Source organism: Ochlerotatus camptorhynchus, unplaced genomic scaffold, assembly GCF_037179485.1.
Source record: "Ochlerotatus camptorhynchus isolate MF236.1 unplaced genomic scaffold, CSIRO-AGI_Acam_v1.1 ptg000213l, whole genome shotgun sequence".
Lineage (NCBI taxonomy): Eukaryota > Metazoa > Arthropoda > Insecta > Diptera > Culicidae > Ochlerotatus > Ochlerotatus camptorhynchus.
Genome location: NW_027040703.1, coordinates 2273731 through 2345819, shown reverse-complemented (window position 1 = coordinate 2345819; position 72089 = coordinate 2273731). Strand labels below are relative to the sequence as shown.

Below are 72089 nucleotides of genomic sequence, written 5' to 3'. Positions count from 1 at the left end.
GGGAATGACAATAACAGGATCAGAATGCGTTTAGTATGCATTTTTGGGGTGCAACCGAAGTGCAATATATGCGATTTTTGGCGACATTTGTATCGTCAAAATGGCACCCTAAACGTGTTCAGAAGTACTTGTAACCATTCTAGCATGCTGCATTGTCTTGTCTCGTGGGTGTAGGGAATGAAAATAACAGGATCAGAATGCGTTTAGTATGCATTTTTGGGGTGCAACCGAAGTGCAATATATGCGATTTTTGGCGACATTTGTATCGTCAAAATGGCACCCTAAACGTGTTCAGAAGTACTTGTAACCATTCTAGCATGCTGCATTGTCTTGTCTTGTGGGTGTAGGGAATGACAATAACAGGATCAGAATGCGTTTAGTATGCATTTTTGGGGTGCAACCGAAGTGCAATATATGCGATTTTTGGCGACATTTGTATCGTCAAATTGGCACCCTAAACGTGTTCAGAAGTACTTGTAACCATTCTAGCATGCTGCATTGTCTTGTCTCGTGGGTGTAGGGAATGACAATAACAGGATCAAAATGCGTTTAGTATGCATTTTTGGGGTGCAACCGAAGTGCAATATATGCGATTTTTGGCGACATTTGTATCGTCAAAATGGCACCCTAAACGTTTTCAGAAGTACTTGTAACCATTCTAGCATGCTGCATTGTCTTGTCTTGTGGGTGTAGGGAATGACAATAACAGGATCAGAATGCGTTTAGTATGCATTTTTGGGGTGCAACCGAAGTGCAATATATGCGATTTTTGGCGACATTTGTATCGTCAAAATGGCACCCTAAACGTTTTCAGAAGTACTTGTAACCATTCTAGCATGCTGCATTGTCTTGTCTTGTGGGTGTAGGGAATGAAAATAACAGGATCAGAATGCGTTTAGTATGCATTTTTGGGGTGCAACCGAAGTGCAATATATGCGATTTTTGGCGACATTTGTATCGTCAAAATGGCACCCTAAACGTGTTCAGAAGTACTTGTAACCATTCTAGCATGCTGCATTGTCTTGTCTTGTGGGTGTAGGGAATGACAATAACAGGATCAGAATGCGTTTAGTATGCATTTTTGGGGTGCAACCGAAGTGCAATATATGCGATTTTTGGCGACATTTGTATCGTCAAAATGGCACCCTAAACGTGTTCAGAAGTACTTGTAACCATTCTAGCATGCTGCATTGTCTTGTCTCGTGGGTGTAGGGAATGAAAATAACAGGATCAGAATGCGTTTAGTATGCATTTTTGGGGTGCAACCGAAGTGCAATATATGCGATTTTTGGCGACATTTGTATCGTCAAAATGGCACCCTAAACGTGTTCAGAAGTACTTGTAACAATTCTAGCATGCTGCATTGTCTTGTCTCGTGGGTGTAGGGAATGACAATAACAGAATCAGAATGCGTTTAGTATGCATTTTGGGGTGCAACCGAAGTGCAATATATGCGATTTTTGGCGACATTTGTATCGTCAAAATGGCACCCTAAACGTGTTCAGAAGTACTTGTAACCATTCTAGCATGCTGCATTGTCTTGTCTTGTGGGTGTAGGGAATGACAATAACAGGATCAGAATGCGTTTAGTATGCATTTTTGGGGTGCAACCGAAGTGCAATATATGCGATTTTTGGCGACATTTGTATCGTCAAAATGGCACCCTAAACGTGTTCAGAAGTACTTGTAACCATTCTAGCATGCTGCATTGTCTTGTCTCGTGGGTGTAGGGAATGAAAATAACAGGATCAGAATGCGTTTAGTATGCATTTTTGGGGTGCAACCGAAGTGCAATATATGCGATTTTTGGCGACATTTGTATCGTCAAAATGGCACCCTAAACGTGTTCAGAAGTACTTGTAACAATTCTAGCATGCTGCATTGTCTTGTCTCGTGGGTGTAGGGAATGACAATAACAGAATCAGAATGCGTTTAGTATGCATTTTGGGGTGCAACCGAAGTGCAATATATGCGATTTTTGGAGACATTTGTATCGTCAAAATGGCACCCTAAACGTGTTCAGAAGTACTTGTAACCATTCTAGCATGCTGCATTGTCTTGTCTCGTGGGTGTAGGGAATGAAAATAACAGGATCAGAATGCGTATAGTATGCATTTTTGGGGTGCAACCGAAGTGCAATATATGCGATTTTTGGCGACATTTGTATCGTCAAATTGGCACCCTAAACGTGTTCAGAAGTACTTGTAACCATTCTAGCATGCTGCATTGTCTTGTCTTGTGGGTGTAGGGAATGACAATAACAGGATCAGAATGCGTTTAGTATGCATTTTTGGGGTGCAACCGAAGTGCAATATATGCGATTTTTGGAGACATTTGTATCGTCAAAATGGCACCCTAAACGTGTTCAGAAGTACTTGTAACCATTCTAGCATGCTGCATTGTCTTGTCTCGTGGGTGTAGGGAATGACAATAACAGGATCAGAATGCGTTTAGTATGCATTTTTGGGGTGCAACCGAAGTGCAATATATGCGATTTTTGGCGACATTTGTATCGTCAAAATGGCACCCTAAACGTGTTCAGAAGTACTTGTAACCATTCTAGCATGCTGCATTGTCTTGTCTCGTGGGTGTAGGGAATGAAAATAACAGGATCAGAATGCGTTTAGTATGCATTTTTGGGGTGCAACCGAAGTGCAATATATGCGATTTTTGGCGACATTTGTATCGTCAAATTGGCACCCTAAACGTGTTCAGAAGTACTTGTAACCATTCTAGCATGCTGCATTGTCTTGTCTCGTGGATGTAGGGAATGACAATAACAGGATCAGAATGCGTTTAGTATGCATTTTTGGGGTGCAACCGAAGTGCAATATATGCGATTTTTGGCGACATTTGTATCGTCAAAATGGCACCCTAAACGTGTTCAGAAGTACTTGTAACCATTCTAGCATGCTGCATTGTCTTGTCTCGTGGGTGTAGGGAATGAAAATAACAGGATCAGAATGCGTTTAGTATGCATTTTTGGGGTGCAACCGAAGTGCAATATATGCGATTTTTGGCGACATTTGTATCGTCAAATTGGCACCCTAAACGTGTTCAGAAGTACTTGTAACCATTCTAGCATGCTGCATTGTCTTGTCTCGTGGGTGTAGGGAATGACAATAACAGGATCAGAATGCGTTTAGTATGCATTTTTGGGGTGCAACCGAAGTGCAATATATGCGATTTTTGGCGACATTTGTATCGTCAAATTGGCACCCTAAACGTGTTCAGAAGTACTTGTAACCATTCTAGCATGCTGCATTGTCTTGTCTCGTGGGTGTAGGGAATGACAATAACAGGATCAAAATGCGTTTAGTATGCATTTTTGGGGTGCAACCGAAGTGCAATATATGCGATTTTTGGCGACATTTGTATCGTCAAAATGGCACCCTAAACGTTTTCAGAAGTACTTGTAACCATTCTAGCATGCTGCATTGTCTTGTCTTGTGGGTGTAGGGAATGACAATAACAGGATCAGAATGCGTTTAGTATGCATTTTTGGGGTGCAACCGAAGTGCAATATATGCGATTTTTGGCGACATTTGTATCGTCAAAATGGCACCCTAAACGTTTTCAGAAGTACTTGTAACCATTCTAGCATGCTGCATTGTCTTGTCTCGTGGGTGTAGGGAATGACAATAACAGGATCAGAATGCGTATAGTATGCATTTTTGGGGTGCAACCGAAGTGCAATATATGCGATTTTTGGCGACATTTGTATCGTCAAATTGGCACCCTAAACGTGTTCAGAAGTACTTGTAACCATTCTAGCATGCTGCATTGTCTTGTCTCGTGGGTGTAGGGAATGAAAATAACAGGATCAGAATGCGTATAGTATGCATTTTTGGGGTGCAACCGAAGTGCAATATATGCGATTTTTGGCGACATTTGTATCGTCAAATTGGCACCCTAAACGTGTTCAGAAGTACTTGTAACCATTCTAGCATGCTGCATTGTCTTGTCTCGTGGGTGTAGGGAATGACAATAACAGGATCAGAATGCGTTTAGTATGCATTTTTGGGGTGCAACCGAAGTGCAATATATGCGATTTTTGGCGACATTTGTATCGTCAAAATGGCACCCTAAACGTGTTCAGAAGTACTTGTAACCATTCTAGCATGCTGCATTGTCTTGTCTCGTGGGTGTAGGGAATGAAAATAACAGGATCAGAATGCGTTTAGTATGCATTTTTGGGGTGCAACCGAAGTGCAATATATGCGATTTTTGGCGACATTTGTATCGTCAAATTGGCACCCTAAACGTGTTCAGAAGTACTTGTAACCATTCTAGCATGCTGCATTGTCTTGTCTCGTGGATGTAGGGAATGACAATAACAGGATCAGAATGCGTTTAGTATGCATTTTTGGGGTGCAACCGAAGTGCAATATATGCGATTTTTGGCGACATTTGTATCGTCAAAATGGCACCCTAAACGTGTTCAGAAGTACTTGTAACCATTCTAGCATGCTGCATTGTCTTGTCTCGTGGGTGTAGGGAATGAAAATAACAGGATCAGAATGCGTTTAGTATGCATTTTTGGGGTGCAACCGAAGTGCAATATATGCGATTTTTGGCGACATTTGTATCGTCAAATTGGCACCCTAAACGTGTTCAGAAGTACTTGTAACCATTCTAGCATGCTGCATTGTCTTGTCTCGTGGGTGTAGGGAATGACAATAACAGGATCAGAATGCGTTTAGTATGCATTTTTGGGGTGCAACCGAAGTGCAATATATGCGATTTTTGGCGACATTTGTATCGTCAAATTGGCACCCTAAACGTGTTCAGAAGTACTTGTAACCATTCTAGCATGCTGCATTGTCTTGTCTCGTGGGTGTAGGGAATGACAATAACAGGATCAAAATGCGTTTAGTATGCATTTTTGGGGTGCAACCGAAGTGCAATATATGCGATTTTTGGCGACATTTGTATCGTCAAAATGGCACCCTAAACGTTTTCAGAAGTACTTGTAACCATTCTAGCATGCTGCATTGTCTTGTCTTGTGGGTGTAGGGAATGAAAATAACAGGATCAGAATGCGTTTAGTATGCATTTTTGGGGTGCAACCGAAGTGCAATATATGCGATTTTTGGCGACATTTGTATCGTCAAAATGGCACCCTAAACGTGTTCAGAAGTACTTGTAACCATTCTAGCATGCTGCATTGTCTTGTCTTGTGGGTGTAGGGAATGACAATAACAGGATCAGAATGCGTTTAGTATGCATTTTTGGGGTGCAACCGAAGTGCAATATATGCGATTTTTGGCGACATTTGTATCGTCAAAATGGCACCCTAAACGTGTTCAGAAGTACTTGTAACCATTCTAGCATGCTGCATTGTCTTGTCTCGTGGGTGTAGGGAATGAAAATAACAGGATCAGAATGCGTTTAGTATGCATTTTTGGGGTGCAACCGAAGTGCAATATATGCGATTTTTGGCGACATTTGTATCGTCAAAATGGCACCCTAAACGTGTTCAGAAGTACTTGTAACAATTCTAGCATGCTGCATTGTCTTGTCTCGTGGGTGTAGGGAATGACAATAACAGAATCAGAATGCGTTTAGTATGCATTTTGGGGTGCAACCGAAGTGCAATATATGCGATTTTTGGCGACATTTGTATCGTCAAAATGGCACCCTAAACGTGTTCAGAAGTACTTGTAACCATTCTAGCATGCTGCATTGTCTTGTCTTGTGGGTGTAGGGAATGACAATAACAGGATCAGAATGCGTTTAGTATGCATTTTTGGGGTGCAACCGAAGTGCAATATATGCGATTTTTGGCGACATTTGTATCGTCAAAATGGCACCCTAAACGTGTTCAGAAGTACTTGTAACCATTCTAGCATGCTGCATTGTCTTGTCTCGTGGGTGTAGGGAATGAAAATAACAGGATCAGAATGCGTTTAGTATGCATTTTTGGGGTGCAACCGAAGTGCAATATATGCGATTTTTGGCGACATTTGTATCGTCAAAATGGCACCCTAAACGTGTTCAGAAGTACTTGTAACAATTCTAGCATGCTGCATTGTCTTGTCTCGTGGGTGTAGGGAATGACAATAACAGAATCAGAATGCGTTTAGTATGCATTTTGGGGTGCAACCGAAGTGCAATATATGCGATTTTTGGAGACATTTGTATCGTCAAAATGGCACCCTAAACGTGTTCAGAAGTACTTGTAACCATTCTAGCATGCTGCATTGTCTTGTCTCGTGGGTGTAGGGAATGAAAATAACAGGATCAGAATGCGTATAGTATGCATTTTTGGGGTGCAACCGAAGTGCAATATATGCGATTTTTGGCGACATTTGTATCGTCAAATTGGCACCCTAAACGTGTTCAGAAGTACTTGTAACCATTCTAGCATGCTGCATTGTCTTGTCTTGTGGGTGTAGGGAATGACAATAACAGGATCAGAATGCGTTTAGTATGCATTTTTGGGGTGCAACCGAAGTGCAATATATGCGATTTTTGGAGACATTTGTATCGTCAAAATGGCACCCTAAACGTGTTCAGAAGTACTTGTAACCATTCTAGCATGCTGCATTGTCTTGTCTCGTGGGTGTAGGGAATGACAATAACAGGATCAGAATGCGTTTAGTATGCATTTTTGGGGTGCAACCGAAGTGCAATATATGCGATTTTTGGCGACATTTGTATCGTCAAAATGGCACCCTAAACGTGTTCAGAAGTACTTGTAACCATTCTAGCATGCTGCATTGTCTTGTCTCGTGGGTGTAGGGAATGAAAATAACAGGATCAGAATGCGTTTAGTATGCATTTTTGGGGTGCAACCGAAGTGCAATATATGCGATTTTTGGCGACATTTGTATCGTCAAATTGGCACCCTAAACGTGTTCAGAAGTACTTGTAACCATTCTAGCATGCTGCATTGTCTTGTCTCGTGGGTGTAGGGAATGACAATAACAGGATCAGAATGCGTTTAGTATGCATTTTTGGGGTGCAACCGAAGTGCAATATATGCGATTTTTGGCGACATTTGTATCGTCAAATTGGCACCCTAAACGTGTTCAGAAGTACTTGTAACCATTCTAGCATGCTGCATTGTCTTGTCTCGTGGGTGTAGGGAATGACAATAACAGGATCAAAATGCGTTTAGTATGCATTTTTGGGGTGCAACCGAAGTGCAATATATGCGATTTTTGGCGACATTTGTATCGTCAAAATGGCACCCTAAACGTTTTCAGAAGTACTTGTAACCATTCTAGCATGCTGCATTGTCTTGTCTTGTGGGTGTAGGGAATGACAATAACAGGATCAGAATGCGTTTAGTATGCATTTTTGGGGTGCAACCGAAGTGCAATATATGCGATTTTTGGCGACATTTGTATCGTCAAAATGGCACCCTAAACGTTTTCAGAAGTACTTGTAACCATTCTAGCATGCTGCATTGTCTTGTCTCGTGGGTGTAGGGAATGACAATAACAGGATCAGAATGCGTATAGTATGCATTTTTGGGGTGCAACCGAAGTGCAATATATGCGATTTTTGGCGACATTTGTATCGTCAAATTGGCACCCTAAACGTGTTCAGAAGTACTTGTAACCATTCTAGCATGCTGCATTGTCTTGTCTCGTGGGTGTAGGGAATGAAAATAACAGGATCAGAATGCGTATAGTATGCATTTTTGGGGTGCAACCGAAGTGCAATATATGCGATTTTTGGCGACATTTGTATCGTCAAATTGGCACCCTAAACGTGTTCAGAAGTACTTGTAACCATTCTAGCATGCTGCATTGTCTTGTCTCGTGGGTGTAGGGAATGACAATAACAGGATCAGAATGCGTTTAGTATGCATTTTTGGGGTGCAACCGAAGTGCAATATATGCGATTTTTGGCGACATTTGTATCGTCAAAATGGCACCCTAAACGTGTTCAGAAGTACTTGTAACCATTCTAGCATGCTGCATTGTCTTGTCTCGTGGGTGTAGGGAATGAAAATAACAGGATCAGAATGCGTTTAGTATGCATTTTTGGGGTGCAACCGAAGTGCAATATATGCGATTTTTGGCGACATTTGTATCGTCAAATTGGCACCCTAAACGTGTTCAGAAGTACTTGTAACCATTCTAGCATGCTGCATTGTCTTGTCTCGTGGATGTAGGGAATGACAATAACAGGATCAGAATGCGTTTAGTATGCATTTTTGGGGTGCAACCGAAGTGCAATATATGCGATTTTTGGCGACATTTGTATCGTCAAAATGGCACCCTAAACGTGTTCAGAAGTACTTGTAACCATTCTAGCATGCTGCATTGTCTTGTCTCGTGGGTGTAGGGAATGAAAATAACAGGATCAGAATGCGTTTAGTATGCATTTTTGGGGTGCAACCGAAGTGCAATATATGCGATTTTTGGCGACATTTGTATCGTCAAATTGGCACCCTAAACGTGTTCAGAAGTACTTGTAACCATTCTAGCATGCTGCATTGTCTTGTCTCGTGGGTGTAGGGAATGACAATAACAGGATCAGAATGCGTTTAGTATGCATTTTTGGGGTGCAACCGAAGTGCAATATATGCGATTTTTGGCGACATTTGTATCGTCAAATTGGCACCCTAAACGTGTTCAGAAGTACTTGTAACCATTCTAGCATGCTGCATTGTCTTGTCTCGTGGGTGTAGGGAATGACAATAACAGGATCAAAATGCGTTTAGTATGCATTTTTGGGGTGCAACCGAAGTGCAATATATGCGATTTTTGGCGACATTTGTATCGTCAAAATGGCACCCTAAACGTTTTCAGAAGTACTTGTAACCATTCTAGCATGCTGCATTGTCTTGTCTTGTGGGTGTAGGGAATGACAATAACAGGATCAGAATGCGTTTAGTATGCATTTTTGGGGTGCAACCGAAGTGCAATATATGCGATTTTTGGCGACATTTGTATCGTCAAAATGGCACCCTAAACGTTTTCAGAAGTACTTGTAACCATTCTAGCATGCTGCATTGTCTTGTCTCGTGGGTGTAGGGAATGACAATAACAGGATCAGAATGCGTATAGTATGCATTTTTGGGGTGCAACCGAAGTGCAATATATGCGATTTTTGGCGACATTTGTATCGTCAAATTGGCACCCTAAACGTGTTCAGAAGTACTTGTAACCATTCTAGCATGCTGCATTGTCTTGTCTCGTGGGTGTAGGGAATGAAAATAACAGGATCAGAATGCGTATAGTATGCATTTTTGGGGTGCAACCGAAGTGCAATATATGCGATTTTTGGCGACATTTGTATCGTCAAATTGGCACCCTAAACGTGTTCAGAAGTACTTGTAACCATTCTAGCATGCTGCATTGTCTTGTCTTGTGGGTGTAGGGAATGACAATAACAGGATCAGAATGCGTTTAGTATGCATTTTTGGGGTGCAACCGAAGTGCAATATATGCGATTTTTGGAGACATTTGTATCGTCAAAATGGCACCCTAAACGTGTTCAGAAGTACTTGTAACCATTCTAGCATGCTGCATTGTCTTGTCTCGTGGGTGTAGGGAATGACAATAACAGGATCAGAATGCGTTTAGTATGCATTTTTGGGGTGCAACCGAAGTGCAATATATGCGATTTTTGGCGACATTTGTATCGTCAAAATGGCACCCTAAACGTTTTCAGAAGTACTTGTAACCATTCTAGCATGCTGCATTGTCTTGTCTTGTGGGTGTAGGGAATGACAATAACAGGATCAGAATGCGTTTAGTATGCATTTTTGGGGTGCAACCGAAGTGCAATATATGCGATTTTTGGCGACATTTGTATCGTCAAATTGGCACCCTAAACGTGTTCAGAAGTACTTGTAACCATTCTAGCATGCTGCATTGTCTTGTCTTGTGGGTGTAGGGAATGACAATAACAGGATCAGAATGCGTTTAGTATGCATTTTTGGGGTGCAACCGAAGTGCAATATATGCGATTTTTGGCGACATTTGTATCGTCAAAATGGCACCCTAAACGTGTTCAGAAGTACTTGTAACCATTCTAGCATGCTGCATTGTCTTGTCTCGTGGGTGTAGGGAATGAAAATAACAGGATCAGAATGCGTTTAGTATGCATTTTTGGGGTGCAACCGAAGTGCAATATATGCGATTTTTGGCGACATTTGTATCGTCAAAATGGCACCCTAAACGTGTTCAGAAGTACTTGTAACCATTCTAGCATGCTGCATTGTCTTGTCTTGTGGGTGTAGGGAATGACAATAACAGGATCAGAATGCGTTTAGTATGCATTTTTGGGGTGCAACCGAAGTGCAATATATGCGATTTTTGGCGACATTTGTATCGTCAAAATGGCACCCTAAACGTGTTCAGAAGTACTTGTAACCATTCTAGCATGCTGCATTGTCTTGTCTTGTGGGTGTAGGGAATGAAAATAACAGGATCAGAATGCGTTTAGTATGCATTTTTGGGGTGCAACCGAAGTGCAATATATGCGATTTTTGGCGACATTTGTATCGTCAAAATGGCACCCTAAACGTGTTCAGAAGTACTTGTAACCATTCTAGCATGCTGCATTGTCTTGTCTTGTGGGTGTAGGGAATGACAATAACAGGATCAGAATGCGTTTAGTATGCATTTTTGGGGTGCAACCGAAGTGCAATATATGCGATTTTTGGCGACATTTGTATCGTCAAAATGGCACCCTAAACGTGTTCAGAAGTACTTGTAACCATTCTAGCATGCTGCATTGTCTTGTCTCGTGGGTGTAGGGAATGAAAATAACAGGATCAGAATGCGTTTAGTATGCATTTTTGGGGTGCAACCGAAGTGCAATATATGCGATTTTTGGCGACATTTGTATCGTCAAAATGGCACCCTAAACGTGTTCAGAAGTACTTGTAACAATTCTAGCATGCTGCATTGTCTTGTCTCGTGGGTGTAGGGAATGACAATAACAGAATCAGAATGCGTTTAGTATGCATTTTGGGGTGCAACCGAAGTGCAATATATGCGATTTTTGGAGACATTTGTATCGTCAAAATGGCACCCTAAACGTGTTCAGAAGTACTTGTAACCATTCTAGCATGCTGCATTGTCTTGTCTCGTGGGTGTAGGGAATGAAAATAACAGGATCAGAATGCGTATAGTATGCATTTTTGGGGTGCAACCGAAGTGCAATATATGCGATTTTTGGCGACATTTGTATCGTCAAATTGGCACCCTAAACGTGTTCAGAAGTACTTGTAACCATTCTAGCATGCTGCATTGTCTTGTCTTGTGGGTGTAGGGAATGACAATAACAGGATCAGAATGCGTTTAGTATGCATTTTTGGGGTGCAACCGAAGTGCAATATATGCGATTTTTGGAGACATTTGTATCGTCAAAATGGCACCCTAAACGTGTTCAGAAGTACTTGTAACCATTCTAGCATGCTGCATTGTCTTGTCTCGTGGGTGTAGGGAATGACAATAACAGGATCAGAATGCGTTTAGTATGCATTTTTGGGGTGCAACCGAAGTGCAATATATGCGATTTTTGGCGACATTTGTATCGTCAAAATGGCACCCTAAACGTGTTCAGAAGTACTTGTAACCATTCTAGCATGCTGCATTGTCTTGTCTCGTGGGTGTAGGGAATGAAAATAACAGGATCAGAATGCGTTTAGTATGCATTTTTGGGGTGCAACCGAAGTGCAATATATGCGATTTTTGGCGACATTTGTATCGTCAAATTGGCACCCTAAACGTGTTCAGAAGTACTTGTAACCATTCTAGCATGCTGCATTGTCTTGTCTCGTGGATGTAGGGAATGACAATAACAGGATCAGAATGCGTTTAGTATGCATTTTTGGGGTGCAACCGAAGTGCAATATATGCGATTTTTGGCGACATTTGTATCGTCAAAATGGCACCCTAAACGTGTTCAGAAGTACTTGTAACCATTCTAGCATGCTGCATTGTCTTGTCTCGTGGGTGTAGGGAATGAAAATAACAGGATCAGAATGCGTTTAGTATGCATTTTTGGGGTGCAACCGAAGTGCAATATATGCGATTTTTGGCGACATTTGTATCGTCAAATTGGCACCCTAAACGTGTTCAGAAGTACTTGTAACCATTCTAGCATGCTGCATTGTCTTGTCTCGTGGGTGTAGGGAATGACAATAACAGGATCAGAATGCGTTTAGTATGCATTTTTGGGGTGCAACCGAAGTGCAATATATGCGATTTTTGGCGACATTTGTATCGTCAAAATGGCACCCTAAACGTTTTCAGAAGTACTTGTAACCATTCTAGCATGCTGCATTGTCTTGTCTTGTGGGTGTAGGGAATGACAATAACAGGATCAGAATGCGTTTAGTATGCATTTTTGGGGTGCAACCGAAGTGCAATATATGCGATTTTTGGCGACATTTGTATCGTCAAATTGGCACCCTAAACGTGTTCAGAAGTACTTGTAACCATTCTAGCATGCTGCATTGTCTTGTCTCGTGGGTGTAGGGAATGACAATAACAGGATCAAAATGCGTTTAGTATGCATTTTTGGGGTGCAACCGAAGTGCAATATATGCGATTTTTGGCGACATTTGTATCGTCAAAATGGCACCCTAAACGTTTTCAGAAGTACTTGTAACCATTCTAGCATGCTGCATTGTCTTGTCTTGTGGGTGTAGGGAATGACAATAACAGGATCAGAATGCGTTTAGTATGCATTTTTGGGGTGCAACCGAAGTGCAATATATGCGATTTTTGGCGACATTTGTATCGTCAAAATGGCACCCTAAACGTTTTCAGAAGTACTTGTAACCATTCTAGCATGCTGCATTGTCTTGTCTCGTGGGTGTAGGGAATGACAATAACAGGATCAGAATGCGTATAGTATGCATTTTTGGGGTGCAACCGAAGTGCAATATATGCGATTTTTGGCGACATTTGTATCGTCAAATTGGCACCCTAAACGTGTTCAGAAGTACTTGTAACCATTCTAGCATGCTGCATTGTCTTGTCTCGTGGGTGTAGGGAATGAAAATAACAGGATCAGAATGCGTATAGTATGCATTTTTGGGGTGCAACCGAAGTGCAATATATGCGATTTTTGGCGACATTTGTATCGTCAAATTGGCACCCTAAACGTGTTCAGAAGTACTTGTAACCATTCTAGCATGCTGCATTGTCTTGTCTTGTGGGTGTAGGGAATGACAATAACAGGATCAGAATGCGTTTAGTATGCATTTTTGGGGTGCAACCGAAGTGCAATATATGCGATTTTTGGAGACATTTGTATCGTCAAAATGGCACCCTAAACGTGTTCAGAAGTACTTGTAACCATTCTAGCATGCTGCATTGTCTTGTCTCGTGGGTGTAGGGAATGACAATAACAGGATCAGAATGCGTTTAGTATGCATTTTTGGGGTGCAACCGAAGTGCAATATATGCGATTTTTGGCGACATTTGTATCGTCAAAATGGCACCCTAAACGTGTTCAGAAGTACTTGTAACCATTCTAGCATGCTGCATTGTCTTGTCTCGTGGGTGTAGGGAATGACAATAACAGGATCAGAATGCGTTTAGTATGCATTTTTGGGGTGCAACCGAAGTGCAATATATGCGATTTTTGGCGACATTTGTATCGTCAAAATGGCACCCTAAACGTGTTCAGAAGTACTTGTAACCATTCTAGCATGCTGCATTGTCTTGTCTCGTGGGTGTAGGGAATGACAATAACAGGATCAGAATGCGTTTAGTATGCATTTTTGGGGTGCAACCGAAGTGCAATATATGCGATTTTTGGCGACATTTGTATCGTCAAATTGGCACCCTAAACGTGTTCAGAAGTACTTGTAACCATTCTAGCATGCTGCATTGTCTTGTCTCGTGGGTGTAGGGAATGACAATAACAGGATCAAAATGCGTTTAGTATGCATTTTTGGGGTGCAACCGAAGTGCAATATATGCGATTTTTGGCGACATTTGTATCGTCAAAATGGCACCCTAAACGTTTTCAGAAGTACTTGTAACCATTCTAGCATGCTGCATTGTCTTGTCTTGTGGGTGTAGGGAATGACAATAACAGGATCAGAATGCGTTTAGTATGCATTTTTGGGGTGCAACCGAAGTGCAATATATGCGATTTTTGGCGACATTTGTATCGTCAAAATGGCACCCTAAACGTGTTCAGAAGTACTTGTAACCATTCTAGCATGCTGCATTGTCTTGTCTCGTGGGTGTAGGGAATGAAAATAACAGGATCAGAATGCGTTTAGTATGCATTTTTGGGGTGCAACCGAAGTGCAATATATGCGATTTTTGGCGACATTTGTATCGTCAAAATGGCACCCTAAACGTGTTCAGAAGTACTTGTAACCATTCTAGCATGCTGCATTGTCTTGTCTCGTGGGTGTAGGGAATGACAATAACAGGATCAGAATGCGTTTAGTATGCATTTTTGGGGTGCAACCGAAGTGCAATATATGCGATTTTTGGCGACATTTGTATCGTCAAAATGGCACCCTAAACGTTTTCAGAAGTACTTGTAACCATTCTAGCATGCTGCATTGTCTTGTCTTGTGGGTGTAGGGAATGACAATAACAGGATCAGAATGCGTTTAGTATGCATTTTTGGGGTGCAACCGAAGTGCAATATATGCGATTTTTGGCGACATTTGTATCGTCAAATTGGCACCCTAAACGTGTTCAGAAGTACTTGTAACCATTCTAGCATGCTGCATTGTCTTGTCTTGTGGGTGTAGGGAATGACAATAACAGGATCAGAATGCGTTTAGTATGCATTTTTGGGGTGCAACCGAAGTGCAATATATGCGATTTTTGGCGACATTTGTATCGTCAAAATGGCACCCTAAACGTGTTCAGAAGTACTTGTAACCATTCTAGCATGCTGCATTGTCTTGTCTCGTGGGTGTAGGGAATGAAAATAACAGGATCAGAATGCGTTTAGTATGCATTTTTGGGGTGCAACCGAAGTGCAATATATGCGATTTTTGGCGACATTTGTATCGTCAAAATGGCACCCTAAACGTGTTCAGAAGTACTTGTAACCATTCTAGCATGCTGCATTGTCTTGTCTCGTGGGTGTAGGGAATGAAAATAACAGGATCAGAATGCGTTTAGTATGCATTTTTGGGGTGCAACCGAAGTGCAATATATGCGATTTTTGGCGACATTTGTATCGTCAAAATGGCACCCTAAACGTGTTCAGAAGTACTTGTAACCATTCTAGCATGCTGCATTGTCTTGTCTTGTGGGTGTAGGGAATGACAATAACAGGATCAGAATGCGTTTAGTATGCATTTTTGGGGTGCAACCGAAGTGCAATATATGCGATTTTTGGCGACATTTGTATCGTCAAAATGGCACCCTAAACGTGTTCAGAAGTACTTGTAACCATTCTAGCATGCTGCATTGTCTTGTCTCGTGGGTGTAGGGAATGAAAATAACAGGATCAGAATGCGTTTAGTATGCATTTTTGGGGTGCAACCGAAGTGCAATATATGCGATTTTTGGCGACATTTTTATCGTCAAAATGGCACCCTAAACGTGTTCAGAAGTACTTGTAACAATTCTAGCATGCTGCATTGTCTTGTCTCGTGGGTGTAGGGAATGACAATAACAGAATCAGAATGCGTTTAGTATGCATTTTGGGGTGCAACCGAAGTGCAATATATGCGATTTTTGGAGACATTTGTATCGTCAAAATGGCACCCTAAACGTGTTCAGAAGTACTTGTAACCATTCTAGCATGCTGCATTGTCTTGTCTCGTGGGTGTAGGGAATGAAAATAACAGGATCAGAATGCGTATAGTATGCATTTTTGGGGTGCAACCGAAGTGCAATATATGCGATTTTTGGCGACATTTGTATCGTCAAATTGGCACCCTAAACGTGTTCAGAAGTACTTGTAACCATTCTAGCATGCTGCATTGTCTTGTCTTGTGAGTGTAAGGAATGACAATAACAGGATCAGAATGCGTTTAGTATGCATTTTTGGGGTGCAACCGAAGTGCAATATATGCGATTTTTGGAGACATTTGTATCGTCAAAATGGCACCCTAAACGTGTTCAGAAGTACTTGTAACCATTCTAGCATGCTGCATTGTCTTGTCTCGTGGGTGTAGGGAATGACAATAACAGGATCAGAATGCGTTTAGTATGCATTTTTGGGGTGCAACCGAAGTGCAATATATGCGATTTTTGGCGACATTTGTATCGTCAAAATGGCACCCTAAACGTGTTCAGAAGTACTTGTAACCATTCTAGCATGCTGCATTGTCTTGTCTCGTGGGTGTAGGGAATGAAAATAACAGGATCAGAATGCGTTTAGTATGCATTTTTGGGGTGCAACCGAAGTGCAATATATGCGATTTTTGGCGACATTTGTATCGTCAAATTGGCACCCTAAACGTGTTCAGAAGTACTTGTAACCATTCTAGCATGCTGCATTGTCTTGTCTCGTGGATGTAGGGAATGACAATAACAGGATCAGAATGCGTTTAGTATGCATTTTTGGGGTGCAACCGAAGTGCAATATATGCGATTTTTGGCGACATTTGTATCGTCAAAATGGCACCCTAAACGTGTTCAGAAGTACTTGTAACCATTCTAGCATGCTGCATTGTCTTGTCTCGTGGGTGTAGGGAATGACAATAACAGGATCAGAATGCGTTTAGTATGCATTTTTGGGGTGCAACCGAAGTGCCATATATGCGATTTTTGGCGACATTTGTATCGTCAAAATGGCACCCTAAACGTGCTACACTATGTTTGTTTTGATTTGCTATGAAAGTTTGACTGATAAAAAGAGGGGTTCGTGGATTTTCCTATGTTTCGAGGGGTGCATCGATTAGCTTGGGACCGAAGAGAGTACCAGAGCTGAGCCAAAAAGTTGAGCACGTTATTTCGGGACCTTCTAGTCTTAGAGTTACCTCTATGCTACTAGTCTTAGAGTTACCTCTATGATTTCAGTGCAGTCAAGAGAAATTGCCGCAGCCGAGTAAATCTCATCCGGACCATTTCCCGACAGAATAGATCGAACAACCGCAGCATCCGTTTTCACGTGGCGAGTGCAATTATCGACAGTCGCCATCTATACGGGTTGGAGATGACCTGCATCGCAACGGATAAGCTTTTAGCTACGTTAGCACCAGTCTACAACACCTACGTCCGGATTGTCTCTGGCCTGCTACCATCGACGCAGGCATCCTGCCTTTCCGCTTCCGTATAAACCGCAGCTATCGCAACCAAAGCCGCTGTTTCAATCTCGAAGACATCCGGAAATCAAGGGATCTTCCTCCTCGACGGGGGGAACAGACTCCTCTGCACCCGGGACGGGACTTGACAATCGAGCTTCTCCCTCTTCTTAATGTTTTTTTTTAAAGAATGCCCTTCGGAAAGTTGTGCGTGGTGTTTGACGGAGTTGACCAATGATTTTTTTTTATCTAGTTCGTTTATTTGGAAGGCTCAATCGCGGTAGCTTTACGGAGCCGATAATTCATTGTTCACTGTGTGTAACAAAATTCACTTAATTCTATGTCTAGTAGGAGTTGGGCCGATTACTCGCGGCTTACTCGAGGTTAGAAGGGTACATTTTCGAAGGATAGGATCAGGGGAGGAGCTTGGGGAGTTGACCAATGATGCCAGGAATATAAATTATGTTTTCATCATTTTTGCTCAACACAATAAAAACAATCATAATCAAACAACAATATCCATCGCTTAAAACACGCAGTGCACTAAATTTTATAACTTTCCTTTCGCAAATATATATAATTAACAACGCATCATTTCGGCATCTGCCATCAGCCAGATTGATGCAATCCCTCTCCCTAATAAAAAATAACCATAAACGAACGATAACCCAAATCATTGAACTATTCCACAAATGGTTTGGATGATACCCAGAACACGTCGTTAAGCAAATTAACCATACAATTTTTATTAGGGCTGTCCTTTTTATTCCACGATTGCTACTGTCAAATCGACTAATCAGAAACTGGCTCGGATTTGACAGCAAATTGGCTCGAAATCGCTACCCGATTGTCAAGTCCTGTACCAGCTCTGCACGGCTGCCAACGAAGATCTCCCCCCAGTGGCCACTGGCATGGAGACAAATGCTGGCAAACACCATTACCGAAAATCGAAAGCCGGATTAAGGACAGGTTCAAAGCCGGAGACAATTTCGTGGCCATGAAAAGGACTGTAGATGAAATGTTAGGAGAAAAATACCCCACGCACACTCATCGATACACGGACGGATCTCGCTCTCGGACCGGGGTGGGTATCGGTCTAGCCGGAAACATCACCTCGATCACACCAGCTAGCTGCAGCTTACCGCCGCAATGTTCTGTCTTCTCTGCTGAAGCTGCTGCCATCTTCATCGCTGCTACAACGCTCTCCAACCGACCGATCCTGGTCCTCACGGATTCGCACTGCGTCATACAAGCCCTGAAATCCGATGCCCTGACTCATCCCTGGGTATAGGCGACGATGAAGTCCGCGCCACCAAACACGGTATTCTGCTGGGTTCCGGGGCACTGTGGAATACCAGGCAACTCTGAAGCTGGCTTTCTGGCTGGGACAGGACCATCTGCCCCTCGCTATACCAACGAAGTACCGTTACACGATGTCGAACGCTGGATCGTGAGCAAAGTACGGGAAGTTTGGGACGCAGAGTGGGCTAAAAACCGCTCCCTCTTCATCAGACGGATGAAAGGGACGACGAGGAAACGGACAGAACAGTTGAACCAGCGGGATCAGAAGATAGCGTCGCGTTTGAGGACCGGTCACACCAAGATCTCGCACAATTTCGGTGGAACGCCGTTCCACAGGACTTGCGTCGGTTGTAGACGTCCAGCCTCAATCGAGCACATTCTATGCGTATGCCCTCAGTATCAGAACCTGCGGGAATTCCACGGGCTTCCAAATAGCATACGCAAAGCTGTTGAATATTACATCGAAACTGCTGCAACCAGGTCAATCCATCGGTTGTGTAATATCACATTGTACAATGTACATCGATTTTGCGAATAAAATTACATCCATTGATGTAATATTGTATCTGCGTTTTGCTATTACATCATTATTTCATACATCAGCTTGAATTACGTTGATCGATATTACATTTTTTTTTTGCTGTGTAGATTAGCTTGGGACCGAAGATAGTACCAGAGCTGAGCCAAAAAGTTGAGCTCGTTTCTTCGGGACCTTCTGGTCTTAGACTTACCTCTATGGTTGCAGTGGCTTACTTATTGAGCAGAAAACTCGTGTGACTGTTTTTGCTTACTGAGCAGCCCGAAAAAAAAAAATTCAGTGAAATTTTCAGTAGAAACAATGTTCTTACATTAATATTTATTGTTGACAATAAAAATGATTGTTATAATGTTGTATCCTTCCGAAAACGGCAAAACTGCTACCTAGCTGTACAATGAATGTACATAATAAAATGTCATGAGTCTAATCTCAAGCCCATCCACATTCAAGATTCCTCAATCGTTTCATTTGTTATTATGACTACATGGCAATAACAGCAACTCGATGATTAAAAAGGTACTCGTTTGCCTAGCGGGTGGTGGGTTGACAACCTGGAAGAAGCGGAATACCTAGTCCTGGTCCTCACAAGTTCCTACTTCACGCCTCCCCGAGTCATATGATAACAAAAGACTACCAGCTGAAACATGGACACAGCTGGGTAGCGTAGCCTGGGCAATGTTGCCAGTCCGGCAATAGCAAAGTGAAGAGGTGCGACGCGAACACTGGCGTGGTAACCACATGGTACGGTGATAGAGGAAATGCTCCACCAAACCCGAGCGTCTGTTCACCATGGAGGTGCGGCTCAAAACGGCGTCTTTTCTCCATGTTAGGAGCGGCTGATCACCGTTCTAGCAAAGATGAATACTAAGATGAAACTGTCGGAAGAAAAACTTTCTATTTTAGTGTCCTCTTTCACGGTCCCTTTCATCCAATGAGAACCCCCCGTATTCAAGGTAATTTTGTGGTTTTGCTGCCCCCTCGGAAGAGATGAAATTTTGCGCTCATTTTTATCAAAACAATCACACCAAAATCAGAGATGTCCCATTTTTTAATTACTCGATTAACAACTAATCGATTATTTTTTGTTCGCTGTGCTGCCATTTTTTCACCAATGAGAGTGCAGCACATGTTTGAAACGATCGGTGATGATCCTGTGGAGATGTTAATGCTATATCGGCATGATCTAACCGATTACAAATAGTTTACTTTTCGATTCGTTAATCGATAAAACGATTATTCGAATGAAAATCGGCCATCACTAGATGAATGTGAAACGTCATTTCAAATATAAGGACCGTACATAAATAATGATACAATTTGAAAGGGACCGGGGCTAATCACAAATTACGTCCCCACGGTAACTGAAACAAATACGAGTGTTCACCGGTTGGTTCTAGTGCCAGCTGCTGTGCACGATGGTTCCCCGGCGAGACAGGGGGTTGGGGCAGGCCCAACAAGCCGCCCAAAAAAAAAAAACAAAGTTGTAAATACTGAAGAAAGAAATACGGATCGGAACAATCGGCAAAGATCTACGCGACGAAATAAGGACTACGAGTGAAAACTCGGAACTGCAAATCGCTTGGCTTCCCGGGCTGCGATAGGTTATTCTAAGAGAAGGCGACCTGCGGACCCTTCGCAGAATACGAGGCTGGCGAATTGTGGCCATGGATCGAGTAGAGTGGAGACGACTTCTTCGGACAGCAGAGGACAACATGGCCTTAGCCTGATTGGTAAGGTAAGGTAAGTCGTTTGCCTTACTGAGCAGAAGACCGTGGATCATACTTTTTATATGATCGGTAGGACATCAATTCAGCTTATCGTTTACCAAAACGAACCCTGCTACAAACCCAGCCCTCTTACCCCCAAAATCAGTGCAGAGGGCTCCTCGGCTTCCATCAAAGCTAGTGCCACGTCAACACATTCCTTTCTTGACTTGCGTTCAGGCGCGACCGGCGCTGGTATTGCCAAGTTTTAGATTACCAATTGGGTTGTTAACCTTCGACAAATATACCGATTTTTATACATCATCTGATAGAGCTTCGTTTTCTATGCACAACGATAGTTTTATCGATCCCGTAGATTAGAGATGAAGGATGAACTAGCCTAAGGCTAAAAATCTCTTTAATAAAGAATTTAAAAAAAAATAAATAAAAATAAAAAGATCCCGTAGACATTCATCTTGATTTTTAAATCAAGATTTAAATTTTTGATCGTTGACACTAAATTTATTCGTTGACAGCTCGCTCCCATACGAAGTTTCACCAAGGGGCTCTAAGATGGTGATGTTTGCTAATGTAATGGACCAAAATTGATGAAATTTTGGATTTCGGTTCCATTTTAATGCAGATAACGAATACGTATTTACCTCAATACCCCTAAACAACCCAATTGTTACACATTGAGGATGATTGCTAGTCCCAAGCAACGTCTATTGGTTCTCTGTGTAATTACAGCTGATCTGACAATAACAGAGTAGCAACCGTGGGCGCTCAATCATGCTCATGCTACGGTACCGCTCCAATCAAGCAAAGGCCCATAACCTCTTGGAAGGATAAATAAAGGCAACCGTAGGTGTTGAGTGACTAATGCAGGGCTGCAGGGTTGCTACAAGATTTTCTAAATTTGATCCGCGAAATCCGCGATTTCTCAAAAGAAATCCGCGACTTCAAATACTAATCCGCAACCAAAAAAAAAATGTTTTCATTACCTAAAAATACCATTTGTATACTACTGCATGGCATTTCAAGCTTATTGCTTATAGTATATTAGATTTTTGCCTGTTCTCAACTTAGTGTTCTTTGAGGAACTATCACATATTAATGTGGATCATGCATGAACTATTGTCATGTATACCAGATGTTTTAAGTTCTCCAAACCGTTCTGGAGTTCAGATGATTTATTCTTCTAGATCAACCATGACTGTGATAAAGTCTGTAGGATCGAAACATGTCCAAACAGATTCAAAGTGTCTATATGGATAATGTTTAATTATTTACACGTATACCAGATAATCTAGGTTCTCCAAATCGTCCTGGAGTTCAGATGATTTGTTTTACTAGATCAACAAAGACTAGGATAATATCTGTAGTATCGAAATATCGATTTTTTTTTCCTTTGGTTTGTTTTTTCCGTCGATCTTGTTTTCCGTGCTGAGCACCAATGCTACCGACGTGCCAGGAAGGCAGCTCTCCCACACCTGGACCCTACCTATCGACCCATCAACTAATGAACCGGGGACCAACGGCTTTACTTCCCATCCGAAGGAAGGCGTGATCAGAGATGTTATGCCTCAGAACATCCCGACGGCGCCGACTGGGATTGAACCCAGGCCTGCTGGGGTGAGAGGTAATCACGCTTACCAAATATCGATTTGGAAATCCAAGAACATTTGGCATACACGGAAATAGGTTGGCATGATCCACATAGATACTGCAAATTTGTTTGAGCATATCTCGATACTACAGATATTGAATTAGTCTTGGGTGATCTAGTAGAAAAATAATCTGATCTCCGGAATGATTTCAGAACCTATAAAATCTTGTAAACATAGCAATAGTGGCAATAGGTTAGGTACAATCCACATAGACACTTTGAATCTGTTTGGACATATTTCGATACTACAGACATTATTGCAGTCTTGGTTGATATAGTAGAACAAATCAACTAAACTCCAGGACGATTTGGAGAACCTAGAATATCCGGTATACATGGGAATTGCTCGCATATATACGATTCGTTTATGATTTGACGATGAAAAATGCTATGTTCATATTGGAAAAAAAGGAAAATGTCTCAAATTGGACACATCTCCTCAGGGAATTTCCGTGTCAATCCGGTGTGACTTATGGAATTTCTCGATTATTTGCAGGGTGTTTGGTTTGAGAGCCAAATGAACAACAACATTGATGACACCAAAATAATCCGGGACGGATTAGGTTACAATGAATTCCACAATTTTTGTGATAGCACATTAGTCCCTCACGATTTTCGCGACATCATTTAATGTTTCCGCGATTTTCGCGACTGAAAGTTCAAATCCGCGAAAATCGCGAAATTCGCAAAATCCGCGCCTGTTGCAACAGCCCTGCTAATGCAAACTGTGTTTATTAATATCAATTTATTATCTAGACTACTGGGATTAACTCTGCAGTCGAGTTGCTTCAGCTTTCTCCTTCACTTCTCCGCACCCCTGGGAAGACTCTGGTACTTTTTACAAATATTTCTGAACATCTAGCCAGTTCCCTGAAATTTAGCGAGGTCGTCAAAGCTTCCAGGTAATTCACTGAACATTTTTGAAGTAAGTTCTCTGATATACTGCTATGAAGTTCCTCGAATTTCTACGAAATTCGCTTAGTTTCTATAAAGTTCGTGAAATTTCAACAGAGTTCGACGAATTTCGATGAACTTCTACAATATTCTCTGCACTTCTTCGAAGTTCACTGAAGTTCTATGAAATTTGCTGAAATTCAACAAAATTTGCTGATGTTCCACAAAGCTAGCTAAACCTCTTCAAAATTTGCTGCACTTCTAGAAAGTTACATGAAATTCTACGCAGTCCCTGTACTTCTTTGAAGTTCCTTAAGTTCTATGAAGTTTCATAAAGATCTACGAAGTAACGTTCCATGAATATTTACGAAGGTGCCTGCACTTTTACGTAGTTCTCTAAAATCAAATATTGTTGTCTTGAATTCTATAAATTGCCCTTGACTTCTAAGAAGTTCCCTGAACGTCTGTAAAGACTTAGTTTTATTAATCTGAAATATACAACGCTCCCCCCCCCCCCCCTAGCTCGCTCACCAATTTGAAAAGAAGTGGTGAACACATATAAAGACATTTCGTCGATCTCGTTTAAGGTGGATATTCCTATACGGTTAATCTCGGTACTATGGTTCCTTCAATGCTTCTGCTATTAATATTCTCTCAGATAACAGAAGCCATTCCGCATGCCATTAAATAGATACAATTTATTCATCATAATCAAAGAGCTAATAATCTCCAAACAAGAATAAACAAGAAGTGTCCGCTAGATAGAAACCATCCCGCCCTTACGAGGACCACACATGCACATCTCTCCCCTCAGAAGAACACCCCCTTCATGTTCTGGTCCAATACGCGCTTCGTTTCTTCGCTCACGTCGATCAGCGTGGAACTTTTGTTCAGCACAATGAAAACGTGCCTCGAGTTGCAACTTCTCTTCACTATCCAGTAGTCGTCGTGTGTCTTCAGAATCGTTTCCTCCGTCACGTTCGTCGTCAAACCATCGCCATTCCGCCGCGAATCGTCCAACAGATCAACGATCAAATTCATCACATCATTCGGAATGCTTCCTCCGGGATTGTTTCGCTTTTGAACTCCCAGCTTGATCGTCCCTCGGTAGTGGAGGTTCAGTTCGTTGAAGTAGACAAACTTCGGACTAGTGGCGGAGTCATCCTTGCCAGAGGACCCATCCGGAGATGGTTGCTGTGCTAGGTGTTGCGTTATGTCCGAAGAGATACTAGTCAGCTGGGGATTGATCACGGCGTTCAGTTCGTGGTAAAGAGCCTGTTCGTTTTCGATGTCTTCCAAAAACAGGCAGAGAGTGATGTTCTGCACTTTTCGGCATACCATAAAATTGTAGGCCTTATCGTGGCCGTTTTCCTGTATGTACACCTTACGGGAATGTCCGTGGCCCGGGGTCAACTGGAACATTGGTCCGTTCAAGTACTCGTAGATCGTGTATAGATCATGCGGATTGACTCCACTCCAGATTATGTGATCATCGTAGAGGAAAATGCATTGCTTGATTGGGTCGAAGGTAGCTTCAATCATGTTGATAAAATTTTGAACTCTCAGGAACAATAGTTGGTTCAACGGGAGGTACTGCACACTTCCAAAGGCATCCAACACATCACAGTCTTTCAGCTTCAGGTGGAGAATGTACTTGAAGTAGAACTCTTCCAGCTTGCCAATCAAGTTGGCAACGGAGTCTAGGTCTTCGGCCGGTTTGAGATTGCTCTCAAAGGTTCCGTGGAATAGACGGAACATTCGGTAGGATTGCTTGAGCACCGCCTGGTAGACGGTGTCGTGAATGTCATCACCGTGATATTCGATGTAGTCACCGGTTTCGCGGGTTTTCCTCTCGAATGGAACATTCAGAACCAGTGTCATCCAGTAACCCGGTTCCGGCTGGTGATACAGCTGGCAGGTTTTCTGTGTGTGCATCGCCTGGACACTGTCGTCGTTGGTGAATGTGCTGCAAGAGAACGGTAATCCGTTTCAGGCTCGGTCATCAGTAGTTAATTGCACTTATACGCACCTGCTAAATTTGACGATGGCTTCGCAGAGACCAACATCCTTGACTTTGGAATCGATATCCGTTTCCTGCGGGTGGTAGAAGAGAATTTTCTTTTCCTCCTAGAAATCGACAAACGCACACAATTTAATTAAAGATGGTTTTGAGAGCGAACAGGAAGCACGCGTAATTTACCTCTCCTTCTTTCGGGCCAAAGTTGGAATTGAAGATGAAAAAACTTCGCAGCGACAGAACGGCTTTTATCTCTGGAATGGACATGTTTATTTCTAGTGAAATTTAATAATTTTACGCAAAATTTGTTTCTAATTTAGTTGAGGCGAGTGCGATTAGCAGATTTGTTTACATTTTCTACTAAAACTTTGACGGCTGCAAATTGTGTGTTTGTTTCAAACGAAAGGCCTTTCCTTGCAAGGGGCTCGTAAATGGTTAGCTTACAAATCATGGATTTATTAATTTTATTTTTGATTTAGGAAAATTATGGAAAATTTGAGAACTTTTCCCCCATCTATCAATTAAAGAGGCTAAATTTATAAAGAGACGACACGACAAAATTGAAACAATCGATTATCTGTCATAGGAATCATCATAGGAAAAGTTATTCCAATCGAGCAGAAGAGACCTATATTAGTTGTCGCCTCTTTACCATAGAGGTAACTCTAAGACCACTGGGTCCCGAAGAAAATCATTATTATTTTTGGCTCACTCAGTACCAGAACAACGGTCCCAAGCAGTCCCAAGCTATTTCACTCACCCCTGCATGTTCTGCATGAATCCACACACCCCTAATGTTATCTGTCAAACTTTCATAGCGAATCAAAACAAACATAGTGTAGTAATAGAATTTCAACTAGAATAGGGTACGTTAATCGTTTGCTTGGGACCAATAGGCTACTAAAGTGGTGAGCCAATTTAAAATCGTTAGTTTCGTATTGATTGTTGTCTTTACCCAATTGGGTTCTTTAAGGGTATTGAGGTAAATGCATATTCGTAATCTGCATTAAAAATGGAACCCTAACCCAAAATTTCATCAATTTTGGTACACTGGAACTATATTAAATCAGAACGATTACTTTTGCAAAAATCACCTTACTAGCGCCCCTCGGTGTCACTTTGTATGGGAGCGAGCTGTCATTTTGTCAGTTTAGTGTCAAACAGTGAAGTTATTATTTTGCTTTAAATCTTGGCTTAAAAATCGAGATGAAAGTGTGTGGGTTCTAAAAAAATATCGCTGTGCTCAGAAAACGAAGCTCTTTCAGATGATATATAAAACCGATATATTTTTAAAATTAAAGAACCCAATTGGGTTGTTTAACTTTGAAAAATATTCCGATTTTTATGCATCATCTGATAGAGCTTCGTTTTCTGAGCACAAATATATTTTTATAAATCCCGTAGACCTTCATCTCCATTTTTAAATCAAGATTTAAATTTTTGATCGTTGACACCAACAGGGCTATTTTGCGCGGCGTGTGAGGTGAAGTGATGGTGAAGTGACAATTGTCACCTCGGGTGAGGTGACTCTCCATTTGATTTGCACGGGGAGTCACCTCACCCGAGGTGACAATTGTCACTTCACAAGTGAGAGCGTGTCACCTCACCTCACACGCCGCGCAGAATAGGCCTGCAAGGTGACTACATACAGGTGTTCTAATGTGTCAAATTCATTATTCAGCCATGTTGGATTTTTGTATGGGACAGCGACCGAGTTTGTTTACAATTTGCTCTAAAACCGCACTTTCCCCCCCCCCCGCGACCTCCTCGCCTATATAGTGACAAAGCTGTATCACCATTTGTATACCCACCATGGTTGACACTAAATCTATTCGTTGACAGCTTGCTCCCATACAAAGTCCCACCAAGGGGCGCTAAGGTGGTTATTTTTGTTAATGTAATCGTACCTATTTAAAATAGTTTCAGTGTACCAAAATTGACGAAATTTTGGATTTCGGTTCCATTTTTAATGCAGATAACGAAAATGTATTTACCTCAATACCCCTAAACAACCCAATTCAGTATCGTTACAATCCATATGGTCCTTAAACACGACACGACTCAAGAAATAAATTACAAACAGTCGCCCATTGAAAATCGGAGCACCCCTTCAAAGCGATGATAAAAGCCTTTTTTATAGGATCGGCGGAGGATGCAGAACAGTGGCAGGTCAGCACTGTCAGCAGTCAGCAGCAGAGCAGCTTACGTTCGCACAAACTGTCATCAGACGTGGTCATTGCCGTACCGTTTTCTGCGAGTCGTGTTTTGCTGCTGGACTCGTTTCATCCCAAGCAGTTTCATCTTGTGCGGCGTCCTGCAGATCTGGCCGATTCCTTTCACTTTCCACTGTCGTCGAATCCGAACCTAAAACCCCTTTCGTCGTCATGGAAGGAACGAAAGGAAACTCTCTCCCCAGGGGAACAAGTTCACAGCCGAAAGATGATCTGGACCAGACGCCCATCTTCCTAGCGGTTCTCGTTGTCCTCATTACTCTCAGTAAGTATGCTCATCTAAGCTTTCGCCGAATCCATACTGTTTGTCCAAAGCAATTATTAAAACTTTCGCTATCTTTCCCTCGCATAATTCAAGTGCTCTTGTACGTTTGGAAGAAGAAGCGCACCGCACGATCTGACGTACTACTAATGGGCCTGTGCGATTCGGGTAAAACACTGCTGTTTTCACATCTGATTTTGGACGAGGAGAAAGAAACGTTTACTTCGATCAAGGAAAACGTAGGTTACCTGACGGCCGCCAGCGGAGAGCTTCGAGTGGTTGACGTTCCCGGCAACGAACGACTCCGCGGGAAGTTCTTTGATCAGTACAAAAATTTGGCCAAGGCGATTGTCTACGTCATCGACAGCGTTACGGTGCAAAAGGACGTTCGGGATGTTGCCGACTTTCTGTACACTATTCTGGCAGACAAGGCCACGACAAACCTTCCGGTGATCGTCCTATGTAACAAGCAGGACGAAACACTGGCCAAGGGCGATGGCGCAATCAAGAGTCTACTGGAGAAGGAAATGTAAGCACCTACCATCTGTTTCCCTATTGTGCCAATAAATATCTAACCAAACAATTTTGATTGCAGAAATTTGGTTCGTCAGACGCGAACGAGCGAGCTGCAATCGGTGGACCCGCAGAGTGCCGGCGCAGTTTTTCTTGGCAGATCTGATAAAGATTTCGAGTTCGGTCAGCTTTCGCAGAAGGTGAAACTGGTTGCCTGTTCTGCTAAGGAGTGCCAGCTCGAGGATTTGAATGCATTTTTGGATAGTTTGTAAGGCAGTGTACGTATTTTTGTTTCATGCTTATTAGCATTATTAATTACTTTTAGAATTGTGGTGGGAAAACCTGAGCACCGAGAGCAAGGTTTTCTTTTTTTTTCTGTTCATCTTATTTGTTCGGTCTCTTTCTCTTAATCTTCCATTATGAGTCCAATGTGCTCTGTTGTCGTGAATAAATATTTCGAAGAAATGAAATCTCGCGGTTTTGTGTTAATTAATCTAAATATGTCTCAATTAAAATGTGTTAATTTTATTCTTTATCACTACCGTCTATGCTTTAGCTTAGTAATAGTAGCGGGGTGTCCAAAGTATTCAAAACAACGTTTTTTTGTCAAGAGAATTAATTGAAAGTCCTGCAAAATGATGTTTTTATAGACATTCACCCATATTATTCTTGTTTTGCATATGGAAAAACGGTTGGAACGAAAACAAGAATATCGGTGATGGGGGGCGACCCCGGCGTAGTGGTTAACATCCATACCTCTCACGCCAAAGTCACGAGTTCAAATCTCACCCCCGGACAAGTCACGAATGACCCAAGAGTGTTAAAGTGACTATAATAAAAAAAAAAAAAAAAAAAAAAAAAAAAAAAAAAAAAAAAAAAAAAAAATATCGGTGATTATGTATGATGACATTCACCCTATAATAATAATAATAATAATAATAGCTTTGAATTCATAAAAAAATGTTTGCTTGCTTACACAGCACCCAGAATTGATGTTCACATTGCGCCTAAACGTAGACGGTAAATTTGTAAGTAGGACTCTCTACATCTAGGCGCAACGGAAATCTACTCCAAAAGAGTGGTTGGAGACATTTCCTAAAACGTTGATATCGTCTAAATTTTTTACCTAACAAATCCATAAAAAAAACTATGCTTTGTATACTATTGATTCGGTCCGAGCGCTTCTTTTGTTTTTGGGAATTATGGGTGCAAACCTTCATACCACGCGTTCTCATTGACTTCGTTCGGTATAATTGACTTGTTAACTCAGAAATCGTGGAATAATTTTGTGTTTTCTGCACGATAGGCCCAAAATGGGCGATTAGGCCGAACTAGTTCCCTACCCTATTAGATTTTAAACAATATCTCAACAATTTGTGACTCTTTATCAAATCCAACGTATGGAAAGGTAAATAAATTTAAGCGTCATCTTTGACAGAAAAATTCAATTTTTTTATTCAAAAAAGTGAGGTAAAGCGCGGGTTGTGCTTGGTAGGACGGAAATTAGATCAAAAGCCCTACATGAGTAGCAGTTTCAGGTGAAATGGGGCACCGATTTCCGAGATTTGTGCAATTGGGTTCTTTAATTTTGAAAAATGTATTGTTTTTTATACATCATCTGAAAGATCTTCGTTTTCTGAGAACAGCGATATATTTTTTTCAAACACCCACACTTTCATCTCGATTTTTAAATCAAGATTTAAAGCAAAATAATAGCTTCACTGTTTGACACTAAACTAACAATCTGACTGCTCGCTCCCATAGAAAGTGACACCGAGGGGCGCTAATAAGGTGAGTTTTGCAAATGTAATCGTACTTATTTGAAATAGTTCCAGTGTACCGAAATTGATGAAATTTTGCGTTTGGGTTCCATTTTTAATGCAGATTACGAATATGCATTTTCCTCAATACCCTTAAGGTTCAATTTACACATTTAACCTTACGGTGATTCCTTGTAGAGTCCACAAATGGCCGCCACGTAGGCTATACATGCACTTCCACTTCCAATTTTCAATTGGGTTCTTTAAGGGTATTGAGGTAAATGCATATTCGTAATCTGCATTAAAAATGGAACCCAAACCCAAAATTTCATCAATTTTGGTACACTGGAACTATTTCAAATAAATACGATTACATTTGCAAAAATCACCTTATTAGCGCCCCTCGGTGTCACTTTGTATGGGAGCGACAAAAACTTGTTTTTGTTCATTGGTGGAGCAATTTGCAACACTAACACATTGATCACGACTGCAGCCAAATTTTTGCATGGGTTGCAGTGACCTTGAAACAATATTAAAGAAAATTACAGTTTATTTTATTTGTTTATTTGTTATGGTTGCATCAACAGACTAGAAATAGTCCCAATGATGTGTTGTAAAAAAAAGTACAGATTATACAGACGACATACATATACTACAGTTACTACAGTTACAAACGAAAATAACTTGGAAAGCATTGTCAAGTTACTAAAAATTAAATTTTACACTTAGCTGTTGGGTATCAAGCGCCTTCGGTCAGCAAAAAAGGCAGAGAATCTTCGGCGAAGCATATTCCGTGTCAAGTGGAAATCGAACATCGATGCTACTCGGTTGAACACTAGCTGCAAGCCGTAAATAGCGCTCCCTATGCTATAATTAGTTCGAAGAAGTGGAAGTCTCAGCATAAGACTGTTGCGTAGTGATCGAGGTTGAACATTAATGTTCACTTGTTGCAGAATTGCTTCGCAGTCAATTCTTCCTTGCAGAGTATCGGCGACGATTAAGGCTCTGAAAACATCTCTTCGGATACGTAAGGGCTCGATATTGATCAATTGGCAGCGATTCTCGTAGCTTGGAAGACGAAGTGGGTATCTCCAAGGCAGCTTACGGAGCGCGAAGCGAAGAAAACGTCGTTGAACAGATTCAATTCGCTCGGCCCTATTATTGTAGTTCGGGCTCCAGACAGCAGAGCAGTATTCCAACGTAGATCGTACGAGAGAGCAATAGAGCGATTTCAAGCAGTAAATGTCCGTGAAGTTCTTAGTAATCTTGAAGACAAAGCCAAGCGTTCTGGATGCTTTGTCGACGACATACGATATATGGTGTGAGTATGTCAGCTTTGAGTCTAGAAAAACGCCTAAGTCTTTCACGCAGTGCACCCGTTCGATAGTCGTGCCTAGTAGTTTGTAGTTGAAAATAATCGGTTGTTTCTTGCGTGAGAAAGTAATAACTGTACACTTAGCTGGGTTGACCACCAGTCGGTTTAGACTACACCAGTCAGCACAGATGTCAATCTGATTTTGGAGAGAACGGCAGTCGCGTTTGCTTCCCTTTTTATGAACAGGAAACATATCCGCAGTCTTCCAGCAAGATGGAAAGATGCCGCTGGAAAGAGAGAGCTGGAATATGCGGCGCAGTGGATCTAAAAGACAAGTGATGTTCTTTTTAAGAATAAAGGGTGATACGGTCAAAATTTGGTCAAGGGAAAACGCGTGTAAATCGGTGAAATCGTTTATTTAAAAAATCAAATTAAATTTCTTTTTCAAGTTCAATTAGTATAAAATTCAGGAAAAATATTCAGTTAGGCTTCCGCTTTTCCAAATCCGAATTGCCGGGCCTTACGCTTGACCCCTGCCATCAGATTTTGTACAGCCACCTTGTCCACCTTCTTCGCCGCAGAAAGCCAGTTTGCCTTGAACTGCTGCTCGCCCTTAGCAGTTTTTTTTGGTCTTCTTTAGGTTCCGCTTGACAATAGCCCAGTATTTCTCAATTGGGCGGAGCTCTGGCGTGTTGGGAGGGTTCTTGTCCTTGGGAACCACCTGCACGTTGTTGGCGGTGTACCACTCCATGGCCTTTTTACCGTAATGGCAAGATGCCAAATCCGGCCAAAACAGTACGGAACAACCGTGTTTCTTCAGGAAAGGCAGCAGACGTTTATTCAAACACTCTTTCACGTAAATTTCTTGGTTGACAGTCCCGGAAGCTATGAAAATGCTGCTTTTCAAGCCACAGGTACAGATGGCTTGCCAAACCAGATATTTCTTTGCGAACTTTCACAGTTTCATGTGCTTGAAAACATCTGCTACCTTTCCCCTTCCTTTTGCCGTATAAAACTCCTGTCCCGGAAGCTGCTTGTAGTCGGCTTTGACGTAGGTTTCGTCGTCCATTACCACGCAGTCAAACTTCGTCAGCATCGTCGTGTACAGCCTCCGGGATCGCGCTTTGGCCGTCGTATTTTGTTTATCATCGCGATTTGGAGTCACTACCTTCTTGTAAGTCGATAGTCCGGCTCGTTTTTTGGCTTGATGCACGGTTGTAGACGATACACCCAGCTTATTTGCGGCATCTCGGAGAGAGAGGTTAGGGTTTCGCTTGAAACTACCGGCAACTCTCTTTGTCGTCTCAGCGGCTTCGGGTTTTCGATTTCCCCCCGATCCAGACTTCCTGGCTGTCGACAAACGTTCCCCAAACACTTTAATTACATTTGTAACGGTTGATTTGGCAACTTTTAGCGATTTTGCCCACTTTGCGTGCGAGTAGCTCGGATTTTCGCGATGCGCGAGCAAAATTTTGATACGCTGCTCTTCTTGCTTGGACGGCATTTTGACAACTGAAGAGTGAATTCCAAAATCAAAATAGGAGCAACATTCTACACACACACACCTTCAAAATGAGGGGTGTTCAGGTTTTTTAAATGCAAAATTGAAAGAAATACGTCAAGTTGATATTGACCAAATTTTGACCGTATCACCCTTTAATCGACGGAACACCATCGGGTCCAGCCTTAGTTGAAGTCTTAAGTTTAGATGCTGCTCTAGAAATCGTATCTGTAGTGGCTTCGACCATGCTGAGCGTTTGGTTGATCAAAGGATCATTACTGGCCGCGGAAGTAATGATATTAGTGGAGAGTTGCTCGGCTACAAACACACTAGCAAATTTGGCTGAGAACAGGTTGCAAATGTCTTGTTGATTTCCAGCAGTTTCACCATTAAAAATCATGGAAGAGGGTAAGCCGACTTCCCTGCGTTGCTCATTTACGAAGTTCCAGAAGGATTTCGGGTGTGATTTTAGCCGCCGTTGAATCCTCCTTTGATAGCGTTGAAAACAGAGACGACTTAACCGCTTATACTCGTGGTTGAGTCTGACATAGTAGCATTTCAGTGGCAGTGTGCGGAGTTTAGTAAATCTTCTGAGAGCAGCCTTCTTAGTTCTTTTCAACGAGCGAAGATCTTTCGTCATCCACGGGACGCGAGAGTCGATATTGATGATCTTTTTGGAAACGTGTCTGTCAATGACATATGCCAAGACGTGAGAAAAGGTTTGTGCAGCAATGTTGACGTCTACAGGATCTAGAATATGCTCCCAATCTAGATTAGACAGCACATGGACGATACTGCAATGGTCAGCTCTACGGAAGTCATATGACACAGCGTTTGGAGTGCTGGTGAAATCATGGACAATATTATTTTCGATCACGATAACTAAAGCAGGGTGATGATGCACTACCTTGACTAAAGGTTCGGGTGCCGTGGAGAGGAAAGGAGCTGTATCACGAGCACTCACAAAGCAGAGATCCAGGGTGCGGTTGTTTTCATTCAACAGGCCATTGATTTGTGACAGGATTGCGGTACTATAACCATAGAGGTAACTCTAAGACCACTGGGTCCCGAAGAAAATCATTATTATTTTTGGCTCACTCAGTACCAGAACAACGGTCCCAAGCAGTCCCAAGCTATTTCACTCACCCCTGCATGTTCTGCATGAATCCACACACCCCTGATGCTATCTGTCAAACTTTCATAGCGAATCAAAACAAACATAGTGTAGTAATAGAATTTCAACTAGAATAGGGTACGTTAATCGTTTGCTTGGGACCAATAGGCTACTAAAGTGGTGAGCCAATTTAAAATCGTTAGTTTCGTATTGATTGTTGCTATAACTGTCCAGGAGCTGGTTGGTTCCTACGTGGAAAGATGAACGCTCGTGATCAGGACAAAAGAAACCACTATGGGTTGGAGTCCATGCAATGTCCGGTAGGTTAAAATCGCCAAGAACAATAACTTCGTCGGAAGGGCCTGCTTTGTCTGAAGCGGCCAAGACGGATCGACAATGTGCGTCAATAAGCTCCAAGTCACGGGTTCGATCTGGAGGAATGTACACTGCACAGAGAAGTAATTGACGATCACCAAGTTGAATAGCCACCCACATTTGTTCAACCCTGTTCCAGGAATCGTCCTCGATAACTTCTGCTTTCAGCTTGGAATTAACTGCGATAAGGACGCCTCCCCCAGTAGTTTTCCTACTATTATTCGTGTTTCGATCGCAGCGAAATATTTCGTAGCCAGCACCAAAGACATAGTTTGAAATGGTTCGATAATTGAGCCATGTTTCGGTCAAAACTAAAATGTCGTAGCAGTGATCCATGACGGCCAGATGATAATCTTCCACGAGGCCGTTCATACCACCAACGTTCTGATAGTAAATCGTTATGTCCGACCTCCGCTGTTCGGGAACAACGGAAGGTCCAGCGTGTAGTTGCATTTGGGAGCTGGTAGATGTCACTTGACGGAGGAAGGATGTTCGAGTAGGGTCGCTGGAAACCAAGATATTTTCAGGCGATAATATATTCGTCGGTTGATCATACTTGCCAATAACAGGAATGTGGAAGACCCCTTCTCCCATCTCAAACGCAGGGCCGGGACGACTGCTGGTTGCTGGCAGGAGGGGCTCGACTGCGATGAGTGGAATAGAGGCTTCCTCAGGGCGGACGGCAAGAATGCGTCCCGGAGTGCAGTTGACTGTGGTGACTCCATGTTGCCGACTGGCAGATGTTTGAGGTGAGTTGAAGGCACTGGAATTATGATCATCATCAGGCAGTGAAAGTTCGCTAGTAAGTGTGTACTTGCCTAATATAGCAAGCTGGGAGACCCTCAATCCACATCTAAACTCAGGGCCAGGACGACTTGGATGAACGCTGGCTGCAATAGGCGCGACTGATTTAGAGGAACTGGGGACTCCCAAATTGCTTTCTACGTTGCGTCCTGGTTGAGAAGTAATTTGCCTCAATAGATTTTCAGAGGGCATCACCGAAAATTCGCTTTGGACCGGGGTCAGAATAACCTGAGTATGGGAGAACTCATCACGCAACGATAAACTTAAATCACAGAGGTACTTGCCTATGCAAGCATGGTGGAAGACCCCCTTTCCACCACCAACTACAGGGCCGAGACGACTATGTTGAACGAAGGCGGCGGTAGGCGGGACTGTGTTGGGGCGATCGGGGGCTTCCATCAGACTTTCTACGGTGCGTCTCGGGGCATTGTTGATTCGTCAGATGAGGGGATTAAGGGGTGACTGTTATACTGGGTGTACCTAAAGGGGCTGGCATATCGAGAGGTGCTGGTGTCCCAAACGGTGTGCCCATTGGAGAGCCACCCGGAATAGTCTCTGGAACAGCAGGGAGTGCTGGGATATCAGGAGGTAGCCACACATTGTTTTTCGCCTGAGTATCCTCGAATTCTCTGTATACAATCCCCTGTGGCCAAGTTTCAGGGTTCAAAGCGTTCTCTTTTAGTTTCATTGGAATGCCGACCTTGTAGGAGATGAAGTTCATCGATAGTGGGTCGGTGCCTTTTTTCACTAAAGAGACGACTTTAACTGGTACAGTCGTTCGCAGTCCATCACGAACAAGTTTCTCAACCACATCTCTCTTAACACTGGGGTGAAACCGGGAAAGGTAAACCCAAAACAGGCTTGATGGAGCATTGACAGCGAGCGTATCGCTAGTTCCAATGACTCTTGTTCCAGTAGTCGGTTTAGTCGGTGTTTCCGTATCACCTCGACGGCGTTTTGAGGGGCGATCGTGATTCGGTCTAGCAGATGTACCGGGGGTAGCAGCATTAACTATGTGAGTGAGTTGAGCGACCTGATTGTTGTTTTTGGCCATTTCGGTTTTCAGCTCGGATAAGCCGGTCAGCTGACTACCTATCACCGTCGAAATTACGTTACCGAGGGATGAAACAGTGTTTCTGAATCGGGCGTACTTCATCAACTTGCTACATTCATCACACATCCAGAACAAATTGATTTTCTCGCGAAGAATCCTGACGAACGGCAAGTTCAAGTTAATGCATCTCACATGATACACTTGGTCGCAGAACCCCATACATTCGATGTGGTCTTCGTCCGGTTTCACTGTTTTGGCACAGCGGTCGCACGCACTTGTACTGGTCATTTCGTTGAACGGAATTAATGCCCTATACGCGTAAAATGCCCAATAAGCAGATTACTAAATCCAGATGTAGGTGGCGCGTCGAATGTTAGACGAACGATCGAAAGGTGGTTTTTGCAACACCACTAGCACAACAAACAGAAAATTCTATGGATGACTGACAATTTCACAACACCAAATATACGGTTAAACTAAATAAAGTCAACACGAATCAACTGGTTTCCACTTTCCACGTAAATTCACAAAACTAGAGTTTACAGAGGTACACGAATAACTTCAGTGAAGTGACTTTGAATGGACTAAAACAAACAGAAAGCGGCTGCGAATGAGCAGTGTTACATACATACAGTTGAGTCGGTTACCATTTTTTCGATTTGCATATCGTCCTCAAAATTACAGTTCTCCAGTCAAGTCGACTACAAATCAAGCAATGCACATCGGTAAACGTTACCGATCGATCGGTAAATTTGACAGCTAATTTTGCTTTTCCAGTTTACAGATTGTTCGGTAATGTTCTCGATTACCGAAAACATTACCGACCGTTACATACTGTTTGTGTTTGTGTGTTTACTGTTTACTCATGATAATAATGAGCAGTATCGCATTCTCACGACTTTACCTAGAAGCTGGTCAGCATATAAGGTGGTTCGCTGTGAGATCCTCATACCCCAGACAGACTATGGTTTATATCATATGTAATATAGGCTGGCTTGCAATGATCACTCATACATCTAGTTTTTACTGGAAATCCTACATATGAGTGCTCATTGCAAGACAGCCTATATTACATGATATAAGCCATAGTCTGTACGGGGTATTATCAACAATCAATACGAAACTAACGATTTTAAATTGGCTCACCACTTTAGTAGCCTATTGGTCCCAAGCAAACGATTAACGTACCCTATTCTAGTTGAAATTCTATTACTACACTATGTTTGTTTTGATTCGCTATGAAAGTTTGACAGATAACATCAGGGGTGTGTGGATTCATGCAGAACATGCAGGGGTGAGTGAAATAGCTTGGGACTGCTTGGGACCGTTGTTCTGGTACTGAGTGAGCCAAAAATAATAATGATTTTCTTCGGGACCTACTAGTCTTAGAGTTACCTCTATGGTATTATTCTCGCTACCACTTCGATATTTATACCCCGTACAGACTATGGCTTATATCATGTAATATAGGCTGTCTTGCAATGAGCACTCATATATAGGATTTCCAGTGAACACTAGATGTATGAGTGCTCATTGCAAGACAGCCTATATTACATGATATAACGATATAAGCCATAGTCTGTCTGGGGTATAAGGTGCACAAATATCAGCTTCCACGACACGTACTACAATGAAACTGTTACTCCACGTTTGCTGCACTGCAGCATACATGCAGTAGCAATTTCAGGTGAAATGAAACTCTAATTTCCAAGTTTTGTGTAAAAATTCGAGGTGGAAGTGCATCTATAGCCTATGTGGCGGCCATTTGTGTACTCTGCAAAGAATCACTATAAAATAACGAAGGAATTCGGTGTTTCCAAATATATTATATTAACAATATGATCCACTCTTTCGCTTAGCTGGCGAACGAAATTTTTAGCGATGAAAGCACCTCTGTGGCCAAAAAGGCTACCAATGTATTTGTATATCGTCACGAGGGGTAAACCAAATGAAAATTTGTTTAATATTTCAAATGAATGTATTTCAGCATATTATTTTATTTGATGACAACAGTGACATGTCCGACAAATTTTAAAGTCATATACACAATGTAATAAATGAGAATAATGTAACTCTTACTTTTGTAATAAGTGCTATATTCGCACCCCTCGATTTTAATTGAATGATTGTTGGTGACCTTTTTCAACGCTAGATGGTGCGTGAAGCAATATCTTGCGGGTCACCATTGCAATGTTTGGAAAAGGCATGAATGGATCATATTATTAATATGATATATTTGGTGTTTCTCAATATATGGCGGATCGGACCAAAACACTACAGGAGGACAAGGGGATAACACAGAGAACAGACATCCAAGCTTAAACACTTTTTTCGAAAAATTATGTATAAGAATTCAAATTAAAATACGTTAGAAACACTAGCGCTGCCATACGGAATGTTGTGACTCGAGTTTTCACTTTTTACGATTAATGAATAAACTGAACTAAAATTTGGGATGATATTATTGACCGGGTATCCAAATTAACTGTCAAATCAGTTCAAAACAAACGAGACAATCGAGTTTCTGCGGAACCATTATTTTCGAATAAAAAACTAATCTCTTTTACAGTTTCCTGTAGATCTACAACCGTTTTTCGTTCCAATTTTAACTGGGTATAGAAGTCAGGAGCAAAACTGACTTTTTTTTAGTTCACTGGCGGCGTATCTTCAAAAGATTCAGTGAGGGTGTGAACTCCAATTAGCCCTCATTTAAATTCAGAAAAATGTGGTTAGATTTTTTTTTTTCCTTTATTTAACGTCGGTCTCTGTTCCGCAATCTAGTGCCAATCACCGACGGACATCGATTGCCATACATTGACGGCAATCGAATGTGCAGGAAGGCAGCTTCCATACCTGCGTAGGATATCACACCCATTCAACACACATGGGCAGGGACCAACGGCTTTACTTCCCTTCCGAAGGAAGACGTGACCAGAGATTTGTATGCCTCAGAAAAATCCCACCGACCTCGGCTGGGATTGAACCCAGACCCATTAGGGTGTTAGAAAGCAGCCACGCTTACCACTACACCACCGGCGCCGGCAATGTGGTTAGATTTGAAAACTGCTTACCCTGCATCCGTTCTTTCAGGAATTTGCAAGCGCCTGGACTCCACGTAAGAAGAAAATCTCCTGTAGTTCGGGCGATTAATCATCCTTAGGAAAATTGTGGAAAGATTTTCGCTTGGTAACACCAACAATCAATCGATATATAAATTGGCTCACTACTTGACTAGCCTATTGGTCCCAAGCAAATCGATTAACGTACACCATTCCAGTCGAAATTCTAGTACTATACTATGTTTGTTTTGATTCGCTATGAAAGTTTGACAGATAAAATGAGGGGTTCGTGGATTTTCCTATGTTTCGAGGGGTGAATCGATTAGCTTGGGACCGAAGAAAGTACCAGAGCTGAGCCGAAAAGTTGAGCACGTTTCTTCGGGACCTACTAGTCTTAGAGTTATTTCTAGGGTAACCCTTGTTTATTTGCGCATCAATAAAACTCGCACTTGTGGCCCATGTTTTGATCCACGATATTGCTAGTTTAGAATGTCTATTCAAAATAGCAGTTAAATTTCTTACACACTTTAGGAATTTGACTTGGATGTATGTTCTCTGTGGGTATAATGACGACACCAGGAAGAAAGCTGAGCAGGGCGTTTTAAGCAGAAGAAACTTTATCACTTTTGCGTGATTTCTATACCAGTGACGAAACAAGCCGAGATCCAGTCCACAATTCTTCTATAAAAAACTCAAATTTTTATAACTTTTTATGCTTTTTCTTTTTTTGATCATTCATATCGGCCCAGTGGTTCAAAAGCTATGATTAAAAAAAAAATGTAATTTTTGGAAAAAAATAGAAAAAAAAATCGATTTTTTGGACCACTCTTACAAGAAAATGGTCACCCTAGTGAGAAATTAAAAAAAAAACGGGTCTAATATTTTTCGATAAGGAACAAAACTACCAATTGTTAAGAAAATCTGAGAACCACTATATCGTTTTGCTATGGAATGGCTGATTTTAACATCTAATGATTCCAAAATTCCGAAAATCATTTTTCTATAGCAAGTGAGTGGAAGCAAGCCTGCGAGTAAGCCATTAACAACTTGTCGATATGGTACGAAGCTGCTGTTTTTCAATTCTCGGTTTATCCCGATTTATCCCGCTGGTCTCCTCGTGAGAACTTTGTCAAGCACATGGAGTAATTATGTTAATAAAGTAATAATTCATAAGCAAGTAATACTCTAACCTAACTGCACATCGTCGGCGACAGGAAACATTAATCATACCTTCAAATCGAAATTTATCCTCAAAATGCTCAACGCCACAAATCCAGTCATTGCTGATGCCAAAATGAAAAATTTCTTAATCAACTCGGCCAAAAATCGATCGCCTCTTCGGCAGCGGATTGTGGAGGCCACGACACTGCCACTCGTAAATTGGCGCACAAATTTATGACACTTTTTGCTCCATATCTCAAACGCGAGCTGCATCTTGCATTTTAATGCCATTCATTCTTCAATGCATGGCATCCGTAGGTAGGAATACGTTCCCAAATCAAACGACAAAAAGTGCCCCTAACGAAACCTGACCGAGCACTGAACTCCGATCCTCACTTGTATGGTGATATTCTCCCGAACCGAATTTGAAATTCAATCAACAAACTTTTGAACGGATGAAAGGAAAATATTGGCTCCCGCCCGATCTTCGAAGCGAGGCGTGGTGCTGCACTTTTGGCTTACCGTGAGAAAATCCGTCATAAAGTTGGGCTACAGGTCCAAACCGAAAAGCCGGTAGCCGGGTGAAGCTAATAAATTTTAGATTTGTCCCTTGTCCCCCTTTTTACGGTTTTTGGATTGGCTTTTGAGACCTCTGCGCGCTTCATCGCTGGCTTTCGTTCCGTTGCACTGCTACCCAAAACACGGAGGTTACAGTACGTAGTTTTTATTTGAATACATTTTAATTTAAACTTTCCATTGATCAGGCAACTGATCGTGTGAAGGGGGAAAATAAACTTTGTATCCAGTTTACTAGTAGCTCCGGTTTTCAGGCAGGTAAAACAATTATGCAAAATAGAACCTTCAAGGAATCGAAACGAAAACCCAAGGCCAATGCAAATAAGATTATTTCGAACCCTCCCGTCGTTGGGATCCGTATCAATATTGGCCGATCTTCTAAACGGCAGCGTTTAAAATTCTTTGCATCAACACAATCTTTTAGGCAGCAATCAGATGAAAATGGATGATTTAGCCGCAGAGTACAGCGCAGTATATTGGGTAGTAGCGCCAGGTCCTAGGGCCATAATCTTTAGAGGTCTAATTTATTTCCAAGAGCTAAGATTTCAATAGCTGACAAAGTCAGAGTGGCGGATCATTTTTGAATTTCAATCAGCAGCCAACTCTTCCTGGAAGGCGGTGGGCCACCGCTTTTGCTTTTGCTTATTTACTAGTCGTCGATGCGGGATGGCCATAAATTGTCCCCGCCGGCAATAGAAGCCTTGGATGTATAGTTGTTCTAATTTTATACTTCTTCCGTCCGGATCTGACATGTTCGGATTTCGAAGGAAACGGTCGATAATTATCGCCCGAATGGCCATAAAACAAAAATCATAGCGGGGATCGTGAGTGTGGCTTTCGTTGAAAGGTGTGCGGTTCTAACAGTAGGTGAAGGCGCCATCAACAACCGTAAAATGAAGGACGTGAGCCAAAACGGTGTGCTGTGATAAAAGCTTTACCCGAAAATAGAATAGTGTACCTTGTGTTCTACTTTTTTTTGGCGAACTTTGTTATTTGTATGTGTGCTTGTATGTGTGTATTTGGGCAACTTGAAAATTGAAATGAGATTTATTCATGTGCAGGAGCAGGAAACTTTTGATGCATGCCTGGAGCACAGACAAACAGATATTACTCTTGTATGTTTTTCATTAAACACGCATTTAACGATCAATTTGAATTTTTCCATTTCGAGTGACTCCGCACCACTCGGGTGGCGATGTTTTACAGTGAAACATGTTCAAAGTATTATGTCTGTTTGTCTGTGCCTTGAGATTTTTCGGATTACGGATTTCAATTACAGGCATACCTCGATATAGAGCGGTTCCATATCATTAAAGCAACGAGTAATTTTCATCTTTTTTGATTTGCATGAAACCTTGAATACAAGTTTTTGGGGAAGAAAAACGCCGTTTTGCATACTTGGTTCGCCATTTTGAATCTAGCCTTACTTATGAGAAGGGCCTATGAAAAATGCACATGATATCTTCAAAAAATTGTATCTGGGAAACGGTTTGTCCGATTGGTTTGGTGTCTTGAGCGAAGTTTTAGACAATTGTTGGTGTTATATGGAGAAAATATGCACGGTAAAAAAAAAGTTTGGTATTTGTGTTTTGAACTAAAATATAAATTTTCCCTTTAAAGTGACATGTCAATAATTTTTTTATTATCTTTATGTTATAGCTGACTGAAAATGCTATCTAGTGCACAGTAGGTTGTTCTGGAGAAAAATAGGTTACGATGAAAAAAATTGTTTTTTAAAAAAATACAATTTTCAAAAAAGCTATTAAGAAAAGTCAAAAAAGTTTGTCACCCTAATTTTATGAAAGTACATCAAATTTGCAAACAAAAAGTACTCCGGTAACATTTTTCTAAGATGCACCGTTTAGAAGATATTACTGATTTAATATTGTTTTTTTTTTATAACTTAATAAGTTTTGGCCCTTTTCGGATGTACTCCGTGTTTTTCCAGTTTCAAAAGTATTTTTTTCGAAAAAATTGGAAAATTTTGAGTTAAAATGACACTGACAGCTTAAAGATTCGAGTGAAATTCTCTGCCTTAAAAGTATTTTGAAAAACAAGTTACAAAATCCCACTATCAGGAACAATGATTTCTTCAAATGATTTTTGGTGCGTTGTGCTGAAAATGTGCATTCAACTCTTGCATATCGCCTAACAGTTTAATCCATTTAAACTGGATGTGTTTATACTGTGCATATTTTCTCTCTATTGCTGAACATCGCCACAGACATCAAACCGATGAGACAACTCGATTTCGAGATACACTTTTTCGAGAACTGCAAATGTAAGCTCCTCAATTAGCAAGATTCAAAAGAGCGAATTAAGCTTATTTTTCAGGGATGGTGATTGTGCGCAATAAAAAATAACATTATATGTTGGATATCATCAGTTTATTTTTATTCCTGTATTTTTATAAAATTATTGTTTACACAACTTTCTTAACAATATTGAATATTTTGGCATCATTGTCAGGACAGTTTGAATAAAGCTTTGCCTTTATTGTATTTTCTGATAGAGGAAGAAATGAGTGGAATTTTAGAGTTCCTTGAATTGTTTTTGCATTATTATATTGATTATTTAGCTGCAAAGACATATTTTCGTATTCTTCTGTAGTAGAATAACAAAATGACAACTTTGTAAGTTCTTCTTCTTTTCGTTTGTTTGCCCAATTAAACAACTCTCTTGCAGTCTTTATCGGGTGTTCGCGTTCTTTGGCTAAACTTGCTCTGGTAGCCATGCGTTTTATCGTACCTCCAATAGCATCGCATGGACCTTTTCCGTGCGATGTTGCGAAGAAATGCCATTCAGCGTCAATACCATACTTTGACTTAAATTTACAAAGGCTAGAAAAGTTTTTTCGGTTTTTATACTGTGGCAGCACCATCTGACATAAAATAATTTTTTTTTTATGTTTTTATTTTGATCAATTTGTAAAAAGTTTATCATTTTATCAATAAACAAATTGACAGCGACTGAATCATGTCTTAGTTCTTCAGAATTCGACGTCTGCCTGGTGAAGTCTTCATTTAATTTAATTGTGCTTAGCGTTGACTCTGATGGTATCGTGACCAAACTTTCATAGCTTTGCGAATCAGGTACATCAGGTATGGTCTGAACAGTTGGCATCCTTGAGCCGCCGGCTACGCTTTGTTCCTCGTTTTGGGTGAGGTGAGCTCTTGAATCAATATGTAGACGGCAAGACGAACAAACACGAAAATCCTTGGTGTTCAGTGTGGATACCTTGGAAAATCCAATTGATTTTAGTTTTTGGATGATACCATCCGTGAGATATCGCAGCTCTTTCGAACACTGAATGTCTTTGAATGGGCGAATACATCTTATTTTACTCATTTTGTAATCTGTAACATAGAAAATATTTTCCAATTGTTAGTTTTGTACGAAAATATCACAAAACATATAATTAAAATGTGTATTTAAAACTTACCTTTGCACCAAAACGTGTTACACTTTCCTTTACAATTATTATGTTATCAAACAACACTGGATCTCGTTCAAAAACACAGGATTATGAGCTGAAATTACTATAATCACTATGCTACTAGCAACCTTTCTGCATTTACTGTTTGGTTTTCCCTAGTAGATACTGGATGAATTCAGAACCGAGTCAGACATTATTATACAGCTCACGGGTAGAAATCATAGAATGCTGGGTAAAGACTGTTGGAAGATAGGTAGAGTTGAACGCTCAGGTATCGTCGAACCTTCAGGTTGTAGATTGTAAATTGTATATACCTGGAATGAATAAAGAGTGCGGCGGTTGTTGATTGAGGTATCAGTCGGCAGCCCTCTAGTTTGATGGAAGGTGACTACTGCGTTCTTTTTATTTATTTTTAAGGAACGGTCAACGACGGAGCTAGCCTCGTTATGGCCAGCGTGGCCATGGTGGACTAGGACAAAGACCATGTTTACAATCACCAACTGTACGTAGTACAGCTAACTGGTATCTGATTACCTATATCTAATACTTGTTAGCACGTTTTCAGCACAACGCACCAAAAATTATTTGAAGAAATCATTGTTCCTGATAGTGGGATTTTGTAACTTGTTTTTCAAAATACTTTTAAGGCAGAGAATTTCACTCGAATCTTTAAGCTGTCAGTGTCATTTTAACTCAAAATTTTCCAATCTTTCCGAAATTTTTTTTTTTGAAACTGAAAAAACACGGAGTACATCCGAAAAGGGCCAAAACTTATTAAGTTATAAAAAAAAACAATATTAAATCAGTAATATCTTCTAAACGGTGCATCTTAGAAAAATGTTACCGGAGTACTTTTTGTTTGCAAATTTGATGTACTTTCATAAAATTAGGGTGACAAACTTTTTTGACTTTTCTTAATAGCTTTTTTAAAAATTGTATTTTTTTAAAAAAACAATTTTTTTCATTGTAACTTTTTTTTCTCCAGAACAACCTACTGTGCACTAGATAGCATTTTCAGTCAGCTATAACATAAGGATAATAAAAAAATTATTGACATGTCACTTTAAAGGGAAAATTTATATTTTAGTTCAAAACACAAATACCAAACTTTTTTTTTACCGTGCATATTTTCTCCATATAACACCAACAATTGTCTAAAACTTCGCCCAAGACACCAAACCAATCGGACAAACCGTTTCCGAGATACAATTTTTTGAAGATATCATGTGCATTTTTCATAGGCCCTTCTCATAAGTAAGGCTAGATTCAAAATGGCGAACCAAGTATGCAAAACGGCGTTTTTCTTCCCCAAAAACTTGTATGCAAGGTTTCATGCAAATCAAAAAATACAAAAAATAAAAACTGGAAAAATTTCCCACTTGTTCGTGGAACCGCTCTATAACGTAACTGTCACTTTTGACTTCCATCGTCAATATTTCCCTGATAACAATTGAATCATACACAGTTCGAAAAAGTAGTGTAAATTTCTGTTCAATATGATGCACATAAATGGAGCATCACATATCATATACGTTTACATTATATATCATGTAAATTTCTGAGACATTTCATGCAATGTAGCAAATATTGTATACAAAAGCCCATATTTGTAAACAACATTGTTTGCAAGTTGCTCGGTTGCGTGAAATGAAATACAATGAATGAATGTTGACATCACAATTAAAATTCAGAATTTTTATCTGTGTATAAATTAATATTACCAAAAGATAGGTGATTAACTAATCTGTCCGATGGTGTTCTTACTTTGCTTGTTTGAATGATCGTTTGCGAGAAATCGGCGATGGAAGTCAAAAGTGACAGTTACGTTGTATCGAGGTATACCTATATCCCAGATAAACAGACATAACTCTTAGAAGAAAATTCTTCAAAAAATATCGTCAAGCGTATTTTTCATGCGCACTAGCACCATCTATCGTCCACATTCCCAAGCATTGATGTGCAACCAGAGCATCCTTCGTTCATGCCATTTTTTCACCAGTTGCTTTTCCCTCGTTCTGTCAACGTGTCAGCTGTGTTGAATAAAAACAAAACAGATGGAAGTCAGTGATGTCGGTTCTACGAAATTTTCCGTAGATCTATAGAATTGATTGAATTCTGCAGAAATATGGATCCGTAGGAAAAATTCACAGAAGCTAAATCTTTTTTTATGGGTTTGTTTTGTATGTTTAGTGTGTTTTTTCTTTTGCTGGAACAAGTTTTTAAACGAGGTAATGCATCACTAATAGGCGAATCCAATAGAAACTAAGCGATCGTTTCAGTCTCTGGGGAGAATAAGGGAACCATCAAAAGAGTGATGATGGCTGAAATTTTCGTCGTGTAGCATAGGAAGAGGAAAATGTTTTTACCTTTTCTGATTAATTTATCCATCGCAGGTGCTTGTAATCATCATCCACATGGAATATTTTGTTTTCTGTATCGATTTTGCAGTGATCCGGCTGGTGCTTTCACATATTTTTGTTAAGAAAAGTGAAGATTTATGAAACTACCACAGCGGTTATGATGTTCCGGATTGCTAATGTGGTGTTATTTGAGCTGTAAATCTGTTCAAATATGTGAAAAATGATTAAATAAGACCCCTCCCGATGGAAATATGCAAGATACGCATTACAATATGTGTTAATTTGAGATGTAAAAAAAATGTAATTTTGATGTAAACAAACGGTTTGGTTGACGTTTCCTCTTATAATCGCCTAGCGCACTCTACATTGGCGGTGCATAGAAACAGCCTATTAGCAACAATCAATACGAAACTAACGATTTTAAATTGGCTCACCACTTTAGTAGCCTATTGGTCCCAAGCAAACGATTAACGTACCCTATTCTAGTCGAAATTCTAGTACTACGCAATGTTTGTTTTGATTCGCTTTGAAAGTTTGACAGATAAAATGAGGGGTTATTGGTTTTTCCTATGTTTCGAGGGGTGATTCGACAAGCTTGGGACCGAAGATAGTACCAGAGGTGAGCCAAAAAGTTGAGCACGTTTCTTCGGGACCTACTTGTCTTAGAGTTACCTCTATGCTATTAGTGCCCTTTCTACCACCGCTCATCACTTTAATGTGTGTACAGAAAAAAAAAAAATAATATGTATCAAGCAATACAATTCATGGTGATGTATTGAACATCAATAACTGGTAAAAAGGGTAAAATTTGATAGAATATTACAGTCATCAACAGGTTTTATTCTCGAATTTTCGATTTAATCGTACAGCGTAATATTAGGAATGGAATGACTAATGTGCAGCACTTTTGATGTAATATTCAACAACTTTTTTTTTCTGTATTCGTCAGATTTGGTATGTGTCTCCAGTGGGATGCCTTGACCACTTATCATTTTCAAGAGCTGACATCCACTAACTAGGCGTAAAAAAAAAACTGGCATCACTGATAAGTTCGAAATGTGGTGGCTTGCTCAATGATTCAGTGGCGCCACCATGACAAATGCAAGCACATTCCCAACAAAAACATTATTTGCGATGAATGTGATTGTGAGTGTTATGTCTGTTTGTCTGTGCCTATATTTCACTTGGAGAAGACAGTATTATCAACAGTATTATTTTAAGATATCAGTCTAATAAAAACTTCCAAATCACGGGTACAGACAATTTCTGAATCTTGATTTTAATTCATATTCAAGAGGTTATAGACCTAAATTATGTACTTTCAGGATTCGCATAAAAGGTGGAATGGGCAAAAAGTAGTCAACTCAAATTGTGCATGGCATTTGCTAAATTCATATTTTTGCGAATGATGATTTTAAACAGCTAGTGGGCCAAGAATACTGCATCCGAAAGAGAAATGGTTTAGGACAACTCATACTAAAAAATAGTCAAGAAATTAAAACAAAATGGAGTACATTGTCAAATTACCTCATTTAATAATACAGAGGTGCCAGCATTGTCATTGAATTCGTATTTGGCAAAGAATAGAGTGAATTCAACAATACCTGGGTTTTATGTGAGAGTAAACTGTCAAAATAATATATATAACAGATACATTATTTAATAACATTATTTTTCTACACTTAATGCTGTTTGACTACTTTTTTGCTTTTTCATCCTTTATAGAAACATTTATCATGTGAATTAATATTTTTTTAATATTACATATTTTGAAATTTAATGACATCCTAGTAATAGTTTTTCCTGAGATTTAGGAAAAAAAAATCATTGGTTCAATGATTCCAGAGTCCAGCCGAATTGGTGAAATTTCACACATCCTTAGGAAAAAACGGTAGGATAATGTGTTGTACTAGAATTTCAAATAGTCCAGTAGATCGTTCGAGAAAAACCGTATTTCGAAAAGTGTGAAATACATTTTAGGCACAGTTAGGCCCTTATGATTCTGAACACCATTGTTTTAGTTAAGGGGTGGTGAAAACAGCCCACACCAGGGCGACAAGTAAATGGGAAAAAATCATAGCAACTTTCCCATTAAATTCATACCATTGAAATTTAATCCATAGGAGTAACCAGAGCTGGATGACAGGTGCCACCCTCTATTTTGACGTAGGATTACGTCTGTGATTTCTATATGGGGTACACTTTGTGAAAACCGAAAATGGAACATGTAACAAAATTATGAAAATTTTTGAACGTTAGCAACTCAGCTGCCCTGGACCAATTTCAATAATTTTATCACCAATCGATTAAATACATTTCTACGATCAAATACATTTCAAAATTTAATACTTTGTCATTTATCAAAATTTCACTATTGAAAATTACATGAATGTGCAACTGTTGCTATGATAATTAAAATTATCAACTATTGCCTGCGAAAAGCAATTTCCCTAACCCAGATTTCAAAGTTGAATTTCATCCAGTCTCACCAAACGGTGTTTATTCAATCACCACGTGGTGAGTGGTGGTGTTCTCCAGTACACAACGAAAGGCTGCCTGCAAGCAGCAAGCTGCAGCCCACATGAGCATCCATAGAAAGAGGAAGAAGCCGCATCGCTATGGATCGGAATCAGTAGCTCTTCGTGAGTCACTGTGGGCCAAACAGAGAGAAACCCGCTCAAATTCCTATTCCTACACAAAACACAAGCTCCTGCTGTAGTTAACAAATAAGATTTATTATATAAGATCACGTAGTCCTACGTCACCATTGTGTACAACCCCATAGGGCTGTCGCTTATAGTGTTTTTTCTTTGATTTGTTTTCCGTACTGAGTACCAATGCAACCAACGTCAGAGAAGCAGCTCCCACACCTGGACCCTACCTATTGACCCATCAACTCATGGACCGGGGACCAACTGCTTTACTTCCCTTGAAGGCGTGATCAGAGATTTTATGCCTCAGGAAATCCCGGCGGCTCCGATTGAGATTGGGGTGAGAGGCAATCACGCTTACCACTACATCACCGCTGCCGCTAAGTGCCACCCTCGAATTCAGTAACAGAGTGAATTTTCAGAAGCGCTATGGGGTTGTACGCAATGGTGATGTAGGACTACGTGGTCTTATATAATAAATCTTATTTGTTAACTGCAGTAGGAGCTTGTGTTTTGTGTAGTAATAGGAATTTGAGCGGGGTTATCTCTGTTTATACTCTTTAGTATGACGCTCTTTGCATAGATGGCCCACAGCGACTCTCAAAGAGCTACTGATTCCGATCATTAGTGGTGCGGCTTCTTCCTCCTTCTATGGATGCTCTTGTGGACTGCTTGCAGGCAGCCTTTCGTTGTATACTGGAGAACACCACCACTCACCACTTGGTGATTAAATAAACACCGTCTGGTGAGACCAGTTGGAATTCAACTTAGAAATCTGTGTTAGGGAAATCGATTTTTGCAGGCCACCGGTGATAATTTTCAATACATATAGACATTTTGAAAAATGATAACGTCTTAAATTAAACAGATTCGTAGAAAAAATTCATATCGATTGGCGTATTAAGAATTAAAATCCATTATCTCTGGGTCAAAATTAGACCAAAATTAGAGCTACAATTAGACGTAGGGTAAGTCGTACCCTACCTGATGGTGATGTTGATTTGCGTGGGCGAGCCTTGACTTTCAAGACATCATTGAAATAAGTCATTGTTTACAAAAGCTGTTACGCCCTAATTCCAGCTCTATCTTGATATTGGAACTGACATCCAATTGATGACCTTGACAAATGTCCAAAAAATACTCTTTTATAAATTTATGGTGGTCCTGAAAAGGACCGTTTTGTCGTGATGGTTGAGTAATGCTGACCTATTAGGGTGTTAAACACAGATGAGGCTGGTGAGCTGTATGTTGTTTGCAATGAGGGTGACGCGCTTGGCATAGATGGCTCACAGCGACTCACGAAGAGCTACTGATTCCGATCAATAGCGGTGCAGCTTCTTCCACCTAGAGTCGGTGTATAATGAGTCACGCCAAGAGTGAAGCCAAGTCTACCTATTGAACTGTCAAACCGGCTACCTATCGTTCAAAGTAAACTAGCATTACGATGCTATGAAAGGTCCACGAAAGGTATTGCAATTAAATATAAAATATAATCGAACAAATGATCATATACACGCAGTGAGCATTACATTTGTCATGTGATACGTTTTGTAATGATCAGTAATGCCAATTTCTACTATTTTTCTTTAAGATAATTCGACAAAATCCCTGATATAATGATTTACTACAGCCGTTAATTTTTTTCCTCGCTAGAAGTAATTTGCAGTTGATGCAGAAGTCCTCTGTTGCCAAGTTAAAATAAACGAAATCTTTCAAAAACCGTGTTGCGAGTTCAACTGTTTTTCTCTTGGCGTGACTCATTATACACCGACTCTACTTCCACCTTCTATGGATGCTCATGTGAGCTGCAGCTCACTGCTTGCAACAAGCAGCCTTTCGTTGTGTACTGGAGAACAATGTTCAACGCCACGCGCCGAAAGCACTGCCGCTGCTGCAGCTGATGCCGACAACCGGACACCACCACAAACGGTGATTGTAACTGAATCCGATCACCAGTTGAGGCCAGCCTTGGTAGCTAGCTGCTTGCGGGGAGCCTTTTGCTGTGTACTGGAGAATCTCGTGGAGAACACCACGCGTGGTGAGGATGATTGAATAAACACCGTTTGGTGAGACCGGATGTAATTCAACTTTGAAATCTGTGTTAGGAGATCGCTTTTCGAAGGCAATCGGTGATACTTTTAACTATCAAAACAACAATTGCACATTCGTGCAATTTTCAAAAGTGACATTTTGAAAAATGACAAACTCTTAAATTTAACAGATGCGTAGGAATATATCTGATCGATTGGTGATAAAATTATTGAAATTGGTTCAGGGGCAGCTGAGTTATTAACGTTCAAAATCTTTCATAATTGTGCTACATGTTCCATTTTCGGTTTTCAGAAAGTGTACCCCCATATAGAAAAAATCACAAACAGTCCTACGTCAAAAATATGCCCCATCATTACAATAAATTTGATCAGGGATTTTGTCCAAGGATAGATATACAGAGCTACAGAGTGTGGTAATTGAAGTGCAACATAACATTTTTTTAGTTGAAATAATACATTTGCTATTCACCCAGTTCGTGTACCAAAGTGTTATTTCATATATGGTAGGAACGTTCCGAAACATTGTTACGTCCCTGCTGGGACTTTACAACGGCCCTCAACTTAGTGTTCTAGAATCTAGATGTACTTCCACAGTTGTTAATTGTGTGGCAGGTGCAATTGTACCATAGAGGTAACTCTAAAACCAGGCGGTTACGAAGAAACAAGCTCAATATTTTGGCTCAGGAAGTACCAGGTCTTCGGTTCCAAGCTTGGTCCCAGCTAATTGAAGCACCCCTCGAAACATAGCAACATCCGAGTACCCCTCATTTATTCGGTCAAGTTATTACAGTGAATCAAGACAAACACAAACTTTTAAAGATTGTAATACGATAATGGGATACGATCATTGATGCACTTGGGACCAATGGGCTAGTCAAGTAATTAGTCAATTTAAAATCGTTGGGGATCGTCCATTAATTATGTCACACTTTTAGGGGGAAACTGTGACGAGCCATACAAAAAATGTGACAAAGGGGGTTGAAAATGGGCCAAATTTGCATGACATAATTAATTGACCTTCCCTTATCTAAGCTAAGAACACACGTGCAAAATTGTGGTAAAATTGGTTGTACCTAGATCAAAAATTTCTATGGTTTTGACTGCTGCACATTTGAATTTTTTTTCCTTTGTTCGGGACCTAACACTACTGCGACCAGTAAATTGATCTATTGTAGTATATCCCGTATCCTTAGTTTAGTACATGTCGTATTACTCGATCACTATTGAGAAATGATGAAGTATTCGATTTTTTTACAGTTGCCACTCTTGCATTTATCGCAAGGATCCGACTCTAATTGAAAGGTCCCGCTATTTATACCCTTCGGAGTGTTGAAACACCCTTTGTCAGTCAAAATTGGATTCCTTAGCAACAAAATTAAGGCATGACACCGATAATGACCATGCATAAGAACCCTAGTCTTAACCACTTCAAACTAGGGAATAACGAATAGAAGATTAGGAATCACATAGATGAAGACAACTAACTCATTTTTTTTTCTTTGTTTCAAGATCATCCTCGGTAGACAAAGCCGAGTCTTGTCACTATCAACAAGGCATAAAAAGTAACAAGGACTAAGATGTGTTCCTTGGATTACTAAAAAATCATGTTCCCCTAGTTTGAAGTAGTCAGGACTAGGAATCGGTGGTAGATCTTACATCCCATAACGTACCACGAAAAGGTGATCTACCCACGTTACGGGGATACCAACCGGTGGAAACTAACGATTTTACATTGGCTCACTACTTGACTAGCCTATTGGTCCCAAGCAAATCGATTAACGTATCCCATTCTAGTCGAAATTCCAGTACTACACTATGTTTGTTTTTATTTGCTATGTAAATTTGACAGATAAAATGAGGGGTTCGTTGATTTTCATATGTTTTGAGGGGTGCATCGATTAGCTTGGAACCGAAGATAGTACCAGAGCTGAGCCAAAAAGTTGAGGACGTTTCTTTGGGACTTTCTAGTCTTAGAGTTACCTCTATGGTATAAGGCAGGAACAATGTAAAAAACCTTAGGACATATCATAACAATTAAGGCTGGTAATTTACTGTAGAAGCTTGAGCACCTAGGTTAAAATAAAATGTAATTTATTTTGAAATTGTTACAAACAAATAAAGAGTTTAAAAAAGAGGGGACTATTAAGCACAACCCGCACTTAGTCTTTATTAATCTAGCGCAGTTTAGCACCAAACGGAATGTTATTATTTGTGATGGCTTTCAAATTTATTTACCTTTCCGTACGTACCATTTACATTTAATAAAAAGGAACCAATCGTTGAGATATTGTCAAAAGTCTAACACTACTTCTTGACGCCAAACTCGGCCTACGGATTCTAAACTCGGCCTTACGCATTGAAACGCCATTGAAACACCGACAAACCGACATGAATGACCATACAAGGTACCATCAAATTTCTGATCAAAGCACAAAACTGACATCTGCCGCCGTGTTCGAGAAAAATGTGTATCCTAGCCAACAACACGCATACAAAATGTATGAGTTGGTTCGTGTCTAATCTATTCCGGGCGAATTATTTTTATCTAGATAACAAATTTCTATGGTTTTGACAGATGGGATCGCTGCACATTTGAATCCGCCGTTATAGATTCTCGATCAAGAGTTAAGTTTAAGTTTCATATCGGTTTGTCGGTGATTGAAACGCCATTGAAACGCCAATGAATTCACTTCGGCCTATCGGATGAAGATACAAATTGATTCGGTCCGAGCGCTTCTTTTGTTTTTGGGAATTATGGGTGCAAACCTTCATATCACGCGTTCTCATTGACTTCGTTCGATAGCCTATTAACTAAAGCATCGTACCAAATGCATAATTGACTTGTTAACTCTGAAATCATGAATTTATTTGAAGCTTTCTGCTCGATAGGCCCAAAATGAGCGATTAGGCCGAAGTAGTTCTCTACCCTATTGAAACATGAAATCAAACTTTTTTGATTTTGTGTCAATATTTGCATCAATATGATTGTCAATACTTTTGAATTTTGACAATATTATTGTCTATGTGGTGCTTACTTTTGGGTAGATAGGGCAGATCGACCTGCCATCTGACATTTCATCGCTGCAGCACCAAACGTCGCGCATATTAGAGCATCTCAACGATTGCAACTATCTGTGATCATTTTTTAACAATTTCACGAGTATTAAAAATGTAAAACAGTGGAATTTCAGACGCTTAATTTGATTAATTGCTACCGTATGCAACAAGCATCGTTTACTAAACGTATCCTGTGCCTTTACCTTCCCCACGAACAAGCATCCAAACTCCTGTAACAAGTTCTGAGAGGTCGTAGAGTTCTCTGCATCTCTCTTAAATAAGTTTTCAACTAGCAATCCTTTCCCATCCACAGCAGTTGCAAGGACGTGGCCAGGACAATTATTGATTGTTGGAGAGTTTAACACCTATGGTAACGGACGGAGTTGGCACTACTCTCATACAATGGTCTTGGGCTTGTACCATCTCCGAATGTGTGCAACTAGCTTAATGTAAATACGAATACTCTTGAAATTTGAAAATAAATGAGTTTTTATTTACATTATCATTGCTCTTAACATTAATCGTCTCTAGATCACTGAAATGAATCCAGACTGGAGGTTCGTGGCATCAGAGACATGCGAGGAAGTTCCTGCCCGTCTTCGTAAGGTTGGAATTCCAAAGGGTCATCCGGACGCCACTTTTGTTCTACCGAGGGACGGAAAGCCCGCACCAAAGCAGACTGGGCATATGCGGGGGTTTGGGATGGGGACGGTAGCTGCGAGAGTGCACTGGTGGCCGTTTCAGTGAGCGCTTCCGACAGGAGCAATTGAATTTGAAGCTTAACCTTTTCCTCAATTAGGGCGTTTTTCATCAGATCGAGCGAGAGCGCTACGTAGTCTCCGAAAGGTCGGTTGCGACCGGATTGTAAGTCCAATAAAGGTAGATTCGTAGCTTTGACGTGATTGTCCTTATTTTGATGCTTGGATACCGGACTCTGAGTTCGCATTCGTTTAATGCTTATCGCTGGTTCATGTGATTGACATTGAATGGGAACATCTTCAATACGGTCTGCGGTAGAATCGGTACTGTTCTCGTCTGCTTTCTAAAAACATGTGGACAAAATTAGGTATTGCACTTTCTGCCTTAACGTAATATGTAATTCTCACCATTGATAGGTCAGTTATCATATCGGCAGAATCGCCACTCATTTCACCCTTGAGAAAAGACAAAGCACCGAAAAATTCCCATTTCGGAGTGCCATCGGTTTTCGCATGCTTCTTCAGGTTTTGCCCGTAGATTGTGCGCAGCGAGCGTAGTTTCTCTTTGATCGCTTCTGCATTGGTGCGGAACTCGATGGCTAGCTGCTCCAGTATGCCGGCTCGGAACGGTTTGTTTTTGTACTCACTATTTTCTTTCTTCCAGAGAGCGGGATGCTTCCTGAAAGCTCTAATCAATCGGTACGTTTCGTCTGCCGTCCATGTCTGGTGGATTAGGAGGACTTTAACAGGGTAATCAATTATAAACGACACATAACAATACTTGCCTTACTGCTTCCTTCGTTTGACGCCATTGTGACGCCTTCTACACGACGAATAAAACGCTTTTACTCAAACGTGAAAAGTGCTTGCCAAGCCGAGAGCGTTCGGTTACGATGCCGGCAAGTGTGTGTATGTGAACGCGCTTGCCAAGCCAACCGCTCTCTGCGAGTGGGTTTGCGTGAGAATTGGCTTCCTTCATAGGAGCTGTTACAGTAGATCATAATATGTTGGGAGGTAGAAATGTTACGAACGGCAATAGGGAGCAACACGTGTTGCTGGTGGGAATTATCCCGTCTGTGGCGGAATAAACTAAACCATCATGGGTTGCTGTGTGTCACGAGTCGCTGTCGATGATTATAGGATGGTTGTGCTTTCATTTTGCTTATGAAGATATAATGTAGGTAAATTGGTCAGTTTTTCGTTTTCGAAAACATGCATAAAAATTTTAAAAGGGTGATTTTGTTTTAATTTGTTTATTTGTTCAAAATTTAAATTATATTACATTTAATTTTAATGAAGATGCTCCAACTAATACAGTAATTTACCAGCCTTAATTGTTATGATATATATCTGAGTGTTGTTTATATTGTTTCTGCTTTGGCAATTCAGTATTTTAAACAGGTTTTTTATACCTGCATGTCAGTATAACAATTCAAGCTGAACATTGCATTAGGCCCTAAGTAACATTGATCGATTCTCTTCATCGACTTTCTCTTTCGTTAATAACTTGAGCACATAACCGTTTCTTGATGTGTTAGTCATATTATATGCTAGATAAAAGCTTCTTTTATCGATCGTTGTGCTGAAAATTACCTGGGAATGTGTTTACATGGCCGTAGGGATACAAAGAGAAAGTTGAAGAAGATAATCTGTCAATGTTACTAAGGATCTAATGCAATGTTCAGCTTGAATTATCATCTTAAATCTAAAAACAAAACTAAATCTTATCTAAATGTAAAAGGTATTAATCTTTGAAACTGAGGATCGCAACGATTTTTGTTTGAAATTATTAACTATTTTGATGGGCATTTGTACTATAGTCTCATAATTCGAAATTCTGTGTACCTCGGTAGTACAATTATGAGTAAATTTGTCACATACCTTTGAGAAATCTCAGCTTAAAATCTTATAAATAAATTGGTTAGATTTATGCTCTAACAACATTTATTCGAGCCCTTTAAAAAAACATCCTTGCATTCCAAAAATGGCAACCTTTGAGAAGAAAACTGAAAATATTATTAAAAAATTTCACTAAATTTCAAAAGACCTTCAGAACATTTGAAAGTGTTAATTAAATATCAACCTAATTTAATCCCAATTGATGGGTTCATGCATGTCCGTACGTCCACACGCAACAGCGATGATTCTAATGATCCAAATAACATAGTTCTTTAGGACCTTCCGCCCCTTTTGGCTATAAATTATGACAACCCGCAAAATAACATTCATCAATTATTCTGGGGATACGATTTAAATCTTTCCCGGCAACATGCCCGGCTAATAGCCAATTAGTAAAAACATCGAACTAATTTTAAAACAATTTGCCAAGCAGGCGGACATTCCCATCGCCATCGTCGCCCTTCGGTCCTGGTTGCTAAGCTGCTGCGTGCCGCGGTCCACATTGGTTTAATCTGTTCTGGCCTCCGGAAGATTAGTGTTGCTTGAACTCATACAGACAGTGGTGGAGCAAGGCCCAAGCAAGAGAATGTCATTTTCATTTATTGAGTTACGACACCGAATCGGGGCCACTTCTGGACTAGAGAGCATGCAAGGTAGGAGGCACTTAGCCAAGAAGGTCCCCACGAAAGCTTAATGTTCCTGAGCTTCTTCATTACACATTGTTTCGACCCGCTGGGCATATTCGCTCCTTTTTGCTCTGTCGTCAGCTGTGCCTCGGTGCCTGATGCCTGCCTAGTAGATTGGCTGAGCGGCCCGTCAGCTCTGAAGAATGACTCTGATGGGTTTAATTTAATTCGATTGTCACTATACCGACGAGCGAGGCGCGGCAGAGCTGGTTGCGAAACAACGCACGCCAGCCGACACACACCGGGTGACAAATTTCTCAGAAACCTCCAATTAGTAAATTATTTCAGTTATTTTACGTTCCATCGTAATGATAATTATCCTTTCAGTCTGGGCGTATCACGCAAAATGGAGCCCCTCTCGGGTTGGTTTCGAAGGTAGGTGGGTGATAGAAGAGCGCACTGGTGGTGGTACCCTTAGGATCTGTCACCGATTGGAGGTACCGAATGAACAGCGTATCCTTCACGTGCTTAACTGTGACTAACAAGCAATGCGACTGAAGGTGCCTCGAAGGAAATATTCCCCAGCGGCGCTTTTCGATTTCTTGCCGAATTGTACGTCGGCTAATTGTGAACCACGATTTGGGACAGTGATTAAAGCTCGGAGTTAATTGTATGTGCATTCTTCCGTAAAAGTGCACGGTGCGAATTCGAATGAGCTACAATTGACAGATGGTAGCTATAATGTGGTATTGAGGTTTAGGGATAAGGTGTAATTTTGGGCCTACTAAGCTCATCCCACACTTAACCTCTCTTTTCGAGCGGATTTCAATACAAAATGGAATGTTTCTATGATAGGCGATTTTTGAATTTATTTACCTTTCCATACGTATCGTAAGATTTGATAAAGAGTCAGAAATTGTTGAGATATTGTTAAACATCTAACACAACTTCTTGATTCCAAACTCGGCCTATGGATATTTTGGTCGCTATTGAAAATTTAGTCGATTGCTGTATTTATATATGGGCCCAAATTAGGGACATTTAGGCCGACATCAATTTCCCCTATAAACCATACAGGAAAATGTCCAAATAGAGACTGAACTCATTCGTGAATGTTTTGACCGCTGATTTGGATTTTCCAGAAGAGCCATTACGTATTTTGAAGGTAAATATGATGAAAAGTCACCGGAAAAGTATATTTCATTATAATGTGTTCAAGAGAACAGCTGATTTATTTACGGAGCTGTTCCACTGGCAGGTGGCGGGCTGCAACATGGATCCAACGCAGCAAAATCCACCAGAATTGTATAGATAAGGAAATTAAAGTGGTGCAAGCGGCATTGGAGAACTTCAATCAGGATAGCTATGGTGTCAGGCTGTTATTGAAAACTTAGAACGGCGGCTTGGAAAAATTGTGCCCGAACAGGCACTTTTATAGAGCGCGAATGCTTAATATTCCAAATGATTCTCCCAAATCAATCATGGAGAATAGCTGAGGCGGTGGTGTAGTGGTAATCGTGAATACCTCTCACCCCAGCAGGCCTGGGTTCAATCCCAGTCGGCGCCGCCGGGATGTTCTGAGGCATAACATCACTGATCACGCCTTCCTTCGGAAGGGAAGTAAAGCCGTTGGTCCCCAGTTCATGAGTTGATGGGTCGATAGGTAGGGTCCAGGTGAGGGAGCTGCCTCCCTGGCGTCGGTAGCATTGGTGCTCAGCACGGAAAACAAGATCGGCGGAAAACGAATCAAGGAAAAAAATCATGGAGAACGATATGAAAAAATAGTATCCATCTCCTCGAGAGTCACATTTGTCAACAACGCAAGTTTCAAGAGCTGAATTTTCTCAGTGTATGCTAATATTTTAGGGTTATGAATCGAACGGGAGGGTGGCCTATCAGAAATTCATCATTTTTTTTTAATGAAGCACTTTACTGTTTACACTGACATAAAGCGGGAGTTATTCAGTCCAGGGATGCTAGGTGCGTTTAGAAAAAATCTTCACATATATTGATAGGATGTCTTCACATGTTGTCACCGCGTCTTTAAAAATTGAAAGTTGTTCATGTTAAATATTTTAGATTTAGGGGAAATGGATGTAATTTCGGCCTAAATGCCCCTAATTTGAACCAATACATAAATTCAGCAATCAACTAAATTTACAATAGCGACCAAAAATATCCTCTAGTACCGTCCCAATGACGCGTTTATCTAGATAAAATTGATAAATAGTGGACTTTTAGCAATGGGCTCAATCTTAGATCCATATGCCAACATTAGAGCCATTTCCCCTATATAACAGAAGTTCACGGACCTTATAGAACTCAAGCGAAGATCTTTTTGAAAGTAAAAGGAAATGAGAACTTCTGCAAAGTAAACGGAACGTTGTGGAAGTTCAGTGAACTTCGTAGAACTTCTTCTAATAAGCAAAGTAAAAATCATGTAAATTAAGGTGCTTTGAGACTGACATATAGGGGAAATGGCTCTAATGTTGGCCTATGGATTTAAGATTGGGCACATCGCTAAAAATCTGCTATTTATCAATTTTATCTACACAGTTCGAAAAAGTAGTGTAAATTTCTGTTCAATATGCGTCCATATCATATAAGTTTACATTATAAACCGTGTAAAGCTTTGAGAGTTTTCATGAAATGTTGCAAATATGGTATTCAAAAGCTCATCTTTGTAAAGTACATTGCTTATAAGTTGCTCGTTTGTGTGAAATGAAATACAAGTTTACTTGAATAAATATTTACATCACAAATAAAATTCAGAATTTTTTGCTGTGTAGGATTACGTGCTCATTATTAATATTCGGCGACTGTGTTAGGGAGACAACTTTTTCCCATCACGGAAACGCCTCGTTTTCTGCACGGAATTTTTGGTTTAATCAATAGAAATCGAAAATTGATTGGAGGAATTTCTTGCAAAGATATTCGCGATCAATCATATAAATTTGCTTTTTCCTAGCGTCCTGGTGAAAACTCTACCTTAATTCGAAGTGTTTCTGGTTAATTGACAAGGTGATGTGGTATTCGGGTAGTGCTAGAATTTTTATGTTCTACTTCAATACTGTTACGCATTTGACCACGTAACTTAGACGACTGCAGCGCCACATGCACATTTCAAAAACCAAAATTTGGGAAAATTTTATTTAAAATATTTTCAATAAAATGCTGAAAACCGCATTCTTTTAAAGTGTTTCTGTTCGCCAAAACAAATAGCGATATTGACCCTTTTTTCGGTTGGCCTAACCCCTTAAGCATCAATAATTTATGGTGGTCCTGAAAAGAACCGTTTTGTCGCAGACATAACACATTGAATATTTCTCACTGTAAAACATCGTCGCTAAAACATTACTGGCCATCTGTTGAGTACACTATGGTGGGTAGTACGCAGAACAGATGGCGGTAGTGTTTGAACGTCAAACGCAAGGGAATTGACTATGCGTGCCACAGGTGGCGGTACTACCAATTACGATACTTTAAAATTACCGTTAAATGCTTGTTCGATGAACAACTTGCGATTGATATGTCTGTTTGTCTGTGGTTTTGTCGTGATGGTTGAGTAATGCTGAGCTATTAGGGTGTTCAACGGATGAGGCTGGCGAGCTGTATGTTGTTTGGAACGAGGGTGACGCACTTGGCACGGATGGCCCACAGTGGATCACGACGAGCAACTGAATCCGATCAGTAGCGGTGCGGCTTTTTCCTCCTTCTTCGATAAATCGAGGGCTCTTGAGGACAGGCTTGATAGCTAGCTGCTTGCAGGGAAACCTTTCGTTATATATTGGAGAAAAATGTACAACGCCACGCGCCGAAAGAACTGCTCCTGCTGTTGCTGATGATGACCGGACACCACCGCGGTGATTGAATAAACACCGTTCGGCGAGACCGGATGGAATTCGATTTTGAAATCTGTGTTAGGGAAAGCAACAGTTGCATATTCGTGTATTTTTCAATAGTGACCTTTTGAAAATTGATAAAGTCCTAACTTTAGCAGGTTCGTAGAAAAATTTCCTATCGATTGGCGTATTAAGAATTAAAATCCATCATCTTTCTATCAAATTCAGAGCACTTTCATGCCGCGATCGCCTTTGGTTTTTGAAATTGCACACCCAATGTTGCCTTAAAAATACATGGTATGTTAGATTTAAAATTATGGGAACTGACATCCGATTGATGACCTTGACCTTGATCCTTGAGAAAATGCTCTTTAATTTATGGCGGTCCTGAAAAGAACAGTTTTGTTGAGATGGTTGAGTAATGCTGAGCTATTAGGGTGTTCAACACAGATGAGGCTAGAACGAGGGTGACGTGAAGCGTGCAAGGTTGGCTAAGGCTATTGCAAATATGAAGATTTCACTACACTATACCGTTTCTTCTACTCTAACTTTATTTTATTTCCTTGATCAACCGTTGTTACACTTTTTTCGAACTAACTAACTCGTGACTAACTTGGGACCTCCCTTAGCTCAGTCGGTAAAGGCGCAGCTACAAAGCAAGACCATGCGGGAGGTGGCTGGGTTCGATTCCCGTTCCGGTCTAGGAATTTTTTGGGTTGGAAAATGTCTCGACTTCCCTGGGCATAGATGTATGATTGGACTTGCTTGCCACACAATTATAGAAATGCAAAAATGGCATCGAAAGCTCTCAATTAATAACTGTGGAAGTGCATCTAGAACACTAAGTTGAGAGCACGCAATAAGCTAATATGCGATATGCAATAAGCTTGAAATGCGAAGAAGAAGAAGAAGAAGAACTCGTGACTTCCAATCACGACTCACTCTTGACTCCTCTTGACTAACCAGTCACCAATCAACACTAGACTACCTCAGTCACCACTCAATCCTGACTAATCTGTCACTACTTACTCCTGACTAATCGTCACGACTGACCCACCACTAGTGACTAGAAGATTGGCCCCCTTTCGCACCCCTTATAGAGTATTTATAATATTTCTTATGTACAAATCTTAGCTCAAGTTCAGGTTGTTGTTGCTTTGCTTGACTTGTAGTTCTCTCTCCGAATCTAAACGAGTCCATTTATCCCGAAGATCATTCGTTTGCTTATTTTCTATGGTACCCCGAGCAGAGTTCCTTATTTTGCATAGCATTCTACTGTGTAGAGCTTCTTCCTATTATAACAATGAGCCCGTTTCACAACATGATTCATCTCTTCTAGAGATTTCCTACATGTTATATGGCCTTGACTTGTTACATCCCAGCCTTCCGTATTTTCTTACTCTGTTTGCTTGCCATTAGAAAAAGCTCGCACAGCTAAAGAGCTGTTTCCAATACATTTCTACTCGTGCAACAGTTGCTACGCAACTCATTCCATTAGTGTATTGACGTAACTTATGTTCATGCACATAGTGCAACATACCGTTCCGATTCAAATTTCGGACGATTCAAATTTCGGACACTTTCATTTTTAATTAAATATTACATCCAGTTAGAAGCAAAGTAATAATGTTAGATGATCGTGGAGGGCACTAGTCAAAAAAATTTAAAATTTACAAGACATGTGGATGATATTCGACCGAGATAATCAACTTTTAAAAGTGTCCGAAATTCGAGTTTAAGTGTCCGAAATTTGAATCGGCACGGTACATATTGTCTGTACTAAGTCAACCATGCGTTGTTCTAAAGCAATTGCGCCTACGCGTATGCTATGCATTACAGCTCATTACCCCGCTATGAAATTGACTAATATCAACACCGATCCTTGTCCTAGATCATGTCAATAGAAAGCTTGGATTCTTTGGAGTGTGCTTTCCTGTTACTATTCGTGGGAAAAAATGTGGTTTAACATTACTGATCTACTCTGCTTGTTTAAGAAGCGCATTTCTACCGTTATTCTTCGTAGGCTCATTTTTGTTGTCTTGTAGGCTGCATGGAGAAAAAAGTGAATTATGTCGGTGGCAATATTTTTCGGTCGTTACGCAACCTACTATTCAATGGTTGATATTTAGTGAACCATGTCATTCTTCCGTAATTCTTTTTGTTGTTTTTGACGTTGGATAACGTCTTTCGGCAACATACGGAGGTACAAAATTGAAAACAGTCATTTTGGATGCGTTACGAAAAATTAAAAGATTTTGAACGATAATAACTCAACCGTCTCTCGATAGATTTACGAGATAATGGCATCAATCGATTGGAAATATTTCTAGCAATTTGCTGAATGTTTCAAAACTATTGATTTCATTCTGTAAACTATTGAAAAATGGTTAAAAGTAAACCATTGGCTAAAGATGGTGAAAATCGATTGATTTTTTTATATTCTTATACTTTCTCCAACCGAGACATCAGATGCGAGTATCTGACACCTCTGATATTTTCTGTTCTACTATATAAGCGTCCAACAAGGTCGCCCGTTCCATCATTGTCTATCCGATCGTCGACCCAGCAGCAGAGCAGCAGAGCAGCAGTACCAGAGCAGCGGAAGCAGAGCAGCGGCAGCAGAGCCTGGGGGCGAAAGGGCAACTACGCCGAGTGCGTTGGTGCCAGTGCTCCGGTATACTGGGCCGCCGTCATGGAATGCCCAGCTGCTGCAGTTCTCAGTCGGTCGTATTCACCGTCTGCTCCGCAAGGGGCAACTACGCCGAGCGCGTTGGAAAAATGGCCCTTTTCAGGGCCACAACATTATCAAGAAAGAGTTTAACGTACGTATGCTAGTATCTGACACCTCTGATATTTTCTGTTCTACTATATAAGCGTCCAACAAGGTCGCCCGTTCCATCATTGTCAACAACATCAGCCCAACAAAACGGCCCTTTTCAGGGCAACCAAACTTTAACAAAAGAGTTATTAAGGAATATTCCTAAAATATAATATACACAATTAAGTACAACACATAACAGACGTTATCCAACGCCAACCCTGCGGTCGTATCTAATATACAACCCTTCCAACTTTTTACTGTTCTAATGGAATGCTTCGGATGACCTACACTCATAAAATAAATCACATAACCAGTGGAAAATATCCATGTGAATTTCACATAACTTTCATGTGATCCCATAATTGGAAATTGCACCACTAAATCACATGAACGTTATGTGTCCAATGAAATCTATATGATTTGTCATATAGAATTTCTAATGCTATGTGATATTCAGGTAAAAATCATTGTTTTTGTTTTTGGAAAAATACTATGTGCGTTCCTAATAGAAACTAAGTGAAATTTTTTTTCAGTGTACCCAAAAATCAGAGGCGTTTCAGACGCGCTTGGCATAGATGGCCCACAGAGACTCACGAATAGCTACTGAATCCGATCAGTAGCGGTGCGGCTTCTTCCTCCTTCTTATGAACGCTCATGTGTGCTGCAGTTCACTGCTTGCGGGCAGCCTTTCTTTGGGTACTGGAAAAATTTTCACTGCTGCTGCTGATGACAGCCAACCGGACACCACAGAGTTATAAGCGATCAAAACCTGACCACTTTTCGTAACGTGGTAGATTTTTTTTTAAATTGCACCCCCAATATGTTGCCGAAAGACGTAATCCTACGTCAATAAAGTTCCTTCTTTCCACTTCCTAAAACTTAAAATGACTTTTTTTTAGAGTTCTTAGCTTCTTAAGACTTAACATAGACAATTATACCACGTTGTGGAATCGCACCATAGGTGCCGGGCTCTACGGCGTTTGAATAATAAAGCGTTACCAGTAAAAGCCCCCCGGCATTATGGTAGCAATGCGATCCACATTGTTTGTATCATAGTGTTTTGCATGCATTTTTTATTGTTTACATTTTGTATGGTTGTTTTTAGTTGTAAATAATTATTGTGAGTGAGTTTTATTGTTCAGGTTTAATACTTAAGGACTAATTTTTGTAAATAGGTTAAGTGATTCGTTCCTCTTCTGAGCAGGCAAGATGCCTCTCGGAGGCAATAAAACAGTGAACCAAGTGGTAAATTATTGCAGTGTTTTAATTATACTCTGGAAAAGTCTTCGCCTTGCCGATTTCCATCACACCGTAAAAACACAATGTAGGACCGCATCCTGGCCGAAACACACATTTTTCATATGTATTTTAAGTTCCAATTATCTTTTTTGATTTTTTGCTTAAAAATCTGTATCATAATGTAAATTTTGTTAAAAAATCAGTATATTTTTTTCAAAAATCTGTTATATGTAATACAGATTTAAGAATTGTCTATAAATCTGTACCTGTACAGAAAAATCTGTACATGTTGCATCACTGAAAATAGATCAATAACAGGAAACTCTGTTTATGTTCAGGAAGCTTCGCCAAAAATCAACGAAATTATAAAAAAATTGTAGGAGTGCAGACAATTTAATGGGAATTCTGAAAACTTTGTGGATGCCAAGCGAATTACGTAGCGATTTGAGGAACTTTGTAAAACGTCATAGAAGTGCTGGTATTTTTTTAACTTCAAGGAACTTCGTAGGAGCTCAGGTAAAATTGTAGATCCTCAGTGAACTTCGCAGAAGTTCAGGAAATTTACACAGGAAGCTCAGGGAGTGTTGTAGAAAATTCTACACACTTCTTATAACTTCAGAGTTTTATTTGGAAATTTTGGGAACGTAGTTTAGCCCAGATGTTCAGGAAAATTCGTAGAAAAGGTTCAAGGTCTTTGGAAGAAGTTGAGGAAACTTCGTAGAAGTTGAGGAAACTTCGTAGAAGTTGAGAACATTTTCAAGAAGTAAAGAGGAGGGGTTACTGTATACAATATTGCTGATTTGGTCAATATTTACACCGAGCCCTTTGCTCATCACTTACACCAATAAAAGGGAGCAAATGATGTGCTCCATGCGCTTTCATATCAAATGGAGCTTAATATGACTTATTTATTTAAAAAATACCGAAAGTCTCAGACTTTCTCGTTCTTTCTAACTTGCATGGATAATCGAGTTAAGGAGGTAAGTTCAGATAATTTGTATGATAAAAAAGAATGGTGTATTCAAAGATTTCCGTCTAGTTAGGGAGAATGACGAGTTAGAGAATATACAAGCAAGAGAGAATTGACTGTAAACATAAAATAAAGATACACACCTATTGCTGCATTGACTGAACTCATTCATTGTTAATTATGCACATCCTTGTATCCTTTCGGGCTTTCTTGTAATTTTTCTCTTAATGGCAGTTTCAGAATGATGAATGACTCCAGAATGGAATTATGTTCAAATTTCCCATTTTAGAGCATTTCATCTCGCTCGCCCACTGACGTGCGCAGATCCCGCCAGAACAACCGGAGGTCCTTATGCACGCCGTCCCCGCCTTATTACCAGTACCATGACAAGCGTTGCAATTTCCTCATTAAATAATGGTCCACCCGAGGGCAGCGATGGTTGCTGGTTGGTCCATCATTCATCGTTCCATTTAGCTTGGACTGATTATAAAGCGGTGGTTTGGTCACAGAACAAGACGTGTAGTGCGGGTAGGTACTATGTCCCCTTGGCCAACAGAACGCGGTGTGCAGTAAAATCAAATTAGTTTTTAATTTGAATATGCGTATTTTATGGGACAAATTGACGTGTTGCCAAAATTGGCATCAATTAAAAGCGAAGTGAGAGCTGTTCTGCACACAGCTGCTGCTGTTGCTGACGTTCATTCAAATTACTTATGCATGGTTATCCAAAACTAAACTGCGTTTTAATGGCATTTACGGTGTCATTCTGGGGATGGAAAGTTAGCCCATCGGCGACAAGGAGAGACTTGGTTGATTCTTTCCCAGAAGACACCACCACGCAGCATTTTCGAACTGATTGGTCATAATTTTACGATCCTGGAAATGAACTGTCCTTTGTTGCTTTGCATGAATGCAATAAAAAAAAGTGAGAGTGGCCATGTGGTGTCGAAACCAAACTTCCAGACTCATTGCGATGTTAATTGAACAAGAGAGCAGTTTTCGTTTTGGCCTGTTTATTCATACAAGTGTAATAAATTACCGATTCGTGTTACAAACATATTTAGATCCACTTAACACCCAAACTTAGTTTATTTCAAGTTCCTTTTCGGGTTGCTCACTCCTTTGATGGATCATTTGCATTAATTCTTTCGTTTAGTTAGTTTGAAGAGATAATGGCCATGTTCTTTGAGGCTACGTTTTGTATAATGTAAGAAGCGCGAATGCTGTTTAAACCTTTGACAGACGTTCCATTAGTCGAGCTTTGCAGCGGTTATCTTCCCATGTATGGGGGAGAGACAAATTATTATTTTGAGTAAGGAACTCTTAGATCTACGGAGCAGCAATTCATTGATCTAAGACTTCAATAGTCACCAGGAAGTGCACTAGAAAAAAAAAATTACGCCAAATGCGGGTGATCACAAAGCAGCACATGAAAAACTGCGAAGCTTATCCAAACAAGAACGCCTAATAAATGTCTGAGAAACGAAACATATCCCACGATCAGAACCGACGACCAAAGGAATAGCAAGCAAGGAAGAAACCCAACGACAAGCACCTCACCCGACTGACGAAGAGCACAAAGACGTCGGCGAAGACGACGGCGCGCGCGCTAAAATAGAGAAGCATGATCATTCCGGAGATCACGATGCGAGGAGACCCTCATTCCCACCCGTGGTGAGGCAACAACCGTCCGCCGACCGCCTTGAAGACGTCGATCGGGGTGGTAGTCGTCGGTAAGTAGTGGCATTGCGCGCACTTGTGGTGGCACGATGATCGTGTGGCCAAACGAGCAACACGCGGACCACGCGAGTTCTCCGTTTCTCTCCCTTACCCTCGTCGAGACCAATCACTTGCAAGGAACAAATTCATGTGTCGCGTGGCGTGGGAACGAAACATGCTGAGCACTGCACATTGCACATGTACCATGCTGGTTTTCCTGCCCGAGAGGAGAGGATATTGTCTTTCCGAAAGACTGTTTGTCTGATTGAGCCCAACGGACAGATTTCAATGTTTGCTTCGAGTATTTATCCATTAGACTGGTTAGTGAGTTCATTCGACTGGTGATCGTTCATTCTGCTAGACCAGTCTACACGCTGCACCAGCTTCAAGTGCACTGCATAGCTAGTCGTGACACCACACTTTAGAGGCCCTCGTCGTGTAATTTGAGCTGCTGCTGCTGGACTGGAAATACGACAACGGCGCGACGTCGCGATCATATGTATGCATATATGCATGTGCACAGCAATGAACGACAGACGCGATCATACAAGGGACCAAATCTGAGCTGACAGCACAAAACACTTGGCCATCAAGAATCCGATAGAAGGGGGGGGGGGGGGGGAATGGAAGCGAGTGAAAAATACGACTCTTGATTTGGCTTCCCTTTGCTGGGATTTAATGTCGGTTGTCGAATGTAAATCTTGCATTTATTTATCCAATTGATGCATGCTGGATGGTGCGTATGCAGACGAGGCCCACCGTCTCACTGCTGATGGTGGTGGCCGGGTGTCGGATTGCTGCTAACAATCCACATGGTGGATCATTGAGGGTTTACGATGGGCCCATAAAATTTCATACGGATGCATATGATCTGTCCGATCGCCTACGAGCAGCCAGCCGGTAATAATTAGCGAACCAATCTTGTGTTTCTCTGTCGGCACCTGTAGCATATGTGATATGATGGCCACAGGTTAGCACCCGCCAATAAAGATCCTTATCTGCTAATGTGCCTCCGAGGCATAATTAATGTAGAGGTGGGCATGCGTAGATTAATACCTTTCATACGAATCATTCGGACGGCGTGCCGTGACCACAGTTTATGGTGGTGCTTGACACGATGGACGCGTGTAGATAATCTCCAGTGTGCAGTGCTTAGTCCGTGTGCCGGTAGCTCTATGGGTTCAAACCCACTAAGCGTATTATTATGCGAACTTAACTCAAGGAGTTCAAGGCCGGCATTGGCACACCCCATCGGTCTGTAGCCAGTTTAGATCAATGCGATCCTAAAAGCATTAATTAGCTGCGATTCGATCTTGTCAGTTATTAAATGGCATTGGCAAATCACATCGGTGCAACATTTAACTCATATTGATTGAGATATTCAGCTAGCTTCGAATTATATTCTTCTTCATGGCTGTTACTTTTCTCCTTAAGGTTGTGCAGCTGCTAAATTCCTGACGTAAATGTCTTCGATAAGAAACAAATTGCCAATCTGTGCTGATACCAAAATCTTACAGAATCTTTAAACAATAAATCCTAAATAATTCCGAGATTCTTAATTTATTCCTACGTTGGAGATCCCGAAGATAAAAGTTCAGGATCTTGAAGTCACCTCCGTTTCACTATGTTCTGTAAGGGGTCTACTCGAAGTTGTCTATACGTTCCGTTGTTAATCTTCGTTGTTATCTGATTGTCGGTATCGTCCTTGTCCATGATAACGACCGCGTTGCCCTTGTCTGCTTTCACATAGTATGGGGTAGAGAACTACTACTACTATCAAGCAGAAAACATCAAATAAATCAGTGATTTCAGCGTTAACAGGTAAATTATGCGTTTGGTACGATGCTTTAGTTCAAATGCTTCCGAACGAAGCCAATAAGAACGCGTGATATGAATGTTTGCACCCAATATTTTCAAATACAAATGAAGCGCTCCGACCGAATCAATCTTTATCTTCATCCGATAGGGCGAAGTGAATTCATTGGCGTTTCAATGACGTTTCAATGCGTTAGGCCGAGTTTAGAATCCGTAGGCCGAGTTTGGCGTCAAGAAGCAGTGTTAGACTCCGTTTGGTGCTAAGCTGCGCTCGATTAAGAAATACTTAGCGCGGGTTGTGCTTAATAGGCTGGAAATGGGGTAGTTAACCCTACTGCTTTACTTTTCAGCTCCTTTGCAATCCGAATTTTCTTTTCGTTGGCACGACTTTGTTCTTGTCCGTCCTTGATTATGTGCGATGTTATAGTCCTGATCGTATTCTGTCATGAAGATACTTCCAACATCTTGGTAATCTCTACGTCAATGATGATCTGCTCCACGTCTTGCTTAGTTGTAACCGCGTATTCTAGCCCCTTGTTGAGGTGTGTCAATTGTTCTTCCGTGAATGCGGTCATCGATCGGTTTACAACCAACTCATCAATGGAGTGAACGGCGTCGTGGTGATGGTGGATGGGATCTGCTCACCCCTTCGATGTGTCGTCCGTCTCCGTTGAGACTCGTGTCGTAGTCTGTTTAGCTTCCTATCGTGCAGCTTTCGTTTTCTATCCGATTCGCACTCCTCTGCTATCTTGACCCTAGACAGAAACTCCTGGAATTTAATTGGATACTCTTTGGCCAATTTTAGGTGTAGAGAATAACATTCCAAAATCTTCATGTCCAGTTTGCTATATAGTCGTCTGATGCTATTCTCGATGAATTCTGCTTCCCTCCTCTTTACTAGGCTGGGTGGGGTGGGTGTCCTCACCTTAATCCTATGGCTTATAGGTGTAACCTTATACTTTTGGCATTTTTTTCAGAAATGCTACGTGCTTTCGAAGCGATGCGATGGTTTTCTTCAATCCGATGAATTTATTTGGCTCCGACGGCTTGGTTTCCATGATGAATCCTCATGAATGTGGGCCTCTTAGTGGAATTTCTGTATAAAGAGAGAGAGAGATAGAGAAGAATCTCCATACATATTTGTATCAAATATTTTGCTTGAAAAAGGTTCTAAGGTGGATTTTGTAAAAAATGATTTTTGTTTTGGTTTTCTGCATGCAAAATAAATGGCCGTAACTTTTTTTAACCAGCGCCATCTGTTGCGAAAATCAAGCATGCTGTTAATCGCATCGTGCTCTCTTGCCGTGCGGATCTATTTGCTTTTTGCTGAAGGAAGTGTTACTACTACCTAAAGCTACAACAAATTTAAACAGCACTTTTCAGTGCTCAACCTGTAAAAATTTTCTACCTTGTTCAACTCTTATTCCTCTTCGATCCTTGTTTGGACCCTACCCGAGGTAATCCTTCTTGGATATCGATTTGGAACATTCTTCTTCGATCCTTCAGATTCTTATAGTAATCTGCTTGGAAGTCGATTTAGATAAAAATTTACTGCCGCCGCCATGGCGCCTAAACGCAAAAGAAAGGGGCAAACTCTTGATCCCCCTTGTGATGAAATTAATTTGAGTAATCAATTTGATTTGCTCACAGATGATGAGAATGATCCATCATCCAAGAAAAATTCTAGTAAACTTTCCCGGCTTAATGCCAAGAAGGAAAAGATTCCTCCTGTTGTGAAAACCACCTCCGATTTCCATGCTCTTCGCATGGAACTTTTGAACTTCGTGAAAGTTAAGTTTTCACTACAAATTGGACGTCGGGGTGAATGCCGTGTATTGGCTGAAACTTTGGACGGCTTTAAATGTCTTCTCAAGTATCTTACTGAGAAGCAGCACCATTTTT

General features: G+C 40.8%; 4 protein-coding genes across 4 annotated transcripts; 1 reads left to right on the top strand and 3 right to left on the bottom strand.

Annotated features, from left to right (window-relative positions):
• Window positions 1-23967: 23967 nt before the first annotated feature.
• Window positions 23968-25614, bottom strand: Ccz1 (vacuolar fusion protein CCZ1). The gene is made up of 3 exons (XM_065224557.1): window positions 25462-25614; window positions 25291-25388; window positions 23968-25227 (listed from the first exon to the last, which is right to left on the bottom strand). The coding sequence occupies exons 1-3, from the start codon at window positions 25543-25545 to the stop codon at window positions 24072-24074; spliced, it is 1338 nt and encodes a 445-aa protein (XP_065080629.1). The 5' UTR covers window positions 25546-25614; the 3' UTR covers window positions 23968-24071.
• A 1841-nt stretch (window positions 25615-27455) lies between these two features.
• SrpRbeta (signal recognition particle receptor beta) lies at window positions 27456-28754 on the top strand. The gene is made up of 3 exons (XM_065224556.1): window positions 27456-27774; window positions 27868-28300; window positions 28367-28754. The coding sequence occupies exons 1-3, from the start codon at window positions 27663-27665 to the stop codon at window positions 28554-28556; spliced, it is 735 nt and encodes a 244-aa protein (XP_065080628.1). The 5' UTR covers window positions 27456-27662; the 3' UTR covers window positions 28557-28754.
• A 6850-nt stretch (window positions 28755-35604) lies between these two features.
• On the bottom strand, window positions 35605-36495 carry LOC135703479 (uncharacterized). Its single transcript, XM_065224725.1, has one exon. The coding sequence runs from the start codon at window positions 36493-36495 to the stop codon at window positions 35605-35607; it is 891 nt and encodes a 296-aa protein (XP_065080797.1).
• An 18595-nt stretch (window positions 36496-55090) lies between these two features.
• On the bottom strand, window positions 55091-56068 carry LOC135703478 (uncharacterized). The gene is made up of 3 exons (XM_065224724.1): window positions 56042-56068; window positions 55665-55979; window positions 55091-55600 (listed from the first exon to the last, which is right to left on the bottom strand). Exons 1-3 carry the CDS (start codon window positions 56066-56068, stop codon window positions 55091-55093), a joined length of 852 nt encoding a protein of 283 aa, XP_065080796.1.
• Window positions 56069-72089: the final 16021 nt, after the last annotated feature.

Bases quoted from the DNA above. Each gene is read 5' to 3' on its own strand.
- Ccz1 (XM_065224557.1), bottom strand. From the start codon at position 25,545: ATGTCCATTCCAGAGATAAAAGCCGTTCTGTCGCTGCGAAGTTTTTTC. The intron at 25,389-25,461 runs GTAAATTACGCG...GTCGATTTCTAG, and splicing joins TTGGCCCGAAAGAAGGAGAG to GAGGAAAAGAAAATTCTCTT. The intron at 25,228-25,290 runs GTGCGTATAAGT...GTTCTCTTGCAG, and splicing joins GCCATCGTCAAATTTAGCAG to CACATTCACCAACGACGACA.
- SrpRbeta (XM_065224556.1), top strand. From the start codon at position 27,663: ATGGAAGGAACGAAAGGAAACTCTCTCCCCAGGGGAACAAGTTCACAG. The intron at 27,775-27,867 runs GTAAGTATGCTC...GCATAATTCAAG, and splicing joins CGTTGTCCTCATTACTCTCA to TGCTCTTGTACGTTTGGAAG. The intron at 28,301-28,366 runs GTAAGCACCTAC...TTTTGATTGCAG, and splicing joins AGTCTACTGGAGAAGGAAAT to AAATTTGGTTCGTCAGACGC.
- LOC135703479 (XM_065224725.1), bottom strand. From the start codon at position 36,495: ATGACCAGTACAAGTGCGTGCGACCGCTGTGCCAAAACAGTGAAACCG.
- LOC135703478 (XM_065224724.1), bottom strand. From the start codon at position 56,068: ATGGCGTCAAACGAAGGAAGCAGTAAG. The intron at 55,980-56,041 runs GCAAGTATTGTT...CTAATCCACCAG, and splicing joins CAAACGAAGGAAGCAGTAAG to ACATGGACGGCAGACGAAAC. The intron at 55,601-55,664 runs GTGAGAATTACA...ACATGTTTTTAG, and splicing joins TGATAACTGACCTATCAATG to AAAGCAGACGAGAACAGTAC.